Source organism: Elephas maximus, chromosome 3 (assembly GCF_024166365.1).
Source record: "Elephas maximus indicus isolate mEleMax1 chromosome 3, mEleMax1 primary haplotype, whole genome shotgun sequence".
In the NCBI taxonomy this organism is placed as follows: Eukaryota; Metazoa; Chordata; class Mammalia; order Proboscidea; family Elephantidae; genus Elephas; species Elephas maximus.
In genome coordinates, this window is record NC_064821.1 from 31,221,260 (window position 1) to 31,293,348 (window position 72,089).

General features: G+C 41.5%; 1 protein-coding gene across 1 annotated transcript; it reads right to left on the reverse strand.

Moving 5' to 3' along the window:
- Nucleotides 1-26,826: 26,826 nt before the first annotated feature.
- LOC126072196 (zinc finger protein 883-like) lies at nt 26,827-47,113 on the reverse strand. Its single transcript, XM_049877009.1, has 5 exons — nt 46,954-47,113; nt 41,061-41,308; nt 30,973-31,099; nt 29,667-29,814; nt 26,827-29,073 (listed from the first exon to the last, which is right to left on the reverse strand). Exons 2-5 carry the CDS (start codon nt 41,061-41,063, stop codon nt 27,303-27,305), a joined length of 2,049 nt encoding a protein of 682 aa, XP_049732966.1. The 5' UTR covers nt 41,064-41,308; nt 46,954-47,113; the 3' UTR covers nt 26,827-27,302.
- Between the last annotated feature and the right edge of the window lie 24,976 nt (nt 47,114-72,089).

The following is a 72,089-nucleotide window of genomic DNA, read 5'->3' on the forward strand; positions in this document are numbered from 1 at the left end:
ATGTGTGTGTGCTCCTACTCCTACCTGCATGCATATGTATGTGTGCATGTACACCTGCACGTGCAGGGACGCACACTTATACTTGTGTGCATGCCCATGTATTCCCGTACATGCATATACTGTACATAGACATGCATGCATACTACAACACATGCACACATCAGTGCATGCATGATGTATGAAACAGAATGAAACAACTCTCATGCAGGCAGCTCAGAGGCTTGCTTCCTCACCCAGCCATGGGCTTGGCAGCCTTTCCAGGTAAGTCAGATTTTTAAACTTTGAATAAGTAATGCTGCTGTTACTAGGTGACTTTGAGTTGGTTTTGGCTCATATAGACCCTATGTATAACAGAACATTGTCCAGTCCTGCACCATCCTCACAATCGTTGCCATGCTCGAGCCCACCACTGCAGCCACTGTGTCAATCCATCTCGTTGAATAAGTAACACCCACTGCTGCTGAGTTGATTCCGACTCATAGCAACCTCATAGGGTTTCCACAGCTGTAAATATTGACGGAAACAGATTGCCGTGTCTTTTTCCCATGAAGCCACTGGTGGTTTTGAGCTGCCGACCTTTTGGTTAGCAATCGATCACTTTAACAAGTATGCCACCAGGGCTCCTTAGAATAATATTGGGTGAAAATCAAAAGGTGCAGAGGTTGTCCCGACTCCCAGGTCTCAGTCTGGGTCAAGGATGTTCACATCATATATGAACAAGTCAGGCACATGTATATCTGGCTCATAAATACAGACTCTGCTTCACCAAACATTCTGTTCTTTTTTCTTTTAGAAATACTTCAGGAGAAAATCAAATGATGTCTAGTCAGTACACAGTAAACAAAATATCACTGAAAGATTATGCAGCCTTGTTATATAAACTTAAAACAAAAATGGGATACCAGATTTTTTGTAGATTGTTTTCAAACAGACTTTATTTTTACAGAAGTTTGTTTACAGAACAATCGTGCATAGAGTCGAGTCCCCATGCCCCCACACCTACACCCACGGGGTTTCTCCTATTGTTAACATCTTGCATTCCTGTGGTGTGTGGTACATCTGTTAGAACTCACGTATCGATATTTAGACACTCTTATTAACTAAAGTTCATAGATTAAGTCAGGGTTCACAGTTTGTGTTGTATAGCCCTAGTGGTTTTGACAAATACACAATGTCACGTGTCCATCATTACAGTATCCTACGAATAGTTTCACTGCCCATAAAATCCCCTGCGCTCCTCCTATTCATTCCTCCTCCCTCTCCCTGAACCTCTGGCAACCACTGATCTTTGTACTGCCTCTACAGTTTTGACTTTTCCAGAATGTCACATACTGGGAATCACACAGTATGTAGTTTTTTAAGCTGTCTTCTTCCACTTAGCAGTATGCATTTAAGATTACTCCATGACTTTTCCTAGCTTGATAGCTTATGTCTTTTTATCACTGAATAATCCTCTACTGTATGGATGCCCCACCATCTGTTTACCCATTTACCTACTGAATGACAACTTGTTGCTTCCAACTACTGGTGATTGTGAATAAAGCTGCTATAAACATTTGTGAGCAGGTTTTTATATGGACACACGTTTCTGACCCATTTGGGTAAGTACCTAGGAGCACTGTTGCTGCATCAGAATGGCAGGCCTATGTTTACATTTGTAGAAACTGCCACACTGTCTTCCAAAGTGGAATTCCCACAGAATACTATTTTTACCTTCCAGTTTGGCAAAGATCACAGTTTAAACACTGAGTTGGTGATGGTATGGGGAAACAAGCACTTTTATATATTACTGGTACAGTTTAAATTAGCAGTTTCTACAGAAGGGAATTTGGTACCAATTTATCAAAATTTGACCGTTATTTCCTTAATACACCACTTAACTGTAAGCAGAGTTTGTGAATTCTGTGAGACATCGCAGTGAATAGCCAAACCCAACTGGGGTAGAGATGAGTGTGAAAGGAGGGAGAGTGGCCAGTGTTGGAGATGGGGTGGCTCAGCAGCTTGCAGAATGTGGAAATCTGGGATGTATTTGACCTCTGCCTCATAGGAATTGGCTTTGTGCTGATTCTTATCTTTGAAGTTATTTTTACAATATTAAAATGTTATTTTTCCTTTATCCAATATAAATTCATGATCTTAATAATTTTACATCTTTAATAATACTTTGGGGCTTAAAAAGCATCAATAATTCTATTATAGCAAAGAATTTTTTAATTTAGAAAAACCCGCTGGAAATAAAACTGTCCCTCATCGTATGTTGTGGGGGTGAGGCTGCAGGACCTGTTTTTAATGACAGGTGATCAGATACAACAACAAAAGAACGAGCAGCAAAAGACAAAATAGATAAATGGGACTTGATAAAAATTAAAGACATTTGTTCATCAAATGACTTTATCCAGAAAGTGAAAAGACAATCTATAGATTTGGAGAACATTTTCAGGAACCATATATCAGATAGGAATCTAATATCCAAAATTGATATTTTTTAATAATCTACAACTTAATGACAAAAAGAGAAATAACCCAATGAAAAAATGGGCAAAGAACTTAAACAGACATATCACCAAAGAGCATATTCAAATGGCCAAAAAACACATGAAAAGATGCTCAACTTCATTCATCATTACAAAGTCATTGCCCTCTAGTTGCTTCTGACTCATAGTGACCCTATAGGACAGAGCAGAACTGCCCTACAGGGTTTCCAAGGAGCGACAGGTGGATTTGAACTGTTAACCTTTTGGTTAGCAGCAGAGCTCTTAACTTCTGTGCCACCAGTGCTCCTCATTAATCATTAGGGAGATGTAAATCAAAACCACAATGAGATACTACCTCGTCCCCCTTTATAATGGATAATGGCAATGATCAAAGAAGGAAAACAATAGATGTTGGCATAGTTGTGGAGAAAACTGGAACCTTCATTCATTGCTGATGGGAATGTAAAATGGTACAGCCACTGTAGACAGTAGTTTGGCCCTTTCTCAAAAAGTTGAATACAGAACTACCATTATGACCCAGCAATTCCAACCCTAGGTATATACATATGATGGGATATTACACAGCCATAAAGGAAAACAAAGTCCTGATGCATGCCACAGTAACGGATGAACTTTGAAAATATTATGCTGAGTGAAATAAGTCAGTTACACAAGGACAAATATGGCACAGTCCCACTTATATGAAATATCTGGAATAGGCAGATGTATAGAGACCAAACGTCATTACTGGTTCCCGGGACGAGTCAGAAGAGGAAATGGAGGAGGGATACTGCTTAAGTGGTAGAGTTTCTCTCAAGGCTGATGAAAAAAACTGGAATCATAGAAGAGTGATTATTGTACAACATGGGGACTATAATTAATGTCACTGAACTGTATGCATAAAATGGTTGAAATGACAATTGCTTTGTTATATTTCACCACAATTAAAAAAAAGGAAATGGACTTGGTGCTATCAAGATGTGGGGACAATTTGGTGATTGGTTTTCCTAGTAATTTTCAGCTAGGAAGTGGGGTGCTTCAAGAGGGGTAGGGTAATCATTCCGACACCCATCTGTCGGTTTGTCGTTCTGTGGTGGCTTACATGTTGCTGCGATGCTGGAAGCTATGCCACCAGTATTTCAAATACCAGCAGGGTCATCCACAGTGAACAGGGTTTAAGCAAATCTTCCAGAATAAAACAAACTAGAAAGAAAGGCCTGGAGAGCTACTTTGAAAACTAGCCAATGGAACCCTATGCATCAGAAAAGATTATTGTTTGACTGGACTCAAACATCATGAGGATGATGCAGGACCCGGCAACATTTCGTCAATAAAGTTATGATGAGTCAGAGCCAACTCAACAGCAACTAACAATAGGTTAATCATTGGTAACTGTTTAGAAGAGAAGATGTTAGTTGTCAAAAGGGGGTGTTAAGCCATGGTATTTTCAATTGTCTCATATGCATGTGAAAGCTGGACTATGAATCAGGAAGACTGAAGAATAACTAATGCACTGGAATAATGGTACTGGTGAAGAATACTGAATATACCATGGAATGCCAGAAAAACAAACAAATCTGTCTTGGAAGGAATACAGCCAGAATGTTCCTTAGAAGTGAGACGGCAAAACTTATCTCACTTTCTTTGAACACGTTAAAAGGGGGAACTCAATCCCTAGAGAAAGACATCCTGCCTGGTAAAGTAGATGGTCATTGAAAAAGAGGAAGACCATCAAGGAGACGGATCACAGGAGATTGCCACAGTGGCTGCTACAACGGGCTCAAACATAGCCATGATTGTGAGGATGATGCAGGGCCAGTCAACGTTTTGTTTTGTTATACACAGGGTCTTTACAAGTCAGGACTGACTTTACAGCACCTGACAACAGCAACAAGAAACTAAGACACCTACATGCAGTGTCAAAATTGTTAGTCCATACCACTTTGATAACCAAATTTATCAACCAAAGCACAGTGCTTCTGTACAGTTCTTTCTGTTTTCAGCCTTACATTTTCCAGTAAAAACATGGTTTCCAAAGTTCTTCAGGTCAGCCCTTTTTTCTTCACCAACATCAGTGAGATAATGTTATACATTTGTTATTTAGATTCAACCGTCACAGTCTGATTTCCATTCTGGGATTTGCAAATATTCTGGAATATTTTTAAAAATTTGTATATAATATAGTTCAGTCTTTGTGATGTACATGTAATTCTGTGGAAGACAAGAACTATCCTTAATGGAGCCTGTAGTTTAGTGGGAAAGATAGGTCAAAGATACAAAGGCCTACAGGAGACAGGAAATGGACCTAAGTTTGTGAAATTGCCCCTGGTGTGAGAGGTTAGGTGATCAGACCCACTGTCTCCTATAGATAGCCTATGCCAAGAATCAAATGGAGGGATCACTGGGATGAAGAAGACTCTGGGGGACTGGAAGGAGCCACAAAAACCAAACCAAACCTGTTGCTGTCATTTTGATTCCAACTCATAGTGACCCTATAGAACAGAGTAGAACAGCAGGCAAAGCCCAGAGAACAGCCCCACAGGGATACCAAGAAGCAGCTGGTGCATTTAAACTGCTAACCTTTTGGTTAGCAGCTGAGCTCTTAACCACTGCGAAACCAGGATTCTGAAGGTGGGGCTAAATCAGCAGAAGAGGATCACAAGGTCTGATCAGCACAAGAGGACATAGCAAACATTTATTATCACAGACTTTGGTAGGGGCTGCCAGTGGAAGGCCCAATCACAGTGACAATAGCTGACGGTGCAGGTGACTGTACAATGACCTTCATTTTCCAGTTATTACCATTATAATTAGCATATGGCAGTGAGCTGAAATCCAGAGGGCCCACAATTTTAATATCTCAAACAAAAATCTGCTCCCCTCCTCAATGTGTGGGATATCCCTGCAAAGGATTCTCTTATTTTGGCACATTTTTATCAATTACTCCTCAAGGGCATTTTGTAGGCTTTCCTACCCATTCTCTTGCCCAAACAGTTCTACTCTCAGTCTCTTTCCACTTCTACATCAGTCATTCCAGTAACTAGATTCACAGGACCGTATTTGTGGTAGCCAGTCTCCATGATGGCCCCGAGTAACCCCCACCTCCTGGTATTCATGCCCCCATGCAGTCCTCTGCCACGCTGAATAGGACTGAATTGTGACATCAGTAAAATTCTCTGAAGACATCTTAATGCAGCTTCCAAGGCTAGTTCATAACAGACAGTGCAGATTCCCCCTTACTCTCTCTTTCCCTGTTCACTCTGAGAGGACACCATATTGTGAGGACACTCAGTCAGCCCTATGAAGAGGCCCATATGATGGAGAACTGAGGCCTCCTGCCAAGAGCCAGAAGCAGATCCTCTAGCCCCAGTCAAGTCTTCAGATGACTGCAGTGCTAGCCAGTATCCTCATCAGAGATTTTGAATTAGTATCTCCAACTAAGTCACTCCTGAATTCCTGACCTACAGAAACTATGTGAGACAACAAATGTTGATTATTGTTTTAAACCAGTTAGTTTGGTGTTAATTTCTTTATGGAGCAAGAGAAAACTAATAATGACATGTAATTCTCAAAATCCTGTTTGTCCACAATAATGTATCATCGTATCTTTTTTAAACCATTGTTGTTAGTTGCCATTGAGTCGATTTCAACTCAGGGTGACCCCATAGACAGAGCAGACCTGACACACAGGGTTTTCTTGGTCCTAAACTTTATGGAAGCAGATCACCAGGTCTTTCTCCTGCGGAGCTGCTGAATGGGTTCAAACTGCTAACCTTTTGGTTAGCAGCCAAGAGTTTAACTGTGTGTGCCACCAGGTCTCCTTTTTTCTAGATTAGATCTGCTAAATACATATTTAAGGGATGTTTGATCCCCAGGATAAAAATCTTTCATTGGGAGTTTGCTCAGATGTTTTGCAAGAGAGACAGGACGATGCAGTCATCTCCACTTTCTCCCCCTCTGCCTTCCTCACTCACTGCCCTTCACAGGTACACAGGTATACTCCCTGTGTCAGGGACATTCTCCCTGCAGTACTAGGACAGGAGCACTTGGAAACAAGTTCAGATAAATGAGACTTAACAGAGCCTGGAGTTGGAGAAGCTTAGCCTTCCTGTGGAAGAAATCCATAAAAATCCCCCAGTATGCAGCAAAGCTAAGGGCTTCCTCATGAGAACAGTGCCTTCCGTCATTCAACAATAAGGCAAGGCCAGGACTGTCTCTCCCGGGTGAAGAATTGAAAACCTATTAATTTTTTATGAAACCTATTTTATAGTATTATTGTAAATGGTCCCTTAGCTTCTGACTATGCACTTATCAGTAAGGAAAATGGTTCCCAGGCACGCTCCACCCAGTCCCCAGGAAATCCCTCTCTTGTCCCTAACTGCAACTGTACCGTATCTGTGTGATGCCTAAATTATCTGGAGTATTTTTTTTTTTTTTTTATGCAACAGTTCTTAAATAGCAATAATCATGACTGGAATCCAGGCTCTAAACAAGGTCTAGTAATATAATTAGTCTGTGATAAATTCCTAGGCTACTATAAAGTCTATGACTGCAAGAATTTTTAGCAACCACACCACATTCATATTAACTTTGCCATCAGCTAAGACTTGCAGATATTTTCCACATAAGCAAATGGGGTCTTGGAAGTGAAAAACTTTGGTTTCAGAAGTGCATGTCAGATGGCAGCAGCAGAGTCTAGGGAGCCCAAAGAGGAATCAGAGCTGCCAAGTGGAGGTGGAAACAATGGGGACCACAGCACCACAGTGCACCAAGCCAAGAGAGGGGAAGTGATGCTGGTGGAGGTGCACAGACTTCATGATGCACTGGTACAACTGAGAGGAAACCAAAGGACACAGATGGACATGGAGCCTGAGTCAGGCAAAGTTAGAAGGAAATCGCCTGGTGTGGAGCCACGGGGCCCCTTCAGGAACACTAGGAAGCAAAATAAAATTACAGCTGAGCCAGGAGACCTGTGGAAAAGAAGACCAGCTGAGCTAAGGAAAGTTATGGGGACAAGATGTGGGAACCGTTTGAAAGGAAGCACACCCCAACTGAGGAAGACTGCGCCTGTGGGGAAGCTGCAACTTAGATCAAAGTGAGGACCAAGTGCAAACCCAATCTCCAGGGACACCACTGAGCTGCGGGAAAGGGAAAAGGCTCCCCTCAGGGGAAACCAAGGGGAAAGGCCTGAGTTGGAGAACTAGGGAGTGAGGAGGGAGGAGGACTTATCAAGGTACAAGGCTGGGTTGGTGAGCCAGTTCCCGGAGTTGAGTGGGGGTGGGGGGGAGGGGCCCAAGACACAGAGAGGTGCTTACTCCTTAAATTGAGCACCATGGAGGCATCACTGGTCCCACCCTAGAACAGGTCCTGTTGGCTTGGCATAATTCACTCATGATGTGGATTCATGCAGTGACCAACCTTGACACAGCTGGGAACCTTCAGGCCAGGCCACAGCTGAAGGGACCACAGGCTCCCTACTGGCAGGTGGAGCCCAAGGAGAGGTCAGGGGAGGGGCTGGGCCTGCATGTCTAGTCCCTTTGACCTAAGTGTTAAGAGGAGTCATTTTCCATGCTGGGAAGAGGTGCTGGGAGGTGGAGAGAGGCCAGAAATGGCTCCTGGTAGGTGTCCTTCCACAGGAGAATGTGAGAGAGATGAAAGCAGTTGGCTGTGAGCAAAAGTAAGTGTCATTCTTCACCTCTCCCCGTATCTGTATCCACACTCTGTACTATGTGAGTTTGTGACTCCACCCACCAGATGGGCAATTAAATTGGCCTAATATCTTGCTTGGAGTCCCTGAGTGGTATCAACAGTTAACTCGTTCTACTGCTAACCTGTAAGGTTGGTAGTTCAAGTCCATCCAGGGGTACCTCAGAAGAAAGGCCTTCCAATCTACTTTAAAAAAATCTGCTATTGAAAACCCAGTTGCACCCAGTTCTGCTCTGACACACATGGGGTCGCTGGGAGTCAGGTTCAACTTCATAGGAAACTGCATTTTTTTAGTGACTTGCTTTGGCACTAGAAAAATGAGTGTGTGCAGATTCCCAACTAGGCCTCAAGAAACACTGAATGCCTCCTCTCACTCTTGGGAACCCCCTCCACCAGATGAACAACATGGGCTGCCCGCTGGACCAGGCACCTCGTGGAGCAGAGCATAGTTACCCCACCCGGGGCCATCCTGTACCAGCTATCATCTAGCCAACCTGAGCTCCTGAGAGAACACAGCGTGGAGAAGCTGCTGCCTCCCAGACCCACAGATGACGGAGATGCATGCAGGGGCCAGCCAAGATCGAAACCCACCCTGCTGATCCAGAAATAAGGGCCTCTTGCTTTAAGTCCCTGAGTATTCACACAGTTATAGCAAACTCATACAGTTTGTCCAATGGCATTTACCAGGATATACAGAGAAAGAGAACTCTTGCATTTTTCAACAGAAACTTTAGGACAAATAGAACTGGCCAGGACTACAAAAAGAACATCATATAAATAACTAGTCCCAATAAAATATACAGGCCAAGTAAACCAAAATAATCAAACCCACTGCCCTCAAGTAGACTCTGGCTCATGGCAACCCCATGTGTTACAAAACAGAACTGCTCCAAAGGGTTTTCTTGGTTGTAATCTTTACAGAAGTAGATCACCTTCCTTGGCACTGTGGGAGAGGGGTTTGAATGAACCTTTAGGGTAGTCGTTGAGTGCAAATGTTTGTCCCACAGACATAGTAGAGGTTGTTATTCATTCTCACAGAATAGTTTCTGATTCCACGTAGCAAGCTTTGGCCAAAGGCCTCTGAGCCTTTGACGTGGCCTTTTTGGCCGTGTGCATTTCTGAGCATAGCCCTTAAGAGATCTTGTGTGTTTTCACTGCTCTCGAAAGCCTCAGCCATTTCAATGAGAAGTCCATGCCCTGGCTAGCCTACTGAAGAGACATGGGGAGCAGAGCCAGCCTGAGCACCCACAGCACGAAGTAGATCTGCAGCAAGAGCTCAACAATGGACACCAGTGATTCAGACGGAGTGTCCTACACCCACAGGTCCAAACATTAGATGATTTAGTGAGTGCTGACCATGTCCCAGACCCTGCACAAACTCTTTCACTTGCATACATTTTTACTGGGTCCTCACATTTACTTTGAAAGGTAGAGTATTTTTATTCCCATTACCAAATAAGAAAACTGAGGCTCAGAAATCACAAGCCTGCCATAGGGACAAACAAATGCTCACGGCAAGTATGTGTGTGTGTACATACATAAAAACATATATTTTGATTATATATTTACAAATATACACACATATATAAATACACACATATACCTATTATATACACACAAATACATATGCATGCATATTGAGTCCCTGGGTGGCGTCTGTTGACCGCTGAACTGCTAACCAAAAGGTTTACACTTCATGCCTACCAGAAGCGTCTCAGAAGAACAGGCCTAGATATCTGCTTCTGAAAAGTTAGAGACCTGAAAACCCTATGGAGCACAGTTCTAATCTGACACACATGGGGTCCCTGTAAGTCAACACTGACTCAATGGGCAACTGCATTTTTTAGTGACTTGCTTTGGGCAACAGGAAAAACTAGTGTGTGCCAGGTCCTAGCCCAGACCTACAGGGCCTTTAATGTCTCCTCTCACACTGGGCACCTGCCACCCCCATGTGAATAGCCTGTGTTGCCCCAATGTTACACTGGTGGTCAGTGGTGGCCCCAAAGGGCTATTCAGAGGAACATTAGTAAGAGAATTAATTCTCAGGCTATTGCAACCCTTAGCACAAATGTTTTGTTCTATTTATATATATGTGTGTGTATATAATACATACACACACACACATATATGTATATATATACAGTTGCTTTTGTATATACCACGTTAATGGAACATAACCACAACCATTTGTATATGTACCATCTACAGCTGCTTCTGAGCTACAATGGCAGGCTTAAGTCTTTTCACAGGTGTATATGTGGCCTCCAAAACCTAAAATGTTAACTCTCTAACCATTTACAAAAATGTTTGCTCAACCCTGCTCTAAGTCACTGTCTGGAATGGATTTTATTTTAAAGTAGAGCTTCTTCGTAGAAAGGAATGAATACCCTGTCTGTGTGAGTAGCCAAAAAATTGTTATGTCCGTATAAACATGTGAATGTGCTTACCCCAGATACACCTACTGAATGACAGGACCTAAAGGAACATGTACCATGAAACCCTTTGTAAAAAATGAGGCTTTCTTCACCACTCTTATTCAACATTGTGCTGGAGGCCCTAGACAGAGCAATTAGGCTAGATAAAGAAATACAGGCTGTCCAAATTGATAAGGAAGAAATGAAAGTATCTCTATTTGCAGATAACATGATCTTATACACAGAAATCCCTAAAGAATCCACAGGAAAACTACTGAAATTAATAGAAGAGTTCAGCAGAGTCTCTGGATACAAGATAAACATACAAAAATCAGTTAGATTCCTCTACACCAACAAAGAGAATGTCGAAGAGGAAATCACCAAATCAATACCATTTACAATAGCCCCCAAGAAGATAAAATACTTAGGAATAAATCTAACCAGAGATGTAAAAGACCTACAAAAAGAAAACTACAAGACACTACTGTAAGAAACCAAAAGAGGCATATGTAAGTGGAAAAACATACCTTGCTCATGGATATGAAGACTCAACATTGTGAAAATGTCTATTCTACCTAAAGGGATCAACAGATACAATGCAATCCTGATCCAAATTCCAATGACACTTTTTAAAGAGATGGAGAAACAACTCACCAACTTCATATCGAAGGGAAATAGGCCCCAGATAAATAAAGCATTACTGAAAAAGAAGAACAAAGTGGGAGGCCTCACATTACCTGATTTTAGAACCTATATTATACCACCAGACGAGTCAAAACAGGCTAGTTCTGGTATAACAACAGATACATAGACCAATGGAACAGAACTGAGAATTGAGACATAAACCCATCTACATATGAGTACCTGACATCTGACAAAGGCCCAAAGTCTGTTAAATGGGGAAAAAAACAATTGATGCTGGCATAACTGGATATCCATCTGCAAAAAAATGAAACAAGACCCACATTTCACCCCATGTACAAAAACTGAAAATGGATCAATGACTTAAATATAAAATCTAAAACGATAAAGACCATGAAAGAAAAAATAGAGACAATGCTAGGAGCCCTAATACATGGCATAAAGAGTATAGAAAGCATTACAAACAATGTACAAACATCAGAAAAGAAACTACATACCCGGGAGCTCCTAAAAATCAAACACTTACGCTCATCCAAAGACTTCACCCAAAAGAGTAAAAAGACTACCTAAGACTAAGAAAGAGTTTTTGGCTATGATATATCCGATCAGCGTCTGATCTCTAAAATCTACATGATACTGCAAAAACTCAACTACAAAAAGACAAATAACCCAATTATGAACAGACACTTCACTAACGAAGACATTTAGGTAGCTAACAGATACAAGAGAAAATGCTCACGATCATCAGCCATTAGAGAAATGCAAATCAAAACTACAATTAGATGACCCCAACAAGGCTAGCATTAATCCAAAAAACCCAAAATAATAAATGTTGGAGAGGTGGCGAGACTGGAACATTTATACACTGCTGGTGGGAATGTGAAATGGTACAACCAATTTGGAAATCGATTTGGCACTTCCTTAAGAAGCTAGAAATAGAACTACCATACAATCCAGCAATACCACTCCTTGGAATATAGCCTACAGAAACAAAAGGCCTCACCTGAACAAATACATGCACACCCATGTTCACTGCAGCACTGTTTACAATAGCAAAAAATGGAAGCAATCAAGGTGCCCATCAACGGATGGATAATTATGGTATATCCACCTAATGGAATACTACACAATGATTAAGAACAACGATGAATCCATGCAACATCTCATAACATGGAGGAATCTGGAAGGCATTCCAAATCAAAAACCAAACCCACTGCCGTCGAGTCAATTCCGACACACAGCGACCCTATAGGACTGAGTAGAACTGCCCCATAGAGTTTCCAAGAAGCGCCTGGCAGATTTGAACTGCCGACCTCTTGGTTAGCAGCTGTAGCACTTAACCACTAAGCCACCAGGGTAGGATGAGTGAAATTAGACAGTTTCAAAAGGGCAAATATTATATGAGACCACTGTTATAAGAACTCAAGAAAAAGTTTAAACACAGAAGAAAATATTCTTTGATGGTTATAAGGGTGGGGAGGGAGGGAGAGGGGTACTCACTAATTAGACAGTAGGCAAGAAATATTTTAAGTGAACGAAAAGACACAATACAGGGGAGATCAGCATAACTGGACTAAACCAAAAGCAAAGAAGTTTCCTGAATACAACCAAAACCTTTGAAGGCCAAAGTAGCAGGGATGGGGGGTCTGGGTACCATGGTTTCAGGGGACATCTAGGTCAACTGGCATAACAAAGTGTATTAAGAAAACGTTCTGCATCTCACTTTGGCACGTGGCATCTGGGGTCTTAAACACTAGCAAGTGGCCATCTAAGATGCATCAATTGGTCTCAGCGCACCTGGAGCAAAGGAGAATGAAAAACACCAAAGACACAAGGTAAATATGAGCCCAAGTGACAAAAAGGGCCACATAAACCATAGACTCCATCAGCCTGAGACCAGAAGAACTAGCTGGTGCCCGGCAACCACCAATGACTGCCCTGACAAGGAACGCAACAGGTAATCCCTGATGGAGCAGAACAGTGGGATGCAGATCTCAAATTCTCATAAAAAGACCAGACTTAATAACGGTCTGAGACTGGAAGGACCCTAGAGGCCATGGCCCCCGGACCGTCTGCTAGCCCAAGACTGGAACCATTCCTGAAGCCAACTCTTCAGACAGGGATTGGGCTGAACTGCAAGACAGAAAATGATACTCGTGAGAAGTGAGCTTCTTGGCTCAAGTAGACACATGAGACTATGTCGGGAATTCCTGCCTGGAGGCAAGATGAGAAGGCAGAGCGGCACAGGAGCTGGCTGAACAGACATGGGGAATACATGGTGGAGAGGAAGAGTGTGCTGTCACATTAGGGGGAGAGCAGCTAGGGTTACATAGCAAGGTCTGTCTAAATTTTTGTATGAGAGGCTGACTTGAATTGTAAACATTCACTTAAAACACAATAAAAATAAAAAATGAGGCTTTCTTCCCCTCATCTTTTCATTTCTTCTAGAATCTATCTGCAGTATCCAGAACAGAAGTCAGAAAGGAGAAGGGACAAGATGGCAGCACAGATAGTAGCACCCTCGCAATCTCCCACAACAATGACAAAGAAAACAAGTAAAAATCTGCACGACCAATGATCTTGGAACTCTGGACACCAAATGAAGGAATGAGGAACCAGGCTGAGCACCAGAGACTGTAAGGTGGAGATTCCTGGACCATCCGCACCCTACTCACTACCGAGCTCAATGTGGCCATTCTGAGATGGTCACAGGTTCCAGCAACTTTTTTCATAATTACCAAAAATCCCAGGGTGGGAGCAAACAGAGGACTCAAGACTAAGACAGGCCTGGAAGGAGTGACAAGGTGGGCAAAGCACGTACAGGGACTAGGCAAATCTGAGAGGGAGTAGCGCAGGAATGCAGCATAGATTTGAGTCCCAGGAAAACACAGGGTACAGTGGTGTAGACTGGCCTGGGGGAACTCACAGGCGGAGGGCAGGAAGGACAGAGTGTGCACCCCTGGAAAGGGACACCAGGTAGCTTTAACTGTGTAGGCATGAGCCATGGTGAGAGATCACCAGGAACAGGACTCAGAGTAACTGTGCAGCCATGGGACAGCAAATCACCGGGAAACATCTTGCCCCCCCACCCCACCACGGCCAACTGAGAAATGGCTCAGTGCTTCGTCACTGGCTAGGGCCCCACCCCAAGAAGCACAGTGCCACTGACACAGATTTTTATTCAATAGCCTTCTTTTGTATCAAAAGTCTTGTCTGTTTCTCCTTGAAGTAATCTCCAGATAAGTCTTAGAAACAAAGTACCATTAAGCCTTTGTGGGCCAGTGGTTAAAAGCTTGGCTGCTGAACAAAAGGTCACTGGTTCAAATCCACCAGCCAGTCTGTGGGAGAAAGATGTGGCAGTCTGCTACCATAAAAATTACAGCTTTGGAAACCCTATGGGGCATTCTACTCTGTCCTAGAGGATCATTACGAATTGAACCAACTGGAAGGCTCACAGCAAACATCCATCCATCCATCCGAGACAGCAATAAAAATACAACTATAGGTATGCCAAACTAATAAATGCTCCAAAGACAAATGAGACTTCCACTTTCAGTAGTCTGAGACAAGTCTTCCAGTAAAGACACCTAAAAAGTCTGGATGAAATAAGATATATCTTCCTAAGAGTATCAAAAAATAAGATATACAGTGGGCTGTCTCATTAGGGGGGAGAGTAATAGGAAGTATGCAGCAAGGTATATGTAAGTTTCTGTGTGAGAGACTGACTGAATGTGTAAACTCTCACTTAAAGCACAATAAAAATTAAAAAAAAAAAAAAAAGATATCGAGAAATTGCTGGACCCAATTTAGAAGAATGGGGAATTAGAGAGAGAAGCTAAAAATTTCAGGTTAACTTTACCAAAAGGAGGCTGATTCAGTTAGAAAACTATGTAAACAAGGTTCAGATGTAGACGGCACAACTTGGAACTCAGTCTTCCCAAAACTGGGAGCCATAGCAATATAACACAAGGACCTGGCGGCCTAGCTGTGAGCCATTCAGATGAGGATCTCAAGCTCTGAATACTTTTTAAGGTCTCTGAGATTGGTGGCAAATTCAAACATCTGGTGTACCAAAAATTTTTTTAAAATCCTCTTTGGAAGAAAAAAGTTTATCATATCTTCCATTATGTCTTTTAAACATCTACCTTATTGACAGCTATTGATTCTTGCATTTTATTAGTATATGTTAAAAACTGTTCAAAAAAAGAAAACCTAATCAACGCAACGTCTATCATGTTGTTGTTGATGTTAGGTGCTTCCGACTCATAGCGACCCTATGCACAACAGAACGAAACACTGCCCAGTCCTGCGCCATCCTTATAATCGTTGTTATGCTTGAGCTCATTGTTGCAGCCACTGTTGTCAATCCACCTTGTTGAGGGTCTTCCTCTTTTCCGCTGACCCTGTACTCTGCCAAGCATGATGTCCTTCTCCAGGGACTGATCCCTCCTGACAACATGTCCAAAGTATGTAAGACGCAGTCTCACCATCCTTGCCTCTAAGGAGCATTCTGGCCGCACTTCCTCCAAGACAGATTTGTTCGTTCTTTTGGCAGTCCATGGTATGTTCAATATTCTTCGCCAACACCACAACTCAAAGGCGTCAACTCTTCTTCGGTCTTCCTTACTCATTGTCCAGCTTTCACATGCATATGATGCGATTGAAAATACAATGGCTTGGGTCTGGCGCACCTTAGTCTTCAAGGTGACATCTTTGCTCTTCAACACCTTGAAGTGGTCCTTTGCAGCAGATTTGCCCAATGCAACGCGTCTTTTGATTTCTTGACTGCTGCTTCCATGGGTGTTGATTGTGGATCCAAGTAAAATGAAATCCTTGACAACTTCAATCTTTTCTCCGTTTATCATGATGTTGCTCATTGGTCCAGTTGTGAGGATCTTTGTTTTCTTTATGTTGAGGTGTAATCCATATTGAAGGCTGTGGTCTTTGATCTTCATTAGTAAGTGCTTCAAATCCTCTTCACTTTTAGCAAGCAAGGTTGTGTCATCTGCGTAACGCAGGTTCTTAATAAGTCTTCCTCCAATCCTGATGCCCCATTCTTCGTCATATAGTCCAGCCTCTCGTATTATTTGTTCAGCATACAGATTAAAATAGGTATGGTGAAAGAATACAACCCTGACACACACCTTTCCTGACTTTAAACCACTCAGTATCCCCTTCTTCTGTCCGAACAACTGCTGCTTGATCTATGTAAAGGTTCCTCATGAGCACAGTTAAGTGTTCTGGAATTCCCATTCTTCGCAGTGTTATCCATAGTTTTGTTACGATCCACACAGTCGAATGCCTTTGCATAGTCAATAAAACACAGGTAAACATCCTTCTGGTATTCTCTGCTTTCAGCCAGGATCCTTCTGACATCAGCAATGATATCCCTGGTTCCACGTCCTCTTCTGAAACTGGCCTGAATTTCTGGCAGTTCCCTGTCAATATACTGCTGCAGCCATTTTTAAATGATCTTCAGCAAAATTTTGCTTCCATGTGACATTAATGACATTGTTCTATAATTTCCACATTCGGTTGGATCACGTTTCTTGGGAATAGGCAGAAATATGGATCTCTTCCAGTCAGTTGGCCAGGAGGCTGTCTTCCACATTTCTTGGCATAGATGAGTGAGAACCTCCAGCACTGCATCTGTTTGCTGAAACATCTCAATTGATATTCCATCAATTCCTGGAGCCCCGTTTTTCACCAATGCCTTCAGAGCAGCTTGGAGTTCTTCCTTCACTACCATCGGTTCCTGATCATATGCCACCTCTTGAAATGGCTGAATATCGACTAATTCTTTTTGGTATAATGACTGTGTATTCCTTCCATCTTCTTTTGATGCTTCCTGCATCGTTTAATATTTTCCCCATGGAATTCTTCACTATTGCAACTCGAGGCTTGAATTCTTTCTTCAGTTCTTTCAGCTTGAGAGATGCCGAGCGTGTTTGTTCTTCCCTTTTGGTTTTCCATCTCCAGGTCTTTGCACATGTCATTATAATACTTTGCCTTCTTGAGAGGCCCTTTGAAATCTTCTGTTCAGTTCTTTTACTTCATCAATTCTTCCTTTTGCTTTAGCTGCTCGACACTCAAGAGCAAGTTTCAGAGTCTCCTCTGACATCCATCTTGATCTTTTCTTTCTTTCCTGTCTTTTCAGTGACCTCTTGCTTTCTTCATGGATGATGTCCTTGATGTCATTCCACAACTCGTCTGGTCTGTAGTCACTAGTGTTCAACGCGTCAAACCTATTCTTCAGATGGTCTCTAAATTCAGGTGGGATATACTCAAGGTCATAATTTGGCTCTCGTGGACTTGCTTTGATTTTCTTCAGTTTCAGCTTGAACTTGCAAATGAGCAATTCACAATCTGTTCCACAGTCGGCCCCTGGCCTTGTTCTGACTGATGATATTGAGCTGTTCCATCGTCTCTTTCCACAGATGTAGTCAATTTGATTTCTGTGTGTTCCATCTGGCAAGGTCCATGTGTATAATCACCGTTTATGTTGGTGAAAGAAGGTATTTGCAATGAAGAAGTCGTTGGTCTTGCAAAATTCTATCATTTGATCTCCAGCATTGTTTCTATCACCAAGGCCATATTTTTCAACTACTGATCCTTCTTCTTGGTTTCCAACTTTTGCATGACAATCGCCAGTAATTATCAATGCATCTTGATTGCATGTTTGATCAATTTCAGACTGTAGCAGTTGATAAAAATCTTCTATTTCTTCATCTTTGGCCCTAATGGTTGGTACATAAATCTGAATAGTCATATTAACTGGTCTTCCCTGTAGGCATATGGATATTATCCTATCACTGACAGCACTGCACTTCAGGATAGATCTTGAAAGGTTCTTTTTGACGATGAATGCAACACCATTCCTCTTCGAGTTGTCATTCCCAGCATAACGTCTGCCCCTCCAACATGTCTGTCAGTTTGTCGTACCATGGGGGCTTGTGTGTTGCTGTGATGCTGGAAGCTATGCCACCGGTATTCAGATACCAGCAGGGTCACCCGTGGAGGAAAGGTTTCAGCTGAACTTCCAGACTGAGACAGACTAGGAAGGACCCGGCAGTCTACTTCTGAAAAGCATTAGCCAGTGAAAACCTTAGGAATAGCAGCGGAACATTGTCTGATGTAATGCTGGAAGATGAGCCCCCCAGGTTGGAAGGCACTCAAAACGTGACTGGGGAAGAGCTGCCTCCTCAAAGTAGAGTCAACCTTAATGACGTGGACAGAGTAAAGCTTTCGGGACCTTCATTTGCTGATGTGGCACAACTCAAAATGAGAACAAACGGCTGCAAACATCCATTAATAATCGGAACCTGGAATGTACAAAGTATGAATCTAGGAAAATTGGAAATGGTCAAAAATGAAATGGAACATATAAACATCAATATCCTAGGCATTAGTGAGCTGAAATGCGCTGGTATTGGCCATTTTGAATCAGACAATCATATAGTCTACATCTATAATAGAAAACTAAATTATCAGGCACACAGGAATGACCAGCATAGACAACAGAAACAGACACACAGATATATAACACCTATGCTGACCACAGTCATTAGGATAAAAGGCAGAAACTAGAAATAACAAAGGACCCTGCAGATTTGAAAGGAATCAATCAGAAATTCTGTACTGAAATATATAGTTACAAATTTAGAGGGAATAAATGGGTTTAATACCATTCGATACACAGCAGGAGACAGATGTCACGAACGTAAAAGATAGGCACAAAAAAACAAGGAGAATAAAGCAGAGCTATAAAAGTTGGAAAACACTGAAGTGATAGTAAGCAAAACAGGATAAAGAACTCATGGTAAGGTGGGTTGAAGTGGGCAAACTTCCAGTAGTTATGAGCTCTCGTTTGTGGACATTCTATTTTGTGTGAAAGCCTCCTTTCTTCAGGTCGTTTCTGGACTTTTCAAAATCTATTCAACACTTTGAATTTCATGTCACACCCTTTGTACCTCTGATTCCAGGAAACCCTATGGGGCAGTTCTGTTCTGTTCTATAGGGTCGTTATGAAGTGAGACCAGAATTGTTCTCAACTCCTAGTATCATTTAGGGGCTCCCCTTCATTCCTATGTAAAATCCTTTGTTCCCCTGTCTTTTGACTATTCAGCTTCTTTCTACCTACATTATGTTGTTTGCCCACCTCCCATTTACTCAACTAATTAATGACTTTGGAAGCTGGCTCATGCTTATCCTGTTTCCTAAATTCTCCATCACTTTTGGGGGCTTAAGTGTCTGCATAGATTTTTACCTACTACTTTGGCTTCTAGTTTCACTGACCTCATTGCTGGGGACATGCCACTCTACTCCACTTCAGATAACCAATTCCACCGACCTGTGGTCATCAAGAAGAGCTCTGTGCCTCTGAAATCAATGTCGCTCACTTCAAAACATCTGCTCACTTCCCTGAAGCGTGACCCACATCTATTCCTTAATTAAATAAAACCTATATTCCTGCAGTTCTTCCATCTCTTCCTTCTCAGGGCACTCTCGATTCTACTACTTTCAGACACCATGAATACAATGATGTCATATATCCAATGATTTCCTAAAACAAGATACATTGTTGTTAGGTGCTGTCCAAACAGTTCCAACTCATACCGACCCCGTATACAAGAGAATGAAACACTGCCTGGTCCTGCACCATACTCAAAAATCATTGTTATGCTTGAGGCCATTGTTGCAGCCATGGTGTCAATCAATCTCAAAGAACATCTTTCTCTCTTTCACTGACCCTCTAACAAGCGTGATGTGGTTCTCAAGGGAGTGATCCCTCCTGACATGTCCAAGGTACATAAGATGAAATATTGTCATCCTTAATTCTAAAGAGCCTTCTGGCCGTATTTCTTCCAAGTCAGACTTACTCAGGTGCACCTTAGTCCTCAAATTGACATCTTTGCTTTTTAACGCTTTAAAGAGGTCTTTTGCAGCAGATATGCTCAATGCTCCTCGTTTGATTTCTTGACTACTGCTTCAATGGGTGTTGACTGTGTAACGAACTAAAATGAAATCCTTAACGACAACTCTCGTTTCTCCATTTATCATGATGTCGCTTACTGGTCCATTTGTGAGGGTTTTTTTTTTTTTTTCTTTATGTTGAGGTGTAATTCATAGTGAAGAATGTAGTCTTTGATCTTCATCAGTAAGTGCTTCAAGTCTGCAATTTCAGCAAGAAGGCTGTGTCATCTGCATACCTCAGATTGTTAATAGGCCTTGATCCAATGGTGATGCCGAGTTCTTCATCATATAGTCCAGATTCTTAGATTACTTTCTCAACATACAGATTTAATAAGTATGGTAAAACAATACAACCCTGACGCACACCTCTCCTGATTTTAAACCACGCAGTATCCCCATGGAAACCCTAGTGGCATAGTGGTTAAGTGCTACGGCTGCTAACCAAGAGGTTGGCAGTTCGAATCTGCCAAGCACTCCTTGGAAACTCTATCGGGCAGTTCTACTCTGTCCTATAGGGTCGCTATGAGTTGGAATCGACTTGACAGCAGCGGGTTTGGGTTTTTTTGGTTAGTATCCCCTTGCTCTGTTCAAACGACTGTCTCTTGGTCTATGTACAGGTTCTTCATGAGCACAGTTAAGTGTTCTACAATCCTAATCTTCACAATATTACCCATCCTTTATGATCCACAGAGTCTAATGCCTTTGCAGAGAAAATAAAACACACAGATAAACATCTTTCCAGTATTCTCTGCTTTCAGCCAAGATCTATCTGTTATCAGCAATGATATCCCTTCTTCCAAGTCCTTTTCTGAGTCTGGCTTGAATTTATGACAGTTCCCTGTTGCTGTACTGCTGGGAGCATTTTTTAATTACGTTCAACAAAATTTAATGTGCAAGCAATATTAATGGTAATGTTCAGTAATTTGTGCGTTCCGTTGGATCACTTTTCTGTCGAATAGGAGTAAATATGGATCTCTTCCATTCAACTGGCCAGGTAGCTGTCTTCTAAATTTCTTGGCATGGACGAGTGAGCCCTTCAAGCACCATATCCATTTGCTGAAATATCCCAATTGGTATTCCATCAATTCCTGGAGACTTGTTTTTCCCCAATGCCTTCAGTGCAGCTTGGACCTCTTCCTTCAGTACCATCGGTTCCTGAAAATACACTACCTCCTGAAATGGTTGAACATTGACCAATTCTTTTTGGTATAGTGATTGTGTGTATTCCCTCCATTTTCTTTCAGTGCTTCCTGTGCTGTTCAATGTTTTCCCTGTAGAGTGCTTCCATGTTCCAACTCGAGGCACGAATTTTTTCTTCAGTTCTTTCAGCTTGACAAATGTCAAGCACGTTCTTTCCTTTTGGTTTTCTAACTCCAGGTCTTTGCACATGTCATTATAATACTTTACCGTGTCTTCTCGAGCTGTCCTTCAAAATCTTCTCTTCAGCTCTTTTACTTTATCATTTCTTCCTCTCACATTAGCTACTCGATGTTCAAGAGCAAGTTTCAAAGTCTCTTCTCACATCCATTTTGGTTATTTCTTTCTTCCTGTCTTTTTAATGACCTCTTGCTTCTTCATGTATGATGTCCTTGATGTCATTCCACAACTTATCTGGACTTCAGTCATTAGCATTCAATGCATCAAATCTATTCTTGAGATGGTCTCTAAATTTAGGTGGGATATACTCATGGTCATACTTTGGCTCTCGTGGACTTGTTCTAATTTTCTGCAACTTCAATTTGAACTTCCATATGAGCAACTGACAGTGTGTTCCACGGTTGGCCCCGGCTTTGTTTTGACTGATACTGAGCTTTTCCATCGTCTCCCTCCACAGATGTAGTCGATTTGATTCCTGTGTATTCCATCTAGTGAGGTCCACATGTACAGCTGCCGTTTATGTTGTTGAAAGAAGGTATTTGCAATGAAGAAGTCATTAGTCTTCAAAATTCTATCACGTGAACTTCAGCATTGTTTTTATCACCATGGCCATATATTTCAACTACCGATTCTTCCTGTTTGTTTCCAACTTTTACATTCCAACCACCGTGTAATTATCAATGCATCCTGATTGCATGTTCGATCAATTTCAGACTGTAGTAGTTGGTAAAAGTCATCAATTTCTTCATCTTTGGCCTTAGTGTTTGGTGAGTAAATTTGAATAATAGCTGTATTAACTCAGGGACAAAGAAAAGTACCAAGATAGTACAGAGAAAGGGCAGCTGAGGTGACGATAGAAGAGTTGCTAGAAGTGGTAGCCTTACAGAGGGGTCTTGATGTAAAACTAAAGAAACAGTGAGGGCAATCAATTTTAGACAGGTAAAATGGAAATACAGATGTTAAGCAGGACAGCAATGTAATTAGACTCCACATTTAAAAACCAACATTCTGCTAGTAGTTGTATATTCGCTAAAGGATACAATTACAACAAGATCGATCTCTTTGGAGCTTATTGTAATGATTACAGGACATCTGCGGCTTAAGCCTGGGAAAGACATCACTGTTGGAGATATGGGCTTGAAGGATTTGATTGCATTGGTGGCTGAAACTAAGAACATGGGGGGCTGTATCACCTTTTCAAAGGAGCTTAAACATGTAGATTGTGAAAGGAGCTGAAACATAGCCAGAAGAAGATTCTAACTAGTTTGGAGCAATTTGATACTAAGGGTAAATAATCAGGAGACAGGAAATATTGAAGACGCTGGAGAGAGAGTAAATGATTGATGGTATAATGCATCAGAGAAGGGAGGGAACCCACAGCTGAAGGAGAGGGCCAAATTTTTCACTGAGATACAGAGTATGGAGGTGTGGATGGGTGTAGGTGCAGAAACTTTTGTACGGAGAAGCAGGAAGTCCCAGCCTAATTGTCTCTAAATATATTCATTCATTTATTCACTCATTAAAATTTATTGAGTGTACAGACATCAGGTGCACACTCATCAGTCTGGTTAAATCCATTTTCTAATCCTAACTAAAATTCTATCAGTCACATGATACAACAGTTGAGGCACCGGTTTTAGGGGCAGATGGAGCTTAATGGTCTCAATTTCTTACTATCTGTATCAAAAAAAAAGGAAACTAAAAAATTCCCACTTCATATGCTAACTGTGTCATGTAGTAATCTCAGGGTTCTGTCCTTGCTTGGTTCTGGCAGCAGCCAGCCATGCAGGATTCTGTCTCTGAATCTAGCCACCTGAGGGTAGGGAAGACCACACAAGTTAAAAGGACGCCATCCTTTAAGCTGTCAAACAGGGAGACACCAGCTGCAAGTCTGGGAGTCTGAATAACTCCCAACTTCTGATCTACTTGCTCAATGTCTGGAGGTTTGCTCTAACCCCCCCTCGGAATACCAGCCTCAAGATCAGAAGATCCCAATCCTGTTACTTCTAACCCTTTCGGTTCAATAATTCACCAGAATGACTCAAGAATTCACAAAATGGCCATCCTTATTATAACGGCTTAAATATAACAAAAAAGAATAAAAACGAAGAGATGCACGGGGTGAGATCTAGGAGGATACCAGTGCAGAGTTTCCATGTCCTTAGGACATACTACCCTCCCCATGGATGGATATTTCTCACCAGCTGGGAAGCTCCCTTTAGTCTTCAACTTTTGGACTTTTATTGGCCAATCCTGCATTATAAGCTAAATTATGCTTCAAAAAGTTAGCATCAGGCCACCAGGCAGTCCCTCTGACCTTACCCACCCTCAGTCTCAGCTGCAGTTCAACACTCAGGAACCTTGAACAAAGGCCAAATGGCTTTCTGCACAGTTGTTCATCACATGACGGTAAGCAACTCTGAAACTATGTTTATTCTATGATGCAGCAAATAATGCACTGTGGATAATCAGAGCCAGGAGTGTTACTGTTAGAGAAACAAGAACATATAAAACAAGGCAAAAGGCTAAAATGAAACATGGTGTTGGGACAGGAATCAGAGATACGGATATGTTCTTGTGGTTTTTCAAATATATACAGATACATATAGAAATAGGTATAAACACATGTCTTTCTACATGCATGTTCACAAACACATATTTCCTAGATCTTTCCGCTGTAAGGGCCAGTAGACATAAGCATGTCTAATGCTGAGATCTTTGTTTTTAAATATAATTTTCTAATAAAAGGAACCAGTGTTTCTCATAGAAAAGTCTAGCTCCGCAGCTTGAGCAGGAAAAGTACAAGATAAGCCTTGAACACTGGAAGACAGAAATGTACAAATTATAATGGGTATATGTCAAAAAATTTATAACACACATTTTATATATACATATATTTTGCCTATTCCAAAGAAAGGTATTCCAACCAAATGTGGAAACTATCAAAAAATATCATTAATATCACGTATAATCAAAATTTAGCTGAAGTTCACTGAAAAGTGGCTGTAGCAATATATCGAAAGGGAACTGCCAGAAATTCAAGCCAGATTCAGAAGAGGATGTGGAACCAGGGATATCATTGCTGATGTCTGATAGATCCCGGCTAACAGCAGAGAATATCAGAAAGATGTTTACCTGTGTTTTATTAACTATGCAAAGGCATTTGACTGTATGGATCATAACAAATTATGGACAACAATGCAAAGATTGGGAATTCCAGAACACTTAACCGTGCTCATGAGGAACCTGTGCATAGATCACAAGGTAGTAGTTCAAACAGAACAAGGTAATGCTGCATTGTTTTAAAGTCAGGAAAGGTGTGTATCAGGGTTGTATCCTTTCACCATACCTATTCAATCTGTATGCTGAGCAAATAATCTGAGCTGGACTATATGAAGAAAATAGGGCATCAGGATTGGAGGAAGACTCATTAACAACCGGTGTTATGCAGATAACACAACTTAGCTTGATGCAAGTGAAGAGGACTTGAAGCACTTACTAATGAAGATCAAAAACCACAGCCTTCAATATGGATTATACCTCAACATAAAGAAAACTAAAACCCTCACAACTGGAACAATAAGCAACATCATGATGGATGGAGAAAAGACTGAAGTTGTCATGGATTTCATTTTACTTGGATCCACAATCAACACCCATAGAAGCAGTGGTCAAGAAATCAAGGGACACATTGCATTGAGCAAATCTGTTGCAAAAGACCTCTTTAAAATGTTGAAAAGATGTCACCTTAAACACTAAGGTGCACCTGACCTAAGTCATGGTGTTTTCAATCACCTTAAATGCATACGAAAGCTGGACGATGAATAAGGAAGACCAAACAAGAATTGACACCTCTGAACTGTGGTGTTGGTGAAGAACACTGAATATACCATGAACTGCCAAAAGAATGAACAAATCTGTCTTGGAAGAAGTACAACCAGAACGCTCCTTAGGAGCAAGGATGGCCAGACTGCGTCTCACATGCTTTGGACATGTTATCAGGAGGGATCAGTCCCTGGAGAAGGACATCATGCTTACAAAAGTAGAGCGTCAGCAAAAAAAAAGAAAACTCTCAACAAGATGAACAACGGCTGTTACAACACACACAGTGGCTGCAACAACAGACTCAAGCAGAACAACGATTGTGAGGATGGTGCAGGACTAGGCAGTGTTTCTTTACGTTGTACATAACAGTCGCTATGAGTCAGAGCTGGCTGAACGGCACCTAAGAACAATGTGTTGAAAAATAAATGAAACTACTTAAAAAAAGCTGTCAAGTAGATTCCGACTCATAGCTACCCTGTATGACTGAGCAGAACTGCCCTATAGGGTTGTCAAGGAGTGGCTGGTGGATTCAAACTGCCAACCTTTAGGTTAACAGCTGAACATTTGATCACTGAGCCACCAGGGCTCCAGAGCCTACTCAAGGGAACTCCTAATAACCAAATCTGTGATAATTGGAGCTAGGAAAAAAAGAATTTGGATTAGCCTATACTGGTATAAACAATAATAATAAAGGGGAGAAAAGGGAAAGATATCCTTGCAGAATTCCAACTAATACACACAGAAAAAATGACTGGAACAGAAAATACCATTTGGTAAACACTACAGTGAGAATATTCATAGGTAATAATTATCAATGGGTACTAAAATTAGCAGGCTAAAGCACAATGAAAAAAACAGAATATTTGTAGTTTCATGGTATTGGCCTATGAGAAACTTACTAATTACTTTCCAATAAAAAACCAAACCAAACCCATTGCCGTCAAGTCAATTCCAACTCACAGTGACCCTATGAGGCAGAGCAGAAGTGCCTCATAGAGTTTCCAAGGAGCATCCAGTGGATTCCTGCCGACCTTTTAGTTAGCAGCCACAGGTCTTAACCACTATGCCACTAGGATTTCCAACTTTTCAATAGGAAAGAAAAACATAGAAGAAATGATTGGAACAGAAAATACCATTTGGTGATCACCACAGTAAAAATACTCAAAGGTGGTAATTGTCAATGGGTACTAAAATTAGTAGGCCAAAGTACCATGAAAAACAGAGTATCTACATCTCACAGTAATGTCCTATAAGGAACTTCCCAATTATAAAGGGTACAAGTTTAATTTCCAATACAAAAGAATGGAAGGACATGCGATAAATAGGGAAACAAAACACTCTTATATCAAATACAAGATCAGTGTATTTTATTGTTTGCAAAATAACATCAATAAAACTTTAAGAAGTATAAAATCAGATTTATTGAAGGTTATTCCCTGCAGCCTTATTTGTAATAACTGAAGAATTTAAGAAAGGTAAAATTTAGCTTGGATTAAGAAAGTAACAAACACTGATGATGACAGTGCAGCAGTTATAATGAAATTGTCATTTCTCCCAAAGGCACAAAGTAGCTTTCATGACCCACTCTTTGAGTTCATATTGCTTTCTTACTCACTGAGAAACTTTGTTCTTTAATCAGAGACTTTGGCAATTTGGTATTTGAAATTATACCAGTAAGGATGAAACAACCCACTTTGGACATAGTCTTTCCACTATGAGTTCTTACGTGTCCAGAGAGATAGGAAAGAATGACTAAAGGTTTTCCCACATTCCTTACATTCATAACGTCTTTCTCCACTGTGAGTTGTCGTATGTCTAGTGCGGTCTGAGGAATGACTAAAGGCTTTCCCACATTCCTGACATTCAAAAGGTCTTACTCCACTGTGAGTTGTTATATGTCTAGTGAGGAGTGAGGAATAACTAAAGTCTTTCCCACATTCCTTACATTCAAAAGGCCTCTTCCACTGTGAGTTTTTATGTGTCTAGAGAGATAAGAGGAATGAGTAAAGGTTTTCCCACATTCCTTACACTCATAAGGTCTTTCGCCAGTGTGACTTGTTATATGTTTAGTGAGGTGTGAGGAATAACTAAATGCTTTTCCACACTCCTTACATTCAAAAGGCCTCTCTCCACTGTGAGTTCTTAAGTGTTGAGAGAGAGAGGAGGAATGATTAAAAGTTTTCCCACATTGTTTACATTCATAAGGTCTCTCTACACTGTGAGTTCTCATATGTCTAGGGAGGTCTGAGGAATAACTAAATGCTTTCCCACATTCCTTACATTCATATGGCCTCTCTCCAGTGTGAGTCCTTATATGGGTAGTGAGGACGGAGGAACACCTAAAGCCTTTTCCACATTCCTTACATTCATAAGGTCTCTCTCCACTGTGAATTCTTATATGTGTAGTGAGATGTGATGACTGTCTAAAGGCTTTCCCACACTGGTTACATTTATAAGGTTTCTCTCCACTGTGAGTTCTTATGTGTTCAGAGAGGTAATAGGAGTAACGAAAGGTTTTCCCACATTGCTTACATTCATAAGGCTTCTCTCCACTGTGACTTCTTAAATGTTGAGAGAGATAGGACGAACGAGTAAAGGTTTTCCCACATTGCTTACATTCATAAGGTCTTTCTACACTGTGAGTTCTCTTATGTCTATGGAGGTTTGAAAAATAACTAAACACTTTCCCACATTCCTTACATTCATAGAGCCTCTCTCCAGTGTGAGTCCTTATAAGGGTAGTGAAGACTGAGGAACACCTCAAGTCTTTTCCACATTCCTTACATTCATAAGTCCTCTCTCCACTATGTACTCTTGTATGTGTAGTGAGATGTGATGGCTGACTAAAGGTTTTCCCACATTGATTACATTTATAAGGTTCCTTTCCACTGTGAGTTCTTATGTGTTCAGAGGGGTAACAGGAATAACTACAGGTTTTCCTACATTGCTTACATTCATAAGTTCTCTTTCCATTGTGAATTCTTACACATGTGAGGGATGAGGCCTGACTAGCCTTCCCACATTCCACACATTCATAACGCCTCTCTCCACTGTTAGTTCTTATATGTTGAGTTAGGGATGCCGCACTAAACGCTTGCCTACATTCCTTATGTTCATAAGGCTTATCTCTATTACAAAAATTTTTATGTGAAATGAGGGATGAAGGATGACTAACGGTTTTACAACATTCTTTACATTCACACCTATGACCTCTCACATGTGTCCAAAAGGATGATAAACTACAGAAATCTTTCCCACACTCATTACATTCAGATCGTTTCTCACCAGTGAGTGCTGTCTCAGAATTCTTAAGGGTTGAGATACAGATTAAGTCCTTCCCACATACCTTACATTTATGGGATTTCTTTCCAGTACAAGTCCTCATAGGAGTGGTTAGGTGTGAAGGACAACTCCAGGCTTCTCCACATTCCTTAGACTGATACATACTGCATCCAGTGTGAGATATGGCATGATAGTTATGTGACGAGTTATCCATGAAGGCATTTCCACATTCACAGCATTCAAAATGATTTACTTCTTGAGGATTTCTCCGTAGCACAGTTTGACTTGGAATCCGGCTGAAGGTTTTCCCACATGGATTACCTTTACTACTTTCATAGAGGCTCTCTACTATATGACTTCTGTTAAAAATGGGCAACATGCTGTTGGAAATAAATTTGTTACCATTTCATGATTAACAAACACAGTCAAAGTGCACAGTTTTCGCCCTGACTTGTCTTGTATTTCATAGGTTAAATCATCTAGCAGAAATACTACCATTACTGTTAGTTATTCTAAGATATGTGGCATTCTGATAACTGTGTCCAAAAGAAATGTTTCAAATACTCAGTATCTGACTCAAATTTATGAGAATGTTATATTGTGAAAATTCTCTGAGCACATAATTTTACAACTAGGTTTATGTATACTGTTGTTAGGTGCTGCCAAGTCAGTTCTAACTCACAGCGACCCCATGTATGACAGAATGAAACACTGCCTTGGTAATGCACCATCCTCACAATCATCACTATGTTTGCACCAATTATTGCAGCCACTGTATCAGTCCATCTCATTGAGTGTCTCCCTGATTTTCGGTGACTCTGCTTTACAAACTATTTTATATATACACATATATATGTGTGTGTGTATATATATATATATATATATACACACACGTGTGTGTATATACGCGATGTCAGGGCACCTTACAACTTTCTCCTAAAACACTGTTTTCTCTTGTTTGAATGGCACTCACCTCAAATGTCTCTTCTGGTTTTTATGCTGATCTTTATTGCCATACGATTTGGAGACTTCTCCTAACATGGAGGACGTGTTCTTCTTCATGAACTGTACCATTACATGTTCGATGAATAGCGTTTCTGCATCATTAAGGTTTTGAGAGACTGACCCAAAAATTCAAGTTGAGGTTCACAATGTAAAACAAAAAGGAAGAGAATTATTTGGAAAATAAAAAGACTGCTAAACAAAACCCACTGCCATCAAGTTGATTCCAACTCATAGCGACCCTACAGGACAGAGGAGAACTGCCCCATAGAGTTTCCAAGGAGCACCTGGTGGATTTGAACTGCCGGCCTCTTGGTTAGGAGCCGTAGCACTTAACCACTATGCCACCAAGGTTTCCATAAAAAGACTGCTATGAACAAAAAAAGACTTAGTCACGTTTTGTTGTTTCAGCCCTCTGACAATGGTTAAAAATCAATTTGCCAGAAAATATACCCATGAAGATTGACAGTAATGATGACACAAACAGGTGTAATTAGGAGAGCTAACTAGAAAGATACTGGACACAATACACATGTAACATTAAAGGATGAAAATGGACTCCATAACCCAGGTGTGAGAGGACTGCTAAAGTCAGGAAGGTAAGCTCAGGTATCTGTGAAGCTGTGTCCTCAAAACAAAAGAGACTTCTAGTCAACTAATTCAAATGTAATTCCCTCCATGCAGGTCTGGTCCTTCAAAAAATTCTTGCTTTCCTGGTGCTTACTGACACAGTGGCCCGGGACGAGTTCTATCTCCACTGTCCTTCCTTCTTTGGCAAAACCAATGGGTATAGCTGACATGGTGCTTACAGAGAAATGAATATCATTAGGGAAGATAGGACAGAGCAATGAACATTTCCCTGACACTGAGCCAATACTTTGCTCATCAGGGTCTCTGAAGATGGGCAGGTGTGAGCTTATCTGCAGCAAAACAATTATGTCAAACTTGTAACGAACACAGTCAAACTCTCTACAAGGTCCCAAAACACAAATCTCTCAGAGGCCCAAAGTGACCCCTGAAGCCAATACTTACACTTAGAACACTTAAAGAGCCTCAAAGTTTTTAATCACAAGAGAACTGAAAACCATAATACACAGAGCTTTATGATCATGGGGAAGCCAGGATTTGTGAGGTCCATATACCAAGGAACCATTCTTGTTTTATTTAATAATTTATTCCCATTCCTCAGCCCAGATACTGGAGCAAACTCAATGAGTAAAATATTTTTGTTCACTGAAGGGATAAAATTATTTTTTTTTAAATGATACCAATCTTACCCACAGAGGCCAGGTTTCTGAAGGTTTCCATCATCACATCTCTGTAGAGCTTCCTCTGAGCAAGATCCAGCAAAGCCCACTCTTCCTGGGTAAAGACCACGGCCACATCCTCAATAACCACTGAGTCCTAAAACATCCCACACATTATGGATCAGCAAAGTACCATATACTCTAATGTGTACAAAAATGAACAGTGAGGCTGACTGTCCTGGGGAACTGAGAATTCAAAGGAATTGACATAAGGTTTTGTGTTCTCCCAAGGTATACTGTAGGGTATACCCATTACCCTTGTCCCTATACTAACTACATTCACCTCCTGTCTCACAGACTTCCAACACACTGAAATAATCTCTCTACAGTTTGACTGTGACCAATTGCAGTCTTAGTCCTCTCTGTTTATGGTTTAGAACAGTTAGAAAACATAGCAGAAATTAGAGAAATGCCCTAATTCAGGTCATCACTTCCTTCTGTACAATTTCAACTCTTTCCGTGAGACCCACTAGAAGACTCAACAAAACATAAAGCACAGGCCGAAGGAAAAACGAGGTATTAACAACTGGGAAACACTGTAGAAGGGCAGTGATTCCTTTTGCCCATCACAGCCATTGGAGAAGGGGCCCACACAGACTGATAACCCTAGGCCTTGCACTAATCATATTTTCTTGAACTCTAGGAGATCAAGAGGTGACAGATGCACATGCTAAAAAAAGAATAATCTTTTGGAGAATTAGCAATTTTTACATGTCAGTCACCTATTTTTTTAAAATTGATTATTCTGTCATCTTTTCTATCCCTTTCATAGGAACAGGGGAAAGTAATAAAAGTTTAAAAAAAAAAAAAAGCTCAGGTGAGAGACAGGAAACATTAGAATCCAGATCTCCCCATGAGTCTCAAATTTCGAGACCTGATGTAAGTGTACACCAATTATTAGTGCCAGTTCCCCTCAACAAACATAACCCATAACCCTCCCCCCACAAAAACAGAGTCTAATGGTATAAGACAACAAAGATCACTACCTCTGTAAAAACAAGAATAGCATGTCCTTGCGTTTGCCAACCAAGAAGCAGTTACAATTCCTGTTTCGTAATGACTGCACAACATGATGAACATAATTAGTGTCACCAAGTTATACACGAAAACATTGTTGAACTGGCAAATGATTATGATTATCTAAATCCTTTGCTGTCATTTCAAAAATGTTCACAGAATCATCAGCAGGAGTAGACTTCATCTCAAAAAACCACTTTCTTTGTTCATCCTTAAGAAGCAACTCTGCATCTGTTAAAATTTTATCATAAGATTGGAACAATTCAGTCACATCTTCAGGCTCCACTTCTAATTCTAGTTTCCACCACATCTGCAGTTACTTCCTCCAGTAAAGTCTTGAACCCCTCAAAGTCATCCATGAATGTTGAAATCACCTTCTTCCAAATTCCTGTTAATGTGGATATTTTGACCTCCTCCCACAAATCACAAATGTTCTTAATGACATCTACAACAGTGAATCCTTTCCAGAAGGGTTTCAATTTACTTTGTCCAGATCCATCAGAGGAATCATTATCTATGGCAGCTATGGCCTCATGAAATGTATTTCTTAAATAAGAGGACCTGAAAGTCAAAATTACTTCTTGATCCATGGGCTGCAGGATGGATGCTGTGTTACCGGGCATGAAGACAACATTAATCTCCTTGTTCATCTCTATCAGAGCTCTCAGGTCACCACTGTCGATGGGCAGTAATATTTCAAAAAGAATCTTTTCTTCTGAGCGGCTTAAAATATTCCGTAAACCATGCTGTAAACAGATGTGCTATCACCCAGGTGGTTTTGTTGTCTATAAAGCATATGCAAAGTAGATTTAGCTTATCCTTAGGGGATCCAGGATTTTCAAAATGGTATATGAGCATTAGCTTCAACTTAAAGTCACCAGTTGCATTAGTCCCTAACAAGAGGGTCAGTCTGTCCTTTAAAGCTTTGAAGCCAGGCACCGGCTTCTCTTCTTTAGCCTTGGAAGTCCTGGAAGGCATCTTCTTTCAACGTACAGCTGGTTTGCCTACACTGAACACGTGCTCTCTACTGTGGCCCCTTCGTCAATTAGCCTAGCTACATCTTCCGGATAACGTGCTGCAGCCTCCACATCAGCACTTGCCGCTTCACCTTCTCCTTTTATGTTATGGAGACGGCTTCTTTCCTTAAGCCTCAGGAACCAACCTCTGCAAGCTTTTCTTCTGCAGCTTCCTCACTTCTCTCAGTCTTCATAGGAACAAAAAGAGTTAGGGGCCTGCTCTGGATTACGTTTTGGTTTAAGGGAATGTTGTGGCTGGTTTCATCTTCTATTCAGACCACTAAAACTTGCTCTACATCAGCAATTACTCGATTTCGCTTTCTCATCTTTTGCGTGTTCACTGGAATAGGACTTTTAACTGCCTTCAAGAACTTTTCCTTTGCATTCACAACTTGGCTATTTGGTGGGAAGGCCTAGATTTTGGCCTATCTTGGCTTTCGATATGCTGTCCTTATTAAGCTCAATCATCTCTAGCTTTTGATTTAAAGTTAGAGATGTGCAACTCTTCCTTTCACTTGAACACTTAGAGGCCAGTGTAGGGTTATTAACTGGCCTAATTTTAATATTGTTGTATCTCAGGGAATACGGAGGCCCCGAGAGAGGGAACGAGGCTGGGGAATAGCCAGTCAGTGGAGCAGTCCACGCACCACATTTATCAATTAAGTTTGCCATCATCTATGGGTGCAGTTCGTGGGGCCCCAAAACAATTGCAATAGTACTATCAAAGAACACTAATCAAAGATCACCATAACAAATACAATAATAAGGAAAAAGTCTGAAATACTGTGAGAATTACCAAAACGTGACAGATGAAGGGCACACGTGCTGCTGGAACAATGGCACCAGCAGACTTGCTCAATGCAGGGCTGTTAAAAACTTTCAATTTATAAAAAACACAGTATTTGCTAAGTGCAATAAAGCAAAGCACGATAAAACGAGATATGCCTGTACTCCAAAGTACACACTTATTGAAAAATTCCTTTCTCCCAGTAAAAGCGGATAGAAAAAAATGATACTCATCACTCCATTCCGACTCAACATTATCCTAAAGGTTGTAGCTGGTAAATGCCAAAAAAAGAAACAAAGAACAGTAAAGAAACAAAGGAATAAGATGTTAAACGGGGGTGAGAGGGAGGAGCACAACCACATTTTATTCTACAAGTAACTTACTGTTTATTTAGAATCCCTAAAGATGGTATATGTGATAATAGGATTGTGAGATTTTAGGTAATATTCAGATTACAAAAAAAGAAAATCAGAGAAGGGTTTACTTTAAATATTTCAGTTCTATACACCAGTACTAAGCAGTTGAGAAATTAACTTTTAAAAGACAACATGTATTTTAATTAAAAGTACCTAAAAGGAACATAAAGATACTAATGAAAAAGTTATAAAATATTATTAAATGACATCCAAATAGACTGAAAATAAATGAAAAGGTATGTATGCTCTTAGAAAATCGTTCTCCCCAGATAGATCATTATTTTAAATGCACTTCTATAAAATTCCAACCAATTTAATTATTTTTTAGGACTTCACAGAAGAAAAAAAAAAACACATTAAAAATGTATTTAATGTATACATTTAGAACTGCAAATGCCCACAAACTATTAACATGTTCTAATAAAAAAGGCATGGGGGATTGTCCAAACATGTCCATGTGTAATTATACTTTTATATATTTACTTTCCAAATAAAGCTGTAATATTCTAGACAGGGGAAACCCTGGTGGCATAGTGGTTAAGCGCTACGGCTGCAAACCAAGAGGTTGGCAGTTCGAATCCACCAGGAGCTCCTTGGAAACTCTATGGGGCAGTTCTACTCTGTCCTACAGGGTCACTAGGAGTCGGAATCGACTCGACGGCAGTGGGTTTGGTTTTTTGGTATACTAGACAGCGCGGTATCAGTATAGGAATACACAAACATACCAACGGAAAAAACAAACAGCCCTGAAAAAGGCCCATTGATCTATGTTAAGTTGACTCATGACACAGCAAGTAATGCAGGTCAGTGTCAGAAAGCACATACATTCCCAAATGTGGGGTAATGTCAACTAAATGAAGTCCTTGCTTAGCGCAACGGGTTAAGCGCTCTGCTACCAACTGAAAGGTTGGTGGTTTGAGTTCACCCATGGGCACTTACGAAGGTCTAGTATTATACTCCCCAAAAAATCAGCCACTGAAAACCCTAGAGAGTACAATTCTACTATGAAACACATGGTATAACCATGACTCACAATCACTTCTACAACTAGCTTATTTTTTTTAATAAAGTAATTACCTAATTCCCCCACGTATCTGTCAGTTAGTTGTACTGTGGGGGCTTCTGTGTTGCTATGATGACAGAAGCTATACATCATGGATTGAATTGTGCCCCCCAAAAATATCTTTCAACTTGGCTAGGTCATGATTCCCTTGTATGATTGTCTATCATTTTATAATCTGATGTGATTTCCCTATATGTTGTAAATCCTATCATTATGATGTTATACTGACGACGTCTACAAGATTAGATAGTGTCTTAAGCCAATCTCTTTTGAGATATAAAAGAGAGAAGCAAGCAGAGACACGAGGACCTCATACCACCAAGAAAGCAGGGTTGGGTGCAGAGCGTGTCCGTTGGACCTGTGGTTCCTGTGCTGAGATGCTGCTAGACCAAGGGAAGACTGATGCATCACAAGAACCTTCCTCCAGAACTGACTGAAAGAGAAAGCCTTTCCCTGGAGATGGCACCCTGCATTCAGACTTCTAGCCTACTGGACTGTGAGACAATAAACTTCTCTTTGTTAAAGCCATCCACTCATGGTATTTCTGCTATAGCAGCACTAGATGACTAAGATACTATATAACCATTTTCAAATGCCAGCAGGATCACCCATGGTGGACGGATTTCAGCTGAGCTTCCACAACAAGACAAAGAAGAAGGACCTGCCAGTCTAATTCTGAAAAAAATGGGCCAGTGAAAACCTTATGAATAGCAGGAGAACACTGTGTGATATAGTGCTGGAAGATGAGTCCCTCAGGTTGGAAGGCAGTCAAAACACGAGTGGGGAAGAGCTGCCTCCTCAAAGTAGGGTTGACCTCAATGACATGGACAAAGGCAAGCTCTGGGAACTTCATTTGCTGATGTGACATGACTCAAAATGAGAAGAAACAGCTGCAAACATCCATTAATAATTGGAACCTGGAATGTACAAAGTATGAATCTAGGAAAATATGAACTTGACCAAAAATGAATGGAACACATAAACATTAAAATCCTAGGCTTTATTGAGCTGAAAGGGCTGGTACTGGCCATTTTAAATCTGACAATCACACGGTCTACTATGTCGGGAATGACAAATGGAAGAGGAATGGTGTAGCATTCGTTGTCAAGAAGAACATTCCAAGATCTATCCTGAAGTACAACGCTGTTAATGATAGGATAATATCCATATGCCTGCAAGGAAGACCAGTTAATATGAGTATTATTCAAATTCACGAACCAACCACTAGGGCCAAAGATGAAGAAATTGAAGATTTTTACCAACTCCTACACTCTGAAATTGGTCAAACATGCAATCATGATGCAATGGTAATTACTGGCAATTGGAAATGCGAAAGGGGGAAACAAAGAAAAAGGATCAGTATTTGGAAATTTTGGCCTTGGTGATAAAAAATGATGTCGGAGATTGCATGATAGAATTTTGCAAGATCAACTGTTTCTTCACGGAAAATAACTTTTTTCAACAACATAAACAGTGACTATACACATAGGCCTTGCTGGATGGAATACACAGCAATCTAACTGACTACATCTGTCGAAAGAAACATTGGAAAAGCTCAATATCATAGGTCACAACAAGGCCAGTGGCTGACTACAGAACAGACCATCAATTGCTCTTATGCAAGTTCAAGTTGAAGATGAAGTAAATTAGAACAAGTTCACCAGAGCCAAAGCACAACTTTGAGTATATCCCACCTGAACTCACAGACCACCTCAAGAATAAATTTGATGCACTGAACACTAATGACCAAAGACCAGACAAGTTGTGCAATGATATTAAGAACATCATACATGAAGAAAGGTCATTAAAAAGACAGGAAAGAAAGAAAACAACAAAATAGATGTCAGAAGAAACTCTGAAACTTGCTCTTGACCTTTGAGAAGCTAAAACAAAAGAAGAAATGATGAAGTAAAAGAGCAGAAGATTTCAAAGGATGGCTTAAGAAGACAGAGTATTATAACAACATGTGCAAAGACCTGGAGTTAGAAATCTAAAAGGGAACAACACACTCTGCATTTCTCAAGCTGAAAGAATAGAAGAAAAAAATTAAAGCCTCGAGTTGCAATATTTAAAGATTCTAGGAGCAAAATGAGTCAGAATCAACTTGACAGCACTGGGCTTTTGGTTTAGGAACAAAATACTGAATGAAGCGGTAAGCATCAAATGAAGATGGAAGCAATATACAAAGTCACTATATCAAAAAGAATTGGTCAACGTTCAACCATTTCAGTAGGTGGCATATGATCAAAAACCAGTGGTAGAAAAGGAAGAAGTCCAAGCTGCACTGAAGACATGGGTTAAAAACAAGGCTCAAGGAATTAACAGAATATCAATTGAGATGTTTCAACAAACAGATACAGTGCTGGAAATTTTCACTCATCTACGCCAAGAAATTTGGAAGACAACTACCTGGCCAGCTGACTGGAAGATATCCATATTTATGCCTACTCCAAAGAAAGGAAATCAAACAAAATATGGAAATTATCAAACAATATCAGTATCACACATGAGAAAAATTTTGCTGAAGATCATTCAAAAGCAGTTGCAGCAGTACATTGACAGGGAACCGCCGAAATTCAAGCCAGACTGAGAAGAGGATGTGTAGAACCCAAGGACATCATTGCTGATATCAGCCAGATCCTGGCTGACAACACCAGACAGATGTTTACCTGTGTTTTGTTGACCACGCAAAGGCATCAGACTGTGTGGATCATAACAAATTATGGATAACATTGCAAAGTATGGGAATTCCAGAACACTTAATTGTGCTCATGAAGAACCTGTACTTCAACCAAGAAACAGTCGTTCAAAAAGAACAAGCGGATACTGTGTGGTTTAATGTATGGAAAGGTCTGCATCAAGGCTGTATTCTTTCACCATACTTATTCAATCAGTATGCTGAGCACATAATACGAGAAGCTGAACTATATGACAAAGAACAGGGCATCGGGATTTCAGGAAGACTAATTAACAACCTGCAATACAGAGGTGACACAACCTTGCTTGCTGAAGTGAAGAGGACTTGAAGCACTTACTGATGAAGATCAAAGACCACAGCCTTCAGTATGGATTACTCCTCAACATGAAGAAAACTCAAATCGTCACAACTGGACCAATAAACAACATCACGATAAACAGAGAAAAGATAGAAGTAAGTTGTCAAGGGTTTCATTTTACTTGGATCCACAATCAACGTCCATGAAACCAGCAGTCAAGAAATCAAACAATGCATTGCATTGGGCAGATGTGCTGCAAAAGATCTCCTTAAAATGTTAAAAATCAAAGATGTTGCTTTGAGGACTAAGGTGCACCTGACCCAAGCCATGGTGTTTTCAATCACCTCATATGCTTGTGAAAGCTGTGCAATGAATAAGGAAGACTGAAGAACTGATGCTTTTGAATTATGGTATTGGCAAAAAATACTGAATATACCACGGACCACCAGAAGAACAAACAAGTCTGTCTTGGGAGAAGTATAGCCAGAGTGCTCCTTGGAAGTGAGAACAGTGAAACTTCCTCTCGTATACTTTTGGACATGTAATCAGGAGGGACCAATCCCTGGAGAAGGTAAGAGGTAGTAAGGTAGAGGGTCTTCGAAAATGAGGAAGACCCTTGATAAGATGGATTGATAGAGTGGCTCCAACGATGGGCTCAAACACAGTAACCACTGTGAGGATGGCAAAGGACCAGGAAGTGTTTTGTTCTGTTGTACACAGGGCGGCACCTAACAACTACAGTTCAGAAGGGCTTTTATATGTAAACTATTGATACCCAGATCTTAGAAATTTACATTTATATTCACTACAACAAATGTTGTAAAGCAAAATAATGGATACAATCCCAGCATCCATTCATGCCCATACACTTAAACACAGCAAGGAAAAAAACTAAGGTCACTTGTATACAGTATTCCGAAGTTTTTATAAGAATTTAGATTTAAGCTCTCTATGTATTTTTTTTACGTATTGTTAGGAAACCCTGGTGGCATCGTGGTTAAGTGCTATGGCTGCTAATCAAAAGGCTGCAGTTCAAATCCACCAGGCGCTCCTTGGAAACTCTGTGGGGCAGTTCTACTCTGTCCTATAGGGTCGCTATGAGTCGGAATCAACTCGATGGCAATGGGTTTTTTTGTTTGTTTGTTTGTACTGCTATGATCAACAGCACTGGGTTTGGTTCTTGGTTTTTTGTTCATTGTTATGAAAAGATCGCCAGGATAATTTGTTCAGTAAAAAGTAAGTGTAAATTCCATTCTGTCTTTTGTGTAACAAACTAAGGGAAATAGAAATTCTATTTGCTTCCATATACATAACACTGGCAACATGCTTCAAACAGTAATAAAAACGGTTATTTAAGGGAAGCTGAGGGAAGAGGGATGACCTGGGTGATGACAAGAGTGGGAACAAGTCTTCATAAGCTATACTTTTAAAATTCATATTAAGTTTCAAACTTCGAAGGTATTATCCACTGGAAAAACGTAGTTTCAGTGAACTATATTGTACTTTTAAACATAAATTTTTACTTGGAATTCACATTTGTAATAATAAAACCATTTAATCATTTAGGACCAACTGTTGTTAAATGATCTAATGCTTGTGCAAATCACAAAAGTATAAATTAAGAGCTCTCTTTCTAAACACAGGAACCAGGGATATCAGAGTCCATACATTCATTTTAGCTCAGCCAGGAGGTTTCTAAAATGGCTAAAATATGCAACACGTTAGGGTTTCTGGCATGACTAGTTAAATGTAACAGAAGTCTTTTAAGATCCATCTCAAAATTTAAGTAAGCTTTAGAGTAAGTTTTACATCACTTAAAATAGACTACTCTGTGTTTCAGAGGTTTATATTTGTTAAATTGAAAAATTATCAGTAGAGACACACCAAATGATCTAGAAATTTTCTTCCAGTGGAAACTGTAAACACAAGAACTTAAATACACATGTCTCAGATGTTGAGCTTCTCTAGCAAAAGAGAACACTTTAATTTTAGATTCTAATTCAAGACTATGGAGAACAGTGAAAAATTACAGGGATTAAACACCAGCTCTAGGCATAGGCGGGACACCAAGAACCTACATAAGGGATTCGTGCTTTCCACACACTTGCAAGCCTCAAGGAAAAAGCATTCCCCATTGTGGGGCGGGGGAAGGTGAAAGAAAACTGTGTCTGGAGACTCTACAGAAGTTCCAGATGGACTCACTGTCCCGAGGTTCATACCTTTGGTGACATTAGGAGAGCACTACCACCACCCAGGACCCCATAAACAGGGCCTTTACCCACAAACTCTCTTCCTCCTTTTCTAACACATAGCACTGTGAGAAAAGTGGAGCTGTAGTTTTAGAACAGCACAGAAAATGCTCCAGTGTCTGGGAAAAGTCAAGAAAACTGCTAAGAAATATAGGACAAGGATGGCTCTGGAGGGCCAAGTCTCAGCCTCCACAGCCAGAGCTGCACTGTCTTCAGGCTCTGGTCAGGAGACTCTGTCATTCAATACAGAGCACCAAGGCCCAGGGTAGGGATGCTAACACCCCGTGGTGCCAGTTCTGAGAGTCACATAGGGAAGGCGATCCCAGGCATCTGAATCTTGAAAAGCCACATATGCACAGAGGAAGGGCCCAGTGACAGTGGAGCAGACCCTTAGGATGCCTCCTAGGACTCAGTCCCTTGGCCTCCTCTGCCACATTTTTTCTTCACTGAGGAACCACAATCTCAACCTTCATCCACTTACAGTAAGAATAACCCAGTTCTCTGCAGAACTCACCATTTCCTTGCTCCGGTTTCTGGAAGTCTGAGAGAATGTTGTCTCTAAGCCCAAGAACCCACTTCTGTTAAAAGGGATGGGAGTAGAAGCAGAGCACAGGGTAGTTTGGAAGCAGATGAATAATGTCTGGTCCACACACCAATCAGGGCAGTTGAAGCTGTACTTGTGTTTTACAGATGTGCAAAATGGTTGCCCTAGGTTCCCAGATGCCTGGACTGGACTAGTTCTTCCTGTACCACGCTTGAGACCTGAAACGGAAGAAGGATGGGGAGGCAACAGTATTGAGTAAGCAAGGAGTGACACGTTTCTGGCTTCCTCCCAGGCTCCCATGGAGCAGTGGTCCTTCAAACCAAGAAACTGTCAGTTAACAGCCAATCACTTTAACCACTGTACCACCAGGGTTCCAAAATGGGGAAATAGATCTGCTAAAAGCAAAGGTTATATTTAATTCAATTTGCTTGTGTTTCAATGATTAAAATTAATATCAACCTAAACTGGATTTACCTCATTCTGAAACCTACAATGGTATTTAAGCAGAAACGAGTGGGAGTAACTGAAGGGATATGAAGGGCACTCTCTGAGGAGGTGACATTTGACATGAGACCTGAATTGTAAGAATTATCAAATTCCTATCGTTGAAACCTTTTTCTCTGATAAGAAGAAATACTAGACGCAAAGGCTAAAAGGCAGAGAAAACCTTCACATCATTCAAAAAGTTTTTTAAAAATGTGTCAAGAACTTATCTAACATGAGGGCGTTATAAATTTAAGTCAGAGAGCAATACATAAGCCTGAACGTGTAGGATCTTGTCGGCCAACATAAAATATATGAATTTTAATCTAAAATAAATACACTGATTTATTTTAAAAAATTATCCTAAAATAAACAGATTGATAGCTTACTTGGTTGACATTTTTGAAATATGCCTCTTGCTGCTGGGTGGAGATTATAATTTCTTGTGACAAGAAAAAAAGTAGAAAGTTCAGAGGCTGCCTTCATAAGGCAGATCTCTCACAGACTAGCGTGGACTACTTCCACTAATCTAGTAAATGGATGCAGATACCACTTACCGGCTGGGCAAGCTAGGTGAGAAGTAGATTTGTTCAGGTGAGATTTTTAAAAGATCTGTCTTAGACATGTAAGATTTCAGAGCCATATAGTCCTTAGTGCCCCAAGTGGACTATGGGAAGGGTTTGGTCTCTGAGTCCATTGGTGCCCAAGACCCCATATCTCAACCCGCAGGCTGTCTTCCTGGACACAAAGAATCAAACTGAAACCTCTGTAACAGGCTCCTTCCCACTTCTGAAGCTTCAAGCTGAAGGAAAGGAAAAGCACTGTTCTGGCATGTCTTAGGACTTTAGGAAATGTGGGTGGGTTTAAGCTGATACTGTGGTGTTATCTGAAGGACAATTCTTAGATTCTGAACTAGGAAAATTCAGTAGTTTTGAGTGAAAGTTTGAATTTGGCATGAAGTGACTACATTCCCAGTCATATCTCCAAAGGGAACTCCAGTCCAAAAAGGGAGTACTTTCAGAATATCTATCTCTAGGGAAGAAAAGGGAAAAATAAAAGGCACCACATTCTTCTGTCAATGTTGAGATTACAAGTGGTATTTAATGATCATTTCTACTCTATGCATTTTTGAACTTTTGGACGCATGCAACACTATTACAATTTTCAAAAAATAACATCATTTATTTTCTCCACACATTAGTTTTCAACACTGGATTTTTAGATATGACACCAAAAATACAATCAATGAAAGACAAAGCAGATAAATTAAAAATCTTGTGCATTAAAGGACTTTGTCAACAAAGTGAAGAGGCAACCCACAGAATGGGAGAAAATACAATGAAACCTTGAGAGCAGGACCGTCTTGCTTTTATGGGTCTCGAAGTTTTCTGCCTTTGAAAAGGTGTGGTCTTACCACTTTTGTATCTCTTGTTTTTGTGGAAAATATTTGAGTTTTCCTTCTCTGGCAGGTTTCCGCCTTACATAGGTTCCAGCTTTCACAGGTTTTACTGTATTGGGGAATCATATGCCCCATAAGGGGTATCCAGGATATATAAAGAACTGCTACCATTCAACAACACAGAGACCAACAAATCATTTTAAAAATGGGCAAAAAAACTTAGACATTTCCCAAAAAATTATATACAAACGATCGACAAACATGAAAAGATGCTCAATGCCATTAGTCATTAGGGAAATGCAAATCAAAACCATATGAGATACCACCTTATCCCTACTAGGATAATTACTATCAGAAGCACAGAAAACAAGAGTTTGTGGGAATGTGGAGAAACCGCAGTGGGATTGTAAGAAAATTATGCAGCCTCTGTGGGTAAGTTTGGTGGCTCTTCAAAAAGTTAAAACTACATCTCAGGGAACATGTAGCTCAACTGCTATAACACAGTTTATAAAGAAAAATGTTCTACATTCTACTTTGGTGAGTAGCATCTGGGGTCTTAAAAGCCTGTCTGGGGCCATCTAAGATACTCCACTGGTCTTACCCTTTCGGGAGCAAGGGAGAATGAAGAAAACTGGAGACACAAGGCAAAGATTAGTCCAAAGGCCTAATGGACCACAACTACCATGGCATCCACCAGACTGAGTCCAATAAAACAAGATGGTGTTTGGCTACCACCACTGACTAGTCTGACAGGGATCACAATAGAGGGTCCCGAACAGAGCTGGAAAAAAATTGAGAACAAAACTCTAACTTGCAAAAAAAAAAAAAAAAAAAAAAGACCAGATTTACTGGCCTGAGAGACTAGAGAAACCCCAACAGCCTGACCCCCGGACACCCTTTTAGCTCAGTAATTAAGTCACTCCTGAGATTCAGCCAAAGATTAGACAGGACCACAAAACAAAATGAGACTAAGGGGGCACAACAGCCCAGGGGCAAGAACTAGAAGGCAGGAGGGGACAGAAAACCTGGTAATAGGGAACCAGGGTGGAGAAGTGAGAGTGTTGACAAGTTCTGGGGTTAACCAATGCCATAAAACAATATGTGTACTAACTGTTTAATGAGAAGATAGTTTGTTCTGTAAACCTTCATCTAAAGCACAATAAAAAAGGAAAAAAAAGTTAAACCTACAATTACCCTATGACCCATAAATTTCCATTTCTATGAGCGCTGGTGGCACAAACGTTAAGCACTCGGCAGCTAACTGAAAGTCTGTCATGTTTGAATTCATCCAACAGCTCTGCGGGAGAAAGGCCCGCAATCTGCTTCTGTGAAGATCACACCCAAGAAAACATTATGGCAGTTATAAGTCATTATGAGTCTACAATAGATTTGACAGCACCTAACAACAGCAGTAGGTATATATCCAAAAGGCTTAAAAGCAGGGACGCAAACAGGTATTTTTACACCAGTGTTCACTGCAGCACTGTTCATAATACCCAAAAAGTGGAAAAACCCCAAATGTCCATCAACAGATGCATGGATAAACAAAATGGAATATTATTCAATCAAAAAAAGAGAAGTTCTCATAAATTCTACAACATGAATGGAATATGTCAGACACAAAAGGACAAATACTGGACCATCGCACTTAAATGAAATGGCTAGCACAGGCAAATGTATAGAGATCAAATGGTTACTGGAGCGGATGGGAAAGAGGCGGTGAGTCAATGTTTAAGAGGCACCAGGTCTCTGCTAAGGGCGATGGAAAACTTGGAAACTGACATTGGTGATGGCTGCGCAACATGCTGAAAGTAATCAATGTTACTGAATTGTACATGTAAAAATGGCTGAAATAAGAAAAGGTTTTGTCATACATATTTTACCACACACAAGAATAGATAGCATGAAATGACATTATTAAAACAAGAAAGAAACTCAGTTCCTTGGTCTGAGTGTGTGAGTGAAAAGGGACATTTTATCATGGGGATAGAAGGAGGAACATGTGTACTACACAGGTTTAATGCCAATCTTAGGCTGTACTAACCTAGAGAAATAAACCCAGATTTGAGAAACTGCAGTATATAAAGGAAAGACTTTTTAAGGTAATTGGATCTGGATCACCTTTTTATTAACATGAAAAGGAAAAAAAGACTGCTTCCATAACAAACAAAAATTCACATATATTATAATCCTAAATAGTTAAAAACAAACAAACAAACAAAAAGAGGAGGCTAATAGCATTGGAGTTTCCAATAACTTCTCAAAGAGGACACTTAAATTTGGACACTTTAAATTCACTCCATAGGGTTTTCAGTGCTGTGACCTTTCAGTAATAGATCGCCAGGCCTGTCTTCCAAGGCAAATCTGGGTGATTCCAACACTAACCTTTCAGCTAGTAATCTTAACCTTTTCTTCCACCCGGGGACTCCCTACTTGACACTTTTACTTTGTAAAATAATTATTACAATGAGGTACTTTTTGTAGCACAGGATCCTGCCTGACCCTTTAGGATCTGTTCAAGTACTTTGGTTAGTTTCACTACACACGCCTCTCTGCCTTCATTCCTAATATCCACTGTTCTGACATTGGGAATATGAACAGTTTTTCCTTCAAGAAGCCTTCAACCTTTTAAGAAGTATGGAGCTTTGGAAGCAGAAATTATGGCTGACTCCCCAGCATCCAATCCCTCAAAGATCACACACATTGGGTGTGTGATCTCCCACATCGCCTATATTAAGCTTGTTCGGCAACAACACATTTTACATCAGAAGACCTAGGGTTGGCTGTAGTGTTTCTCACACAATCATGATGACAGTTTCTGCCTTCCAGCCAAAGAAATTCCTCGTAACATGCCTCTTACTAAATATTTCCCCCCTGAAATTGGGATAAATATGGTCCTAAACATACAAGCTAGCTCCAACTTGTGTTTCTTAATTCTTCGTCTGTCTTAAACATCTATAAGGATGTTTTAAGAAGGGGGCTACATTCCTCACCACAATCTTAACTGTTTGTGTGACCAGCAATACCCAACAAAAGTCCTGCCTTGAAGCAGCACAGAAAACAAAGGAGAGCCATTTCAGGCAGGGAAATTGTGATCAGGAATATGCCCTTTTAAGAACAGACCTGAATTTGATTTCAGACACTGCCGTTTACCAGATATGTATCCACGGGCAAGCTATTTAATTTCTCCAAGACTATTATTTTTGGAAAATGCCACAAATACTACCTATCTCAGTGTTGTTAATAAAAGGAGATGCAGTATATAAAGTGGAGCCTTGGTGGTACACTGGTCAAGAGCTATGACTGCTAACCAAAAGGTCAGCAGTTCCAATCCACCAGTGGCTCCTTGGAAACCCTATGAGGCAGTTCTACTCTGCCCTACAGGGTCACAATGAGTCGCAATCCACTGGACAGCAATGGGTTTGGTTTGTTTTTGGTTTTGTTCTTCTAGTTAGCAACCCTATAGAACAGAGTAGAGCTATCCCATAGGGTTTCCAAGGAGCGGCTGGTGGATTGGAACTGCCGATTTTTCCGTTAGCAGCCGTAGCTCTTAACCACTGTGCAACCAATGCTCTTTAACATATCAACTATTTAGCAAATTGCCCAGCCCTTCCGAAACAGCTCAATAAATAGTAAACCATACATACAGAGCAAAGCGTGACTGAGGCCTAGTGAGGAGTGAAACATGACTCGTGTGTGTACGTGTGTGTGTACGCGCGCGTTCGAGAGTGGTGGCAACTGAGAACCTAGATTGTAAAAGAAAACGAAAGGGAGCATGGTGAGCTTCAGACAGGAGGGGGCGGGAGCAGCACATTAAGACTCCAGCTGACTGCCCTGGGCATACATGAGGCCCGTGACTGCATTTTTCAAACACTCGGATGAAGTTGACGCTGCTGGTCTGAGAACCCCACTTTAACTTAGAGAGGATTCACACGATTTTACCTGTGAATGCACCGAGAGACACAGGTCCGCCCCACCTACCCGGTCGTTCAGAGAGCAGCTGCGGCCCGGTGGGCCCGGATCTCAGAGGAAGCAGCAAAGCGAAACAGCCAGCGACGGCGGCAAAAGGGCAGCGGCTCCCCCGGCTAGAGAAGACCCGAGGCTCTGGGAGGCCGCAGAGACCAGAAGTGCCAGGCAAGCGGGAGACGCGCCCTTAGACCCCGAGACAGGAGCCTGTGGGGTCACCTGGTATTGCCTTAGGCTGACTGGTGACAAAGCAAAAACTACCTTACACCGGAGGAGAATAGCAACCAAACGAAGCTGCCCACGGAGGACGCCCTCCCCCACTTCCGGTTTCTGGAACTCTCGGTGCATCAGGGGAAAGGTTCCGTGCGGGAACACAGAGAGGTCGGTTCAGCGTCTGCCCCTTGTAGTTGGGATCTAGCCACAGCTGTCGTTATTTCCTCTATAGCGAGAAACCCAGGTTTTCTTAAATGTGTACATAACTGAAACACTATTTCAGTAATCAAAGATACCCTTGGGGAGCAGAGAAAGTTGGTATTTGCGTATCTGAGCATTTGAAAAAATTTTACCATGGTCTTCAGAGAAATAATTTCTTTGCTCCTCATGAATATTTCCCCATCTTTAGAATTGTTGAAGTCTCTAGTTTGGCTTCTGTTTCATGGTTTGTTGTCCCTTGCATATTGGGTATCTGTCCCTAGGAGCAGGGTACAGACTGTGCAAAGCCAATAGGGTCTCTCCAAGTGCTGAGGATTCTGGAGAGAGGACTCTTCCAGGGTGAGAGGCAGGAAGATACCAGTCGTTCTCCGGGCCAGTGAGTAGAAGGTGAAATACTTTTGAAAATGACAGTCATAAACAGTTTTTACTTTTTTCTCATATATACACACGTAATAAAGTGGTGCATAACGTGTACTAATCTTAAGTGTACAGCGCGATGAATTTTTGCATCTGGATATACACTCATATAACCTCCTCTGTGATCAAGTTAGGGAAATTTTCCAGCACATAAGATTCCCTCCTACTGTATTCCCAGGTGACAAGAGCAACTAACCAGTGCTCTGACTTACTGCCAGAGATAAAATTTGTCCGTTCCTGGATTTATTTAACTGGAATAATACTGTATGAAATACATTGTCTGACTTCATCTAGTCACCACAATGTCACATTTTTATTCTTTTTTTTTATTGTGCTTGAAGTGAAACTTTACAATTCAAGTCAGTTCCTCATACAAAAACTTACACACACGTGACGCTAGTTGCTCTCCCTAAAATGTGAGAGCGCTCTGCTCCTCTCCACTCTATTTCCTGTGTCCATTCAACCAGCTCCTGTCCACCTCTGCCTTCTCATCTCACCTCTGGACAGCAGCTGCCCACATGTGCTTTTTTGCTGTCTACTTAAGCAAAAAAGCACATTCCTCACCAGTATCATTTTATGTCTTATAAAGTCCAGTCCAGTCTAATCTTTGACTGAAGAGTTGGCTTTGGAAATGGTTTTAGTCCTGGCTAACAAAGAGTCCGGGGCCGTGTCCTGTGGGGTCCCTCCAGTCTCAGTCAGACCATTATCTCTGGTCTTTTTACTAGAATTTGAGATCTGCATCCCACTTTTATCCTGCTCTATCAGGGATTCTACGTTGTGTTCCCTGTCAGGGAAGTCATCCGTAGTAGCCAGGCACCACCTAGTTCTTCCAGTCTCAGGGTGACAGAGCCTCTGGTTTATGTGGCCCTTTCTGTCTCTTAGGCTCATATTTTCCGTGTGTCTTTGGTGCTCTTCATTCTCCTTTGCTCCAGGTGGGTTGAGAGCAAATGATGCATCTTAGATGGCCGCTTGCTAGCTTTCAAGACCCCAGACACCACCCACTAAAGTGGGATGAAGAACATATTCTCAATACTCTTTGTTACGCCAATTGACCTAGACGTCCCCTGAAAACATTTTCCCCAGGCCCCTGTCCCTGCTGCCCTGTCCCTTGAGATGTTTCGTTCTATTCAGGAAATTTCTTAGCTTTTGGTTTAGTCCAGTTGTGCTGACTTCCACTGTATTGTGTGTTGTCCCTCCCTTCACCTAAAATAATTCTTGTCTGCTATCTATTCACTGAATACCACTCTCCCACCCTCCCACCTCATAACCACCAAAGAATGTTTTCTTCCGTGTTTAAACCTTTTCTTGAGTTCTTATAACAGTGGTTTCATACAATATTTGTACTTTTGCAACTGACTAATTTTACTCAGCATAATGCCTTTCAGATTCATCCAAGATTAGATGTTTCACAGATTTATCATTGTTCTTTATCGTTGTGTAGTATTCCATTGTGTGAATATACCATAATTTGTTTATCCATTTATCTGTTGATGGGCACCTTGATTGTTTGCATTTTTTTACTATTGTAAACAGTGCTGCAATGAATATGGGTGCGCATATATCTACCCGTGTGAGAGCTCTTATTTCTCTAGGATATGTATAGCCCAAGGAGTGGGATTGCTGGAGCCTATGGTAGTTCTATTTCTAGCTTTTTAAGGGAACACCAAATTGATTTCCAAAGTGGTTGTACTATTTTACACTCTCATCAGCAATGTATAAATGTTCCAGTCTCTCCATAACTTCTCCAACATTTATTATTTTGTGTTTTTTAGATTAATACTAGCCTTGTTGGGGTAAGATGGTGTCTCATTGTAGTTTTGATTTGCATTTCTGTAATTGCTAATGATCATGAGCATGTCCTCACGTATCTGTTAGCCTCCTGAATGTCTTCTTTGGTGAAGTGCCTGTTCATATCCTTTGCCCATTTTTTAATTAGGTTATTTGTCTTTTTGTTGTTGAGATTTTGCAGTATCTTGTAAATTTTAGATTAGATGCTGATCGGATTTGTCATAGCCAAAAACTTTTTCCCAGTCTGTAGGTTGTTTTTTAACTCTTTTGGTGAAGTCTTCGGATGAGCATAAGTATATGATTTTTAGGAGCTCCCAGTTACCTAGTTTCTCTCCTGGTGTTCATGCATTGTTAGTAATGTTTTGTATACTGTTTATGCCCTGTATTAGGGCTCCTAGTGTTGTCTCTATTTTTTCTTCCATGATCTTTATTGTTTTAGATTTTATGTTTAGGTCTTTGATCCATTTTGAGTTAGTTTTTGTGCATGGTGTGAGGTATGTGTTTGTTTCATTTTTTTGTACATGGATATCGACTTATGCCAGCACCATTTGTTAAACCGACTGTCTTTTCCTCAGTTAAGGGACTTTGGGCATTTGTCAAATATCAGCTGCTCAAAGGAGGATGAATTTATGTCTGAATTCTCAATTCCATTCTATTGGACTATGTATCTCTTGTTGTACCAGTACCAGGCTGTTCTGACTACTGTGGTGGTATAATAGGTTCTAAAATCAGGTAGTCTGAGGCCTCCCACTTTGTTCTTTTTCAGTAATGCTTTGGTTATCCAGGGCCTCTTCCCTTTCCATATGAGGTTGGTGATGTGTTTCTCCATCTCATTAAAAAATGCCATTGGACGTCTGGGGTCTTAAATGCTAGCAAGCGGCCATCTAAGATGCATCAGTTGGTCTTAACCCACATGGAGCAAGGAAGAATGAAGAACACCAAAGACACAAGGTAAGTATGAGCTTAAGAGACAGAAAGGACTACATAAACCAGAGACTACATCAGCCTGAGACCAGAAGAGCTAGATGGTGCCTGGCCACAACCGATGACTGCCCTGACAGGGAACTCAACAGAGAAACCCTGAGGGAGCAGGAGAGCAGTGAGATGCAGACCCCAAATCCTCGTAAAAAGACCAGACTTAATGGTCAGACTGGGACTGGAGGGACCCCGGAGGCTATGGTCCCCAGACCTTCTGTCAGCCCAAGACAGGAACCATTCCCAAAGCTAACTCTTCAGACAAGGATTGGACCGGAATAGGGGATGGAAAATGATATTGGTGAAGAACGAGCTTCTTGGATCAAGTGGACACATGAAACTATGTTGGCATCTCCTGTCTGGAGGGGAGATGAGAGGCCAGAGGGGGCCAGAAGCTACCCAAATGGGCACAAGGAGACAAAGTGGGGGGAAGAACTGTGCTGTCTTATTGGAGGGAGAGCAATTAGGAGTGTATAGCACGGTGTATGTAAATTTTTGTATGAGAGACTGACCTGATTTGTAAGCTTTCACTTAAAGCACAATAAGAATTAATTTTAAAAAATGCCATTGGGATTTGGATCGAGATTGCACTGTATCTGTAGATTGCTTTGGTTAGAATAGACATTTTCACAATGTAGAGTCTTCCTATCCATGAGCAAGGTATGTTTTTCCACTTATGTAGGTCTTCTTTGGTTTCTTGCAGTAGTGTTTTATAGTTTTCTTTGCATAGGTCTTTAGGACTCTGGTTAGATTTATTGCACTGCCTTCCTTCAAAGCACACTAGTATTTACCACTAGGCTTTTGGTTACTTTGTCAATGAGAGACTATTTGACCACTAGTCATTTCTTTAAGGGATAGTTACCTTATTTAACATAACTTTGAATCAAAGTCTGTTGTGATTTGGAAAATATTTATACAGTACTTTTTCTTTGAATGTAGTAAAGTGTAAATTGTTCCCTCGAGGAAATACAATATAAATCAAAGCAGTATTTGTTACCCAAGTGTCCTTGTCTCCATGTCTTCTTGTCGAAGTTGGAGAGGTTGAAGACCTCATGCCATATCACTTACCATTATCTTTCAGATCTATGATATTAAATATCTGTGGTGGACATGAAAAAAAAAAGTAGGTGAAGATAGATAAAGGCATGTTTAATGAAACTAATCAAAATCCTTAAACAGATCCTAGAGGGTTGGCCATACTACAGTGTTGTAAAAAGTACTTCATCCTTCATATTCATCACTTGGGGAAGTCCTCTAATACAGTCAAACTTGCAATTACTAGAAAGTCATAATTTATAGTAAACAATATCAAGTATGAAGAAGTAAAGCTTAAATTGATGAGTGAACCATGAATGGCATGTATGTGACTAGAGAATATGTTTCTTTTTAAACCAAATATAATAATGTAGAATGAACACAATATGTATGCCAAATCTATTGAATATAAGAGGAACAAAAGGATATCATTTTACATGGAACAAAAGAGAAGAAAAAATATATAGATGCTAAAGAGTCAAGCAGCAGCTGCATATATCATTTCAAAATTTTAAAATGTTCTGAATGTAACTGTCCTATTGAAGAAATGGTCTCTAACTGCAATTTCAGGAGCTTCATCTTTTTTTTTTTTTTTTACAATTTCGAATTATAATTCACTAGAATTTTTGTTATGGAAGTAGATCTTTTATTTATTTATTTTTCATATGAATAACCACCTGATGCAGATCCATTTACTTTAAAAAGTCCAGTGGGAGTATGTGTGCTCTGGAAGGCCGGAGATTTTTCTGCCTTAAATGTAAATACCCTCAGGGTGAGGCACTGCTTTCAGCTTGGGAGGAATCCCAGCCTAGAGAAAGAGCTGAAGGCCATGAACCTGTAACTCCCTCCTTACTCAACACTCTCTCCTCCTCATCCTTCTTCCATTTCAGGTCGCAAGTGTGGCGCAGGGAGAGCTAGTTCAGTCTAGGCATCTGAGGACTTATGGCTACCATCAGTGAATGAAGGTCCCATGCTATCACAAGTAAGAATTTCAACTGCTCCGACTGACTGTGTGGACCAAACATTATTCATTTGCCTCCAAATTGCCTAGTGACTGTTTCTACTCCGATCCCATTCTGACAAAGGTATCTCAGCAGCATAGAAGGTGAAGAAGAAGAACTGAAATGGAATTAATAATCCTTAATAAACAATGATTATTCCACCTATACACCAGGATTCTACCTTCATTGATTATTCAATAATTATTCTCAAATTACCCTTGTCTGTGAGCATGTGTCTACAGGGCAGACTCTTATTCTCTTTTCAGATCTCACAACCTGATTTGAACACACCCCCAGGCTCATCTCTGCCACTTCCACATGCCCACCAATGTTGCTGCTACACAGAATATCTTGCCCCTTCCAGATCTATATGGCAGACTTACACAGAAAAGTATTCGTTGTTTATCAGAAATTCACATTTAACTGGGTGTCTCTTATTTTTATTTGCTAAATTTGTCATACTGTGCTGGCTTGCATGTTGCTGTGATGCTGGAAGTTATGCTACCAGTATTTCAAATATCAGCAGGATCACCCATGGTGGACAGGTTTTAGTGGAGCTTCCAGATTAAGACAGACTAGGAAGGAGGGCCTGGTGATCTACTTCTAAACAAACAAACAAAAATTGGCCAGTGAAAACCTTAGGAATAGCAGTGGAACATTGTCTGATATAGTGCCTGAAATGAGCCCTTCAGTTTGGAAGGCACTCAAAAAACAACTGCGGAAGAACTGCCTCCTCAAAGTAGAGTTAACCTTGATGTGGATGGAGTAAAGCTTTTGAGACCTTCATTCACTGATGTGGCATGACTCAAAATGAGAAGAAACAGCTGCAAACACTCATTTATAATTGAAGCATGGCGTGTATGAAGTATGAATCTAGGAAAATAGAAAGTCGTCAAAAATGAAATGGAATCAGCCTGAGACCAGACGTAGATGATGCCTGGCTACAACCAATGACTGCCCTGACAGGAAACACAACAGAGAATCCCTGAGGGAGTAGGAGAGCAGTGGGATGCAGACCCCAAATTCTCATAAAAAGACCAGGCTTAATGGTCTGACTGAAACTAGAAGGACCCCAGTGGTAATGGTCCCCAGACCTTCTGTTAGCCCAAGGCAGGAAACATTCCCAAAACCAACTCTTCAGGTAGGAATTGGACTGGACAATGGGATCGAAAAAGATATTGGTGAAGAATGAGCTTTTTGTATCAAGTAGACACATGAGACTATGTTGGCATCTCCTGTCTGGAGGTGAGATGAGAGGGCAGAGGGGCTCAGAAGCTGACTGAATGGAAATGAATAGAGAGAGTCGAGGGAAGGCGTGTGCTCTCCCATTAGGGGGAGAGCAATCAGGAGTATATAGCAAGGTATTTATAAATTTTTGTACGATAGACTGACTTGATTTGTGAACTCTCACTTAAAGCACAATAAAAATTAAAAATAATGAAATGGAGCACAAACAATGATATACTAGGCATTAGTGAGCTGAAATGAACTGGTATTGGCCATTTCAATTGGACACTCACATGGTCTGCTATGCTGGGAATGACAAATTGAAGAGGAATAACATCACATTCATCTTCAAAACGAACATTTCAAGATCTACCTCAGAGTATAATGCTGTCGGTGATAGGGTAGTGTCTATATGTCTACAATAAATACCAGATTTTTACCAACTTCTGCATTCTGAAATTGATCAAACATGCAATCAAGATGCATTGATAATTACTGGTGATTGGAATGCAAAATTTGGAAACTGACTCAACAGCACCTAACAACAACAAATTTGCCAACTGTACCCAGATCACTCTGTGCTGTCAACACTCCCTGACCTTGTCATGCTCTTCCTTTCACTTAATATGTCCTTCAGCAGTTCCCTCTCTTTGGCAAAATCACCCTTCAAGAGACGACTCAGTCGTGATTTTCTCTGTAAAATATCCCTTATTTTCCTCAGATAGTTCAAGTATCCTGGGATCCTTTTCTCAAATCCCATCTGAAGCACCTGGCATACTGAATTGGCTACCTGTCTCCACCACCAGCCAAGAGCTCTTCAAACCCATGTCTGGGTTTCAGATACCTTTGTATCTCCATGCCTGCTACGTAGCAGATACTTAATAAAAGTGTGTTGAAGGAATGAATTAATGCATTTCTTTGTAAATGAACTACTGCTATCACCTATTAACTGCCATCCTACTATTTCCCACTGTGCCTTCCACTCTCCATCTACTAAAGACAGTATTTTTCGAACTTCAGATCACTCCTTTGCATGAAGAAAATTAATTTAGTGAGTAAAACCAGCATGAAATAGAATCAAGTGAAATAGGGTAGAAGGATGTAGCATGGAGTGTAATGGAAACAGAAGTGCTGCACATAGTAAGGTTAAGTTTTGTTTTGTTTACCTTAGGTTTCAGTTGTGTGTATGTACTAGATTTCAGCATAAAATGTATTTTTACTGAGTTCCGGACAAAATACTATAAAAGCCACTGTACTAAACCTTAGTTTGTGCACCTCATACTCCATTGTGCATATCAAAATTAGATGTGATTCTCTACTAATATATTTGCAATTGCTTGTAACTCCCTTCAGTAATCTTTAATGGTTCTTCCTTTCCTACAAGATGAATAACTTAGCTTCACATCCAAAACCTTCTATAATCTGTCCCCAATCTACCACTTAGTCCATTCTCCCACAACCAACTCCCCTGCACAAAACATCTTTTGTTAGGTGCTGTCAAGCCGGTTTTGACTCACAGCGACCCCACATACAACAGAAGGAAATGCTGCCCGGTCCTGCACCATCCTCACAATCATTGTTATGCTTTCAGTCACTGTTGGAGCCACTGTGTCAATCCATCTTGTTAAGGGTCTTCCTCTTTTTCGCTGACCCTGTACTTTATCAGAGTCTGATAAAGTACTTCTCCAAGGACTGGACCCTCCTGATAACATGTCAAAGTAAGTAAGATGAAGTCTTACCATCCTCTCTTCTAAGGACATACATGAACCTAATTTCATATAGACCACTTCTACTGTGCACACCCTTTATTGTTTGATGGGTCAGACAACACCCAAATCTTGATGGGTAGCTGAGGTTGTACATAACTTGGTGGACCATGATCAAGCATTCAGTCTCTACCAGGGTCCCAGAGCAAGCCAGACGCTGTTTCTCAAAAAGAGAATAGTTGTCTGAAGAGGATGGCATGGCTTGGCTCCTTAATCCTAAAGGTCTGTTGTATGAGTCACCTGCAAAAGGCTCCATCAGGCTTCCCTACGTGTCACAGACACTTGAAGCACCATCACATCTGCTGGGTCGTAAGGCACAATTTGCAGAGCAGCTTGTCTGCAGCTGGGACCTGTTGCTGAATCTTTCCTTGCTCTGGGCTCCACTCAAAACTGGTAGTCATTAGGGTTACTTAGAAAATGGGTCAGTGTAGCAGGCCCACATGATGTGCATGTTATCTCCAAAATCCAAAGAGGCCCACTAGGCTTGGTGCCTCTTTCTCAGTGGTAGGAAGGAATGATGCAACGACTTGTCCTTCACAATGGAAGGGACATATCACCATGCCCCAGACCCTGGTCTCCCAGAGATTTCACTAAAGTGGCAGGCCCATAAATTTCTATGGGGTTTATTTTCCACCCACTCGTACACATGTGTCTTAACCAAGGCATCTAGAATTGTTCCTACTTCCTGTATATACTCTCCAAATCAGCACGATGCCATCAATATCACAGTGGAGCAGTGTGATGTTTTGTGAAATGGAGAAGTGATGAGTGTTTATGTAGGGGAAAGAGTGACAGAGTCCTGGAGAGTTTATATATCTCAGATGAGATAGGGAAGAAGTATTTCTGGTCCTGCCAGCTGAAAACAAGCAATGTCTGTTAGTCTTTACCGCCCACATAGAGAGTAAAGCAGTTACCCAATAAAAAGCTGCCCACCAGGTGCCAGGAAATGCGCTGATTTGCTCCAGCAGTGAAAAATCATCTGGAAGAGCAGTTGAATTGGAGGAACCCTTTGATGAAGTAGAAATATGCTGTCCTTCACCAAAACCCGTCTGCATTTTGCATAGACTTAAGTATTGAAGGAATCCATCCTTTAAAGAAGAAAACTTTGGGTTAAGTTCACACAGTGTAGAAGTGTCTAAGCAGGATTCACTCCAGCTTGTCTGGCTCCAAAGTCTAAGCTCATCTTCACCTTAGTGGCTCTATAAGTTCATCAGGTATCCATCCACTCACAAGTCTGGACCTGCAGATTTCATCAATAGGAATTAGTTAGTCTCACTTTGTGGTAAGGATTTTTTTTTTTAAATCACCCTCCCCAAATATTAACTTGATTGCAAAGTAGTTAACACAATTAAGAACCAATCCTTCTCCTGCAATATTTAAAAGATTTCTGGTGAAAGTTCAAAGTTTTATTCACTCTTTAGATGACAGTTTGGAACTCAGGGACTCCAGCTTATGCCTAAGTCCCCCTGCAGTGGGGAGAGGGGTAAGGAAATAAATTTCTGATTGTCCAAGTCACTCAAGTGTGGAATTTATGTTATAGCAGCACTAGATAATGAAGACAGCAACTAAGACCAGGTATATATATTGTAGAGGAAAATCTGACAACACAATTTTTCACTTTCATATCCATCATTTCTTGAAGTATCACCTCCTTAGCCACTCTTTCTGATAATTTAGACTTTAACATGCTACTTTATTTTGTAGCTGGTCAGCTGGTTCTAATCTCTTCATTAGGATCCTATTGTCTGATTCAGCAGCGGGGAGGGGCGCTGGTGGGGCAGTGGTTAAGCATTTGGCTGCTAACTAAAAGGTCAGCAGATTGATTCCACCAGCAGCTCCTTGGAAGATCTATGGGGCAGTTCTGCTCTGTCCTATATGGTCATTATGAGTCATAATCAACTCAACGGCAACAGGTTTGGTTTTTTTTTTTGTTGTTTTTTACTTATTCAGCTCTGTGTCCACAGTGCCTACCATGGTCCTGTCACAGGGCACTAAAGCAAAAATTACCTATCAGATATATGTCTTTAAAGTTGTGTCTACAAAAAAAAGATTTGAAAAAATTGATTTTTGACTTAATATATCCTTACAGTCAGAGATGACCTTAAATATGATGAAATGAAATTCTAAATCATATTCTGTATTACTATGGACAAAATTTTATTTTTTCATATGTAAATGTACCCACTAAAATATGGAAGCTTGATGTCCATGTGTAAGGGCTTTTATTCCATGAGGTCAAGGACTAAGTTACATGGTTTATGTTGTTTTATTGAATTGTCTTACTGATTACCTTCTCTATTGACCTAGCATGAGTGTTCCTTCTCTAGGTCTGATCTTTGTTCTATCTTGCCATTTTCACCTCTTTATCATTTCTTATTATTTCATTGGAGGCATGCTTACCCTCTCTCTTAAGCTGGGGTCTCTAGAGAAGCAAAACTGGTAGAGTACATAAATATATATAGAGAGAGATTTATATCAAAGAAATGGCTCATGCATTTGTAGAGGCTGGACCGTCCCGAGTCCACGGATTAGAATAGAGGTTTCTCCCAATTCACGTAGCCTCAGGGGCTGGCAAACCCAAGATCGGCAGATTGGAGAGCAGGGCTCTTGCTCACAGGATGAGGAATCCCAAGACTGGCAGGCAAGACACAAGGCTTCTCCTGATTCAGGTAGCTGCTGGGTCTGGCAAACCCAAGATCTGTAGGTCGGAGAGCAAGGCCCCTCTCACAGGCTGTGAAGATCGATGAATCCCAAGATTGGCAGATAAGCTGATAATTCAAGTCCCGAGAACCGGAGGTCAGACAAACAGGAGGCAGCCACAGGATCCAGAAGGAGCAAAAAGCCAAAACATCTCCTTATATTTAGATGCAGGCCACCCCCAAGAAAACTCCCTTTCAACTGATTGATTCACAGTAGATCCCACCATGTGAGTGATCACATATACACACTGAGAATCATGGCCCAGCCAAGTTGACACACAGTCTTAACCATCACAGTATGGGATTCTTAGTGAATGGGCTTTTCCTTCACTTTGCCTTCCTCTGTCTTCTAGAAGTTACTGCTCACCAAAGGTTACCTTCTCTCCATACCCCAAGATCAATATTTCTCAACCCGTTTTCATTATTGTCCCTGAAAGAACTATTTAAGGCATTTTTTTCTTAATCGGCCTACTCCTTACCCACGAAATTTTATAACCACAGAAGTGTGAAATGAGTTCCTTTATGTGGCCCTTTGCCTTAATTCTTTGGAAAAACGCCTTGAAAGATTTTTCCCCCAAGACCTGAGGAGTTACTTTTGCCTTAGTTTTCTACCCTGGAAGTTTTGTTACTTTTATTCAAATTGATTTACGTTACCTGGTAAATGAATCTTTTCTTTTATAAGGATCAGCACAACACTGGTTCCTAGGAAGTGGAAGTTAAAGATGTCCCAAATGTCCAACTTTTCCAAACTGCTGTACCACTCCATCACCTCTAACTTCAAAAATTCCCTCTCGCTTTTTTTTTTTCAGTACTCTCCCTCCCATCTTTGGTTTCCTAATTCACTGCAACATCTCACAGAACTCACGAATCATATAAAGGAAACGGCTCATACAGTTGTGGAGGCTGGCAAGTCGCAAATCTGTGGGTCAGGCGTAGGCTTCTTCCAACCCACAGTGCTGCCGGGGCTGACGAACCCTAACTGGCAGTTCAGGCCACAGGGTGCGGCCCACAAGGCTGTGGAAGCTGGTGAATCAGGTCAGATGAATAGGCCCCTGGCTCCACGGGGCTGTGGAGGCTGGCGAATCCCAGAATCCACGAGTCAGACAGCAGACCTCTGGCTCAAGTCCCAAGAACCAGAGTTCAATTGATCTTGAACCAGACATGGAATCCAGATGCAGAGAGAGAAAGCCCCATTAGGTCATCCATACTATAAATATCTTAGATGCAGGCCACACCCCAGGAAAGGGCATAACTTGAGTAAGCGTGGGACTTGAGTCACGCCCTCCTGCAAGTCTGTGGCCCAAGACACACCCTGCCTCATCAACATATAAAGGTCAGGATTCACAACACATAAAACAGAAGACAACCATACAATATTGGGAATCATGGCCTAGCCAATTTGACAAGTAGCCCCAACCATCGCAGGTTCGAAATATCTTATTTGCATTGTCCTAGTCAATCCTTGTGTGTGAATCACAAAGACTAGAAGGGACATACTAAGTAATTCACTACACTGCACCTGGGTAAGCTGGTTTTAATACTTTTGTCTGGCCCTGGGATGCAGCCTGTCCTGTGATTTTTATGCACCTTGCAAGGATTGGCCAAGAGACTGGGCAAATGCGGTGACTATAGCCTACTATGCATACGAAGTATCTGTTACCTATGGAAAGGGAATTGGTCAGTTTCTGGCCCCCACTGGGAGGAGCTATGCCTTGAAATTGACAAGGACTTGTATCTATAAGCAAGGAACCCTGGTGGCGCAGTGTTAAAGTGATCGATTGCTAACTGAAAGGTAGGTGGTTCAAAACCACCAGCAGCTCCACAGGAGAAAGATATGGCAGTCTGCTTCTGTAGAGATTTACAGCCTTGGAAACCCTATAGGGTCACTATGAGTCAGAATCGACTCAACAGCAGTGGGTTTGGTTCGCTTGTGTATATAAGCAACCAACCCCACAGAGGTTTTCAGACAGAAGCGGGAAGAGAAGCAGCAGGAGGAAGCAGAAAGGAAAAAAGAAGAGATAAGAAAGAAGAAGCAGAGAGAAATGAGGCAAGGAATCTTATAAAAGAGATGTAACATGGGTTGAAGGCTGTCTAACACCGAAGACAGGGACAGGCCTGGAAAGGGCCCAGCAGCAGAGCCAGTGGTCACAGATGGTAGGGCCAAGAGGATCATGTCCTGAGGGTGCTGAGAGGAGGTCTGTCCTAAAGGGCCTGATAGGAGCCTGTCCTCAGGGGCCTTAGACTAGGCCTGCAAGGTTGAGAGGAGCTGAGATACCTGTCCAGCACTGATGGAGACTTTGACTAAATACTTCCTGTGTGAGGAACTTTTCAATTTTGAGTTGGTATAACTGGGGAGATTTCAGAACTAAAATTAAGTGCTCCATTCAGAAATTAAACTGGAGGTTTTGCTTTTACTCTCCTGATAACCATTAAAAAAAAAAAAAGCTTCTGTTAAAGTTTGCTGCTTGAAAAACAAAGCTCAGTTGTGCTTGTCATGTTAAGAATGTTCCCATAGCTGGCTTTAGAGAAAGCTTCATTGAGTTGTTAAAGTAAATTAGAGCCTATAGATAAACATGTTTTAACTGCCTGAAAGAAGTTCCCCAGCAAGTACCTAAGCATTAGCTCTTTTCTCTAGGCTAAATAAGCAGAATTTATTTACACTTTCTTAACTAATGGTCAGTGCTGTATCCAAAGATTCCAATTAATTTGGTCCAGCTGCAAATATATCACTAAGCTTTCATGTAGAAATTGTTCATACTTTTCATTTTAGAAATATTGCCTTAGTTCAATTGTATCAACTATGAGAGGTTTGTGTTAGACTAGAAACTGATGTAAAAACAGTGTCACAGTAAATTGCCACCCGTGTAAACCTCACCTCCTTTCCTGCCATTGCTTTGACGTGGATTTGTAATCTGTACTCGCTCTACTTGTTAAACATCTCTTTGTTTTGCCATAAGGCAGAGCATACCATTACAGGCAAACTGAACACATGCATTCCCATGGTTCATTCCTTCAATAAATTTTGTTTAAATATCAAATTAGAGTGTTGGTCCAGTGACTTCACGAGGACATTCCCGATCCTGATCCTGAGTTGTACCCTGTTCCCTGATAAACCACTTAACCGTAAGTGTGGTCTGTGAGTTCTGTGTGGCCATTGCAATGGATTATCAAGCCCAGGAGAGAAGTTGAGAGTGCCATGAGAGGGATGGCTGATGTCAGAACTGGAAAAAGGTTGGAGAGTGGGGGTGTGTTTGACCTCCACATCATAGGGATCAGCCTTGGGCTGATCTTGATTTGTATTATCCCCCCTGAAGTTTGGCAGGTTCTGACGCTACCATTACTACCCCCACCATTTCACACCAAATGTACTAGATAAATGTACATATACTGTGATCCTGTGGAAGAGGTCCTTGGGTGGCACAAGTGTTTGCACTCATTTGCTACTCACTTAGTGGCACCACAGAAGAAAGGCCTGGTAATCTTTTCCTGTAAAGATTACAGCACAGAAAATCCTGTGAAGCTCAGTTCTACTCTTTAACACATGGGGTCGCCAGGAGTCCAAATCAACTCACCAGCAACCAGTTTGGTTTGCTTTTTTGGTCCTTCGAAAGGTCACAAATCATTGTAATACCTGGGAATTTTTCACCCCCCAAAACTAATTCTGCTTCTATCCTCCATGCCCCTGAATAATTCTGACCTTATTTACTGTTTGCTCAGTTGCACCAGTGGTTCTCAAACTTTACTGTGCAAATTAATCACCTCTGGATCGTGTTAAAATGCAGATTCCAATTCAGTGGGTATGGGGTGGGGTCCCAGAATCAGCATTTCTGATAAACTCCCGGGGAATGCTGATGCTCCTGGTCCATGGACCACACTAAGTGTCATAGATTGAATTGTGTTCCCAAAAAATATCTGTCAACTTGGTTAGGTCATGATTCCCAGTATTGTATGATTGTTTACCACTTTGTCATCTGATGTGATTTCCCTATGTGTTGTCAATCCTATCACTTTGATGTAACGAGATAGATTAGTGGCAGTTATATTGATGAGATCTACAAGATTAGATAGTCTTAAGCCAATCTCTTTTGCGATATAAAGGAGAGAAGAGAGTAGAGACTTGGGGACCTCATACCACCAAGAAAGCAACACCAGGAACAGAGTGCATCCTTTGCACCTGAGGTTCCTGCGCTGAGATGCTCCCAGACCAAGGGAAGACTGAAGCATCACAAGGACCTTCCTCCAGAACAGACAGAGAAAGACTTTCCCTGGAGCTGGCACCCTGAATTCGGACTTCTAGCCTACTGGACTGTGAGAGAATAAACTTCTCTTTGTTAAAGCCATCCACTTGTGGTATTTCTGTTATAGCAGCACTAGATGAATAAGACCCTGGGATAGGGAGGCATAGGAATGTGGTTACCAACATTACCTCTCATTATTTTATTAATGGAGGATAGATACATTGTCCTGATAGTGCTGGGATACAGGGTACACAAAAGTTTTGTTAGTGCATAGGCTGACTTCCATCCCCGACACCAGTTAGTAGCATGCAACATGAATGAACCCCTTCCCCATCCCACTGTCTCTCACATGCCTGTGATTTATCAGCATGAAGATGATGCATTTAGTGGAGATGGGCCCTTGGCTATGGCTTGAATAAATTAATATTCTTTTACATATTTTTCTTTTTTAATTGACCTTCCTAAGACATTCATAAGGGTTTCCAGCCTGGTACTAAGAGCTAGGACGATGGGAGTACATGGGGCAGTTTTCACCTTCCTTCCAGAAAATCAAAAGTGTTGCTGGGAGGAGGTGACATTTGAAATACAAATAGACAACAGTGACTTAGGAATTGGAAGGAGCAGGAGACTTGAGGCATTACGTTCATTCACTAGGCAAAACTTTGCTTCATCCTGTATGTGAGAGTTGAGAATAGACAGGAGTCACTGGAGACTCCAAGGTTACTGTCTTAGAATGGGTTCTCTAGAGAAGCAAAGCCAGTGAAGTATATATGAGTATATGTGTGTCTGTATATATATACACATATACACATACATATACATGTACGTATATATATATATACCATACACAATCTCTAAAAACAATTATAAAGTCGTTTTTCTGCCTAACATAATACAACTAACATGCGTGCAACCAAAATCATACTAGCCCTGTTTACATCTTATATTTTGTAAGCGAAGAAAACAAATATTTGATGCAGACATACAAGGAAGAAATACTCATAACAATTACAGTCCTCGTTTCTCCAGCTGATCAGGTGGTCATAGCTGGTATTTAGAACTATCTTCTTCCACCATCCATTCCGTATTTCCTTTACCCTCAGTAAGCACCTCAGCAAGTCGTGGTTCTTTGCCTGGTGGGGTGACCCAAACCTTCATTCCTGAAGGGTCTGAGCCCTTAGTGGTCATGTCAGAATTGGTTTGCTGTAGTTTTCCATTAACTTTAATCACAAGGCATGGTAGTACTAATAGACAGCCTAAGGGATCTCCTGCATTCCACACATACTCTTCTTTGCCTCCATTATGTAATATCAATTCGATATCCTCTTGGTAATCAGGATGAATCACAACAGCCAATATGGTAATGCCCTTCTTTGCCTGTTGATCCAGAAGCATAATGAGCCCAAAGTGGTCAGGTGACATTCTTAACTTCCAGTTCAGTGGAATCAGTGATATCTCTCCAGCTGGGAACACTCCTCCGTTTGGAACTAAGACCACTAGATGCACAGGCTATAGGGTCTCAGGGACAGGAAACAAAAATTTTGCAAGGGGGTCACTAGGGAGAATAGTGAGTGGTACCACTCCAGTTTCCACCCCTTGATTCCTGGACCCATGTATCCTGGCTATGGAAGAAACAGTACCATATATTGGAGGCTGCTTTAGAGCATATATAGCCTCCTAAAGAACATTCTCCCAACCCTGCAAAATATTGCCACCTAGCTGATGCTCTAATTTTGTCTTTAGAAGGCCATTCTATCATTCTATCAATTCACCTGCTTCAAGATGATGGGGAACATGGTAAGACCAGTGAATTCCATGAGCGTGGCCCCACTGCCACACTTCATTTACTGTGAAGTGAGTCTCTTGATCTGAGGCAATGCTGTATGGGATACCATGATGGTGGATAAGGCAGTCTGTAAGTCCATGGATGATAGTTTCTCAGAAGCATTACCTGCAGGGAAGCCAATTCCGTATCCAGAGTGTCTATTCCAGTAAGAACAAAACGCTGCCCTCCCACGATGGAAGTGGTGCAATGTAGTCAACCTACCACCAGCTTGCTGTTTGATCATCTCTAACAATGGTGCCATATCGAGGACTCAGTGTTGGTCTCTGCTGCTGGCAGATTGAGCACTCAGCAGTGGCTGTAACCAAGTCTGTCTTGGTGAGTGGAACCCCATGTTGCTGAGCCCATGCATAACCTCCATCTCTGCCACCATGGCCACTTTTTTCATGGGCAATGTCAGCAGTGGCTGGGGGAAGAGGATGAATGGTTTCCACAGAACATGTCATCCTATCCACTTGATTGTTAAAGTCCTCCTCTGCCAAGGACACCTTTTGGTGAGCATTCACATGAGACAGAAATATCCTCACTTCTTTGGCCCGTTCAGAGAGGTATATCCACATACCTCTTCCCCATTAATCATTGTCTCCAATTTTCCAATCATGTTCCTTCCAAGTCCCTGGCCATCCAGCCAAACCATTGGCCATAGCCCATGACTCAATATACAATTGCACAAGTAGCCATTTCTCCTTCCAAGCAAAGTGTACGACCAGGTGCACTATCTGAAGTTCTGTTGATTGGGTGGATTTCCCTTCAGCGCTGCCCTTCATGAAGGTCCCAGCAAGGGGCTGCAGTGCTACTGCTCTCCACTTTCGAGTGGTGCCTGCATACCGTGCAGAACAATCTGTAAACTGGCACAATTTTTCTCTTCCTCAGTCAACGGATCATAAGGAACTCCCCATGAGGCCACAGCGGCACTCTGGGAGAGGGCAGATAAAGTGACAGGAGCAGAGACCATGGGCATTTGGGCCACTTCCTCATGCAACTTATTTGTGACTTCAGGTCCTGCTCAGGCCCAATCTCGTATATACCACTTCCATTTAATGATGGAGTGCTGCTATGCATGTCCAAATTTATGACTTTGAGGGTCAGACAACACCCAGTTCATGATGGGCCGCTCAGGCCACATGGTGACTTGGCGGCCCATGGTTAAGCGTTCAGTCTCTACTAAGGCCCAGTAACTAGACAAAAGCTGTTTATCAAAAGGAGAGCAGTTATCTGCAAAAGATGACAGGACTTTTCTCCCAAATCCTAAGGGTCTATGCTATGATTCACCAATAGGGGCCTGCCAAAGACTCCAAAGAGCATCTCTACCTACCACTGCCACTTCGAGTACCATTGGATCAGTCAGATCATATGGTGCAAGTGGCACAGTGGCTTGCACGGCAGCCTGAGCCTATTGCAAAGCCTTCTCTTGTTCTGTGCCCCACACAAAACTAGCAGCTTTTTGAATCACTTGATAAATAGGCCTGAGTAGCACACCCAAATGAGGGATAAGTTGCCTCCAAAGGCCAAAGAGGCCCACCAGGCGTTACGCCTCCTTTTTAGTTGTGAGAGGGGCCAGATGCTATAATTTATCCTTCATTTTAGAATTAGTATCTCAACATGCCCCACACCACTGGACCCCTAGAAATTTCACTGAGGTGGAAGGCACCTTAATTTTTGTCACATTAATTTCCCACCCTCTAGCACGCAAAGTTTTTACCAGTAAGTCCATAGTCATTGACACTTCTTCCTTACTAGGCCCAATCAGCATAATGTCATTACTGTAATGAGCCAGTGCGATATGGAAGAGAAAGAGGATCAAGTTCCCCGAAGACTGAATTATGACATAGGGCTGGAGAGTTGATGTACCTCTGAGGTAGGAGAATAAAGGTGTATTGCTGGCTTTGCCAGCTGAAGGCAAACTGCTTCTGGTGGTCCTTTGAAACAGGTATGGAGAAAAAGGCATTGGTCAGATCAATAGCTGCATACCAGGTACCAGGAGATGTATTAATTTGCTCAAGTGATGAAACCACATCTGGAACAGAAGCTGCAATTCAAGTCACCACCTGGTTAAGTTTTCAATAATCCACTGTCATTCTCCAAGATCCATCTTGTTTTTTCACAGGCCAAATAGATCCATTGAGTGGGCTGTGGTGGAATCATCAGCCCTGCATCCCTCAAGTCCTTTGTGGTGGCAGTAATCTCTGCAACCCCTCCAGGAATGTGACCTCCATATGTCCCCACTCTGACAGGTGGGCACTTCAACTTGATTTATTGTGGGCCACCACATAATCCATACTTCAGTGAACAAAACAAATAAACTATTACAGCCTTTCCTAACCTCTCAAGCTGAAACAATGAATGAAGAATCTGTGCTTAGAGGGCCCGTATCAATAAGCTCAGACTGATCTAACTCGATGTTCCTTGCACCATTACTCCACATCCTTAGTAGCCATTCCACACATATTCCCCAGGTTTCTGTGTGTACATATTAGAAAACTCCAGCAGTTCTTTTGGAGTGGAGCATACCTCCTCCTGGGTTATGCTTTGTACTTTACCTCTTGGGGCTTACTGGTACTTAAATCTAATTACAGTTTTAATAAAATTGCTTTAAAAACACTAGTTGGGATTTTCCAGTTTCCATCCTACTATATAAGGAGTTTGAATGTCATCCCTCACACCCTCACAATAAGGGAAAAATACTGAAAATCAACAACTCTTTGTAGATATATCATAGAATGGAGGTCATAGAGCAAACTGCTTCCTCAGAAGCTGAAGGTACAGGTGGACTACTCCATAGAACCATCACTTACTGGGACAGAGAATGCCACCACCATTGTGGCTGCCTCCTGAATTAATATCATATGTTGTTAGGTACCGACAAGTCGATTCCAACTCATAGCAACTCAATGTGACAGAGGAGAACTGCCCTATAGGCTGCAATCATTATGAAAGCAGATGACCAGGTCTTTTCTCCGACAGAGTCATGTCACTGGGTGGGTTTGAACCACCAACCTTTCAGTTAACAGCTGAGTATGTAAAAATTGCACCATCAGGCCTCCTTACTTTAAAGGTGATTGACTAATGGCTGGAGATTGAGTATGGACTACACTGAGAGATATAATTTTCTGGAGGCCCAACATTGTGGCACCTTCACACTTTGGTGAATTTCTCTTCCAGGAGACCCACTAGGTTTTCATGGCCAAGCTGCAAGCAAAAGTCTCTCATACTTCCAGCAGGGGAGAAAAAAGTAACCAATTGGAACTAATACTCTGTTCTTGACAGCAGCAGTCTGTCCTCAAGGGAAATGGTTTTACCACCCTCCTAACCCTGGTGGCATAGTGGTTAAGTGCTATGGCTTCTAACCAAAAGGTCGGCAGTTTGAATCCGCCAGGTGCTCCTTGGAAACTCTATAGGCAGTTCTACTCTGTCCTATAAGGTCACTATGAGTCAGAGTCGACTTGACGGCAGTGGGTTTTAACCTAGCTAACCATATTCCAGTTTTAGAGTCTAACAGACTTGAGGAAGGGTAAATACCAAACACCATCTAAACTTTCACATAGGGAAGAAGAATTGCCAAACTCCAGCCCTCATCAAGCATAGGCTCGCCAAACAGGAAAAAAAAAAAAAAACTAAAGAGACAAGGCTCCTTCTTTTGCTGTTAGGCACCTTAAAACTCTCCCAGCCTCCAAAAATTACCCATTTCCAAAACCACTTCCACATTTTAGGTATTTGTTAGAGCAGCACCCCACTCTCCAATACCAAATTCTATCTTAGTTATCAAATGTTTCTACAACAGAAATACCAAAATTTGGATGGCTTTAACAAACAGAAATTTATTTTCTCACAGTTTAGGAGGCTAGAAGTCTGATTTCAGGAAGCTGGCTCCAGGCAATTCTTCTTCTGTGGCCTCTAGAGGAAGGTCCTTGTTTCTTCTCAGCTTCTATTTCTTGGTTCATTGGTGACCTTCACGTGGTGTGGCATCTATCATCCCCCATCTCTGCTGTCTTGCTTAGTTGCTTACTCAATCTGCTCTTTTTATATGTCAAAAGAGATTGACTTAAGACACACCCTACACTGATATGGCCTTATTAGCATAACAAAGAAAACCCACTCCCAAATGAGATTATATCCACAGGTATAGGGATTAGGATTTATAACACATTATTTTGAGGAGATCCAAACAATCCATAACAGGAAGTATAAAGCATTTTCCACCTGCGGGTCTCACCTCTCAGTTGTCTCCTTTTTCTATGGAACCTGCCTCTGTGTCTATCTCAGTTCTACATCTATATATGCCTCTTGGGCAAGGGCATTCGCTTCCATCCTGTACACCGTGGTCGTTCCCATGAGGAATCCTTTCATCTACATTGAGAAACAAAGACATGAAGGGAGCCTTGTGGAGTGAGTCTTCCTCCCCATGACAGCACCAATGTCATGTGCAGGAGAGGTGTGTTCAAAGATAATGGAACAGAGTATTTGATAGTGTGAACTCTTAGGTTTCCCTTTCTGGGTTGAAATCTTGATGCCACCTGTTTTAGTTATCTAGTACTGCTATAACAGAAATACCACATGTGGACAGCTTTAACAAAGAGAGTTTTATTCTCTCACAGTCTAGTAAGCTACAAGCCCAAATTCAGGACCTCAGCTCCAGGGGAAGTCTTTCTCTGTCAGCCCTGGAGGAAAGTCCTTGTCATTAATCTCCCCCTGATTGAGGAGATTCTCAGGGCAGGGACCCCAGATCCAAAGGACATGTTATGCTCCCAGTGCTTATTTACTTGGTAGTGTAAGGTCCCGCTGTCTCTCTGCTCACTTCTGTCTTTTATGTCTCAAAAGAGATTGCCTTAAGACAACACCTCTATCTAGTTTCAGAACATTTTCATCACACTAAATGGAAACTCCATACCCCTTAGCTGTCGCTCCCCATTCCCTTTCCCCCAGCCTCTGACAACCATGAATCTGCTTTCTCTCTCTAGGTATTTGCCTGTTCTGGACATTTCATATAAGTGGGGTCATACAATATATGATCTTTGTGTCAGCCTTCTCTGATTTATACTTCTTAAAAACCAGACTAGAAGGGTAGGAGTGGAGGCCAACCCTGTGCTTTTGAAGGGCTGGCTGGGCTCCTGGAGTGACCTTTGCCTCCAGTCCACTGGAAGGTCGGAAGTGCCTGGATCACAAACACATTCAAAAGCCCTGAGAGACAGAGCTACCAGTCTGAGGGCTGGGGACCATGGTCTTGGGGGACATCTAGCTCAACTGGCATAATGTAGGCTATAAAGAAAATGTACATTTAACTGTGGCAAATAGCGACTGGGGTCTTAAAAGCCCGTGAGCTGCCATCTAAGGTACATCTACTGATCCCATCCAGGCTAGGGCAAAGCAGAATGAAGAAGACCAAGGACACAAGAAGAAGATTAGTTCAAAGGACTAATCAACCACAACTACCACAACCTCCACCAGACCAAGCCCAGAACAACTAGGTGGTGACCGGTTACCACCCCCGACTGCTCTGGCAGGAATCACAATAGAGGGTTCCGGATGGAGTGGGAGAAAAATGTAGAACAAAATTCAAATTCACACACACACAAAAAAAGATGAGTCTTGATGGTCTGACAGAGACTGGAGAAACCCAGACAGTACAGGTCCTGGATCCTCTTTTAACTCAGTACTGAAGTCACTCATGAGGTTGACCCTTTAGCCAAAGATTAGGCACATCTATAGGGCCAACAATAACACACATGAGGGACGTGCTCCATAGTTCAATCATGTATAGGAGAGTAATGGGCACACTAGCCCAAAAGAAAAGACAAGAAGGCAGGAAGACTGGATAAATGGAAACAGGAAACTTGGGGTGGAGAAGAAGAAAGTGTTGACACATCACAGTGTTGGCAACCAATGTCACAAAACTATTTGTGTACTAACTAATAAGAAACAAATGTGCTCTGTAAACTTTCACCTAAATCACAATTTTTTTTTTTAAAAGTGCCTGGACTTGATGTCCCCCAGAGGCAGCCCTGACCAATGACTGCAGTGTGGAGTGCAAACACCCTAGCTCCCTCGCCCTAAATCGTGAGGTGTCTCCAAGTCTCCCTGGAGGCAGAAGCCAAAGTCGCCTCCAGTGGACTTTCTAACACACATCCTTGCCTGGCCTCCAGCCCTTCCCTCCTTGCTTCCTGACTTCCCTGCGCAGGCCTTCTGAAGGTTTCGTGCAAAACCACTTGCTTACTGTGTGAATCTCCTGTGTCTGCTGCAACAAAGAACCATGAACTGAGAAAATAAATGGAAGTTTATCCTCTCACAGTCCTGGAGACGAGAAGTCCAAATTCAGGTTGTTAGCAGATATGCACTCCTTACAAAGGCTCCAAGGGAGGATATTTCCATGTCTCTTTCAGATTCTGCCGGGTCACAGGTGTTCCTGGTCTTGTGGCTGCCTCACTCCAATCTCTGCTCTGTCTTCACATGGCTTTCACCTCTGTGTCTGTGTCTTCTCTTTTTATAAGGTTACCTGGAATTGGATTTAGGGTCCACTCTAAATCTGGGATGATATCATCTGGAGACCCCTAACTATTTATGCAAAGACGTTCTTCCCAAATAAAGTCACATTCTGAGGTTCTGGGCAGGCATGAATTTTGGGGGGACACCATTCAACCCCTCACATTCACAAACCCTCGGTGCAGGCTCTGCCCCACGGGCCCGGTCTCGGAGGATACAGGAGACGAAGGTTGAAGTCACCCCTGCCCCAAGGTCAGCAGGAGCCACAGTCCCGGTGTCCTGGTGGCCATTCAGTGAAACAGCCTAGGTGTCCTCACTAGGAAGGCAATTCAATTGATGTCCATCCCACCGAGGCCACATCAGAAAAGCCTCGATCTCAGGGCCACTGTCTGAAATGTGCTGTTTGTTCTCAGAGTTCATCCCAGCCATGAGCCCAAGAAAGGTTATTTCAAAGGAATACGGAGCCAATCATGGCCCTGACCTTCCCAGAAATGGTCCCTGGAACCTCTCTGACCGTTTCCTCAGAGCCCTGTACCTGGGGATGTCTACTCCCTCTGTCCTCAGGCCTTTGACGTCCTGAGCGGGTTGTTGCAGTGGGCAAGGATGGCCAGGGTCAACCATGTCCATTGGAAAGCCTTCTTGTATCCAAGTAAGAAAATTGCAAAAGACAGAACAAGCTTGGGTATTCTTAGATACTACCAGACATTTATTTAACATCAAGATGGAGCAGGGCAGTCAGCACACATACACTCATTTCATTTTTGACGGCCACAACCCAATCTGCAGATGAGGAAAGCGAGACCCAGAGAGGCTGGTTACCAACCATCGTCACACTGCTAGTAAGAAGTGTATCACTCTTTAGGCTGTATAAAGCCAAAAAGGGAATTCATCAGTTAATGGAACTGAAACTGATGGCTTCAGGTTCAGCTGGATCAAGGCGACCCAACAAACTCACCAGGGCTGCCTCTCCCTCCATTTCTTGGTTCTACTGTCCTTGTGTCAGCTTCACTCCCAGGTAGGCACGGTGATGCACAGCAGCTCTGTGCTGTGAGCTCAAAAGCCAAAATCAAACCCATTGCTGTTGAGTTGATTCCAACTCATGCTGACCCCATGTGTTAGAGGAAAACTAAGCCCCATAGGTTTTTCTTGGCTGTAATCTTTACAGAGTCAGATTGCCAGGCCTTTCTTCTGCAGGACCACTAGATGAGTTAGAACCACCGACCCTTATGTTAGTACTTGAACACAAACCGTTT

Excerpts from the sequence above, each read along its gene's own strand:
- LOC126072196 (XM_049877009.1), bottom strand. Across the intron at positions 29,815-30,972 it reads CAGAAACCTGGCCTCTGTGG|TCTCTCAAAACCTTAATGAT; the intron begins GTAAGATTGGTA and ends TTTTTGGGTCAG. Across the intron at positions 29,074-29,666 it reads AACCAGAAGAGACATTTGAG|CATGTTGCCCATTTTTAACA; the intron begins GTGAGTGCCATT and ends TATTTCCAACAG.